Genomic DNA, 60,948 nt, shown 5'->3' on the forward strand with positions numbered 1-60,948 from the left:
TCTGCATGGAACTGATTTCTGTCTGTGTGTTACTGTCCTGAGCTAGGAATGGTGCACAGTGCTGCAGATCAGCCCAGCCTAAGTGTAGACACAGCTGTAAATTAGCACAGTTTATCAAAAAAAAAAAAAAAAAAAAAAAAAAAAAAAGGAAAAAAGAAAAAAAGGGGAATGAGAAGGAACAAACAAGAAAAAGCAAGGTGGGAGAAAGAGTCAAAGTAAAATGAGCTTCAAGCCAAAGAGGCTGAGGAGAGTCACACAGGCATCCACCACCACCAGCCCAGCCTCAGCAGCAGGGAAAGGGGCAAAAATAGGGGTTAGCACCCACATCCCCCTCTTGCTGAAGCCAGGGGAGGAGCATGGATTGCTGGCAGCACTGAGGGAATATCAGCTCACACAGATGTGCACAGATATGAGGATGCTCTGCTCTGGAGCAGCCCACAATGAACACAGCACAAGGGTTGGTGCCTCCTGCTGCAGCTCTCCTGACTCCTGCTGCAGCCCCTTGGCTGAAGATGCAAAGCCCTTTGCCTCTTATGGTGCAGGCAGGAAGGGTTTCTGCACCTGAAAAACTGCTGATGTGAGAGGCTCACTATGACTCTCCAGCAGAGGAACTGCATTGCACAATAAACTGAAGTAATTAAGAAAAATGGGTATAACTTAAACACTTCAGAGCTATACACATATACATAATATAAATTAATAATAGCAACATAAAAATGTTTAAAACTGGGCTATACTTTGTTCCTCTATTCACAAGTTAGGAGCTTCTTTTAATTCTTAGTAATATCTGCAGTGCACTTCGGAGGGAAAAAACCCTTTTCTGACCTACCTTTCCCCTTCAGCTGTCATAATCTTCAAGCCCCCTGGAATTGCAAATGTTCTTAGTCCTGAAAATTGCTCCATCACTGCTTTTAATTTGCCTCATCTCTTACTGTGTTGTGCTTGAATTACAGTTGAATAATTGGTCTCAGTACAGAGCATGAAAAACAGAATCTTAGGGAAAGTAAATTAATGCATCCCCTACTGCAGGTACAGTCCACTAATGAAATTATGGACTGGGAGCTCATGTCCTTGTAGCTACCCTTGATCAGCCACATAAATGTTCATTGAGAACAAGGCATAATTCAGCTTTTTATTCAGCTGAGTTGTATCTTTGAACAAATCATTTCCAAAATTAATTCTTTTGACTGTTAAAGTGAAAGATAACTGAAAAAAACATTCAGAAAACAAGATATATTTTAACTGTCAGATTGGGAAGACAATATTTAGTATTTCAAGCTTTGTGGAACATGTATTGCTCTTATAGAAATCCACAGTTATTAATTAATTCGGTGAAGTTGAATCTACCCAGAAACTAGATATTTCTGTACAAGTGATAGAAATAATTTTAAAAATTTAAATGTAATATTAATGTTAAATATATTTTAAAGTTATTAAATTTTTAAAAAAGAAAGTGTACAACACCAAATATATAATAATTTCTGAGTTATTTTAACAACAAGTATGCTTTGCTTGGATAAAGGTTATATCTGTTATGCATCTGACCGTGACATACTGACCTGGCTGCAGAGATTGTTTTCATTTGAGGGGAAGCTGAGGAGGTCTCTTCAGTGGGTGACCACAGACCCCACTGAAAAACTCAGGGTCCCTTTTATTCTCCCTTAAACCCCTTAGAACATAAACATCTGTGTTAGGAAATGCCACATGCCCTAGGTCCCAGTGGATGGTTCCAGCTGAGCAGGGAGCAGCCCTGGAACCACCAGGGAGAGAAGGAAGGATTGCTCAGGGGCACTGGTTCAGGCTGCAGGGGGTGCAGAGAAATCTAAACTTCTTGCAGGCAAAAGAGAATTTCCCCACCACTGAATCACTCTGGCCACTGTCCCCAAAGCCAATTTCCTGCACTCCTCCAGTGCAATGTGGCTTTTACTGGAACTTCAAATGTGAGTGCTAGTGCTGATGCATCTGAGGAGCAGACCTTTGAAACCGTGGCTGTAAATAGTTTTGGCAAGGTTTTAAAGTGAATTTCACTGGATGTGTGATCTAAAATCTAAACAGTCTGGCCCTGACTGAAGTAATGGAAGTGAACAACTCTTCTTTGGTAAAATTAATGCTGTGCAGGACATGAACACAAGGTCCAGGAGGCAGAACAAAAATTTGCAGCCCAAGAAAGTGTTGAGTCTCCATAAAAGCCTGAGATGATGGTATACACACAAAGGGACCAGGATCGTGGCTTTTTGGCAATATAAACTGGTTCACTAGGTTACCACTTTCTACAGACACCAACAGCCAGCCAAATCCTAGCTTTGAACATAAACTAGCATGGTCCAGTTTCTTGATAGTATGTTAGAAATCATGCTTTCCAAATTGGCCTTCTGGTTTAGTAAGTTTCTGGGATAAAGCAGCTTTTATCACCAAAGAATTCAAGATGAAAAAAAGAGAATTTGTTTAATGTGCTTGATTACATAATTGAGGCTATGGATAAAATAGGATCAAATCACCTGAATAAATGCACTTCCATGTTCAATAGTCTTCTCTAAGAGTGAAGATGGCATCATCTTAAGAGCAATATTAGTTTTGAGATATGTGCACATTTGAGATAAGTATTTCATAAGGCTTGAAAGTTTTCATTCTGTTTATAATTGCATGGCTCAGTGCGATAAACCTTGCCCTCAAAGTATGCTTGTGCACAGACAGAGGAAACCAGCCACATCAAAAATCTGCACAGAGATAGTACAGCACAGATAAATCTGAAGTTTGGCATCTGCTGGGAGTTCAGAGCTTGTTTAATTCTTTAGTAGTTTCTGGTTCATTGATGTCATCAGAAGAACAGGCTTTTGAAACTTTCGGTTTCAAAAAATAGTGATTTAAATCTCAAAGCATATTGGGGCAATAGCTGTTGCTTTAGCCCAGGAGACTGCCACCCAGAGTTGGAATCTGTAGTGTGTTTTAGTATTTTGTCAGCAATATGATCAAAATGAAGAATTTCAGAAGAAAAACCTTCTGAGTTTTGGGTGATTTAAACTTTTGCCTGTGCTCCAGAGATAATCAGTATCGTTTGTATCTTAGAAAGTAAGGCTCAGGAGAGGTAACAAAGTGCATCCATCAAGAAATCATCTATCCCATTCTTCATTTCCATAACCATCCTCCTTATTTGTAAGAGCTGTCAGCAGCCAATGCCTCTGCACATTTGTGTGGGTGTGCACAGCCCAGCCTTGGTGGCAGGATGGACAATCACTGTCCCTTGGGGTCACGCTGGCCCGAGGGCAGGTCCTTCCTGAGGAGCCCTGTGCCACTCCCTGTGGGCTGGGAGGAGGGCTGGGGGGAGAAGATTGCCCAGGAAGGGGAGATGGATGTGGGTAAACGCTGAACAGAGCTGGAGAATGAAAATTAGCAGCCTCCTTGGCAGCTCCCCTGGCGCCGGCGCTTCCTGCTGGAGCGCAGCCCTTGGCAGCCACGAGCAGACACACGGCTCCGTCCGTCTGTCCGTCCGTGAGGGGAGGAATCCCTGCCTGGCTGCAGGCAGCAGCAGGTGCCACCAGCCAAACCCACTTTCAGGCTTTTTGAGATCTCATATTTCCAACTGCTTGTCCTTGTTCCTCTCACAGATCTGCCCTCTTGAGCTGCTCACCAACCACTGTCTCTTCTCCTGCTGTTCCTTGAGATTTGGCCGCTGCCCCTGGTTGTCTCTTGGCCTTCAGCTTTACCTTATTGCTTCTCTTCATACAGACAACATTGATAAAGTTAATATGTCTGTTTTGGAGACTTCAGAAGATTCAAAGGCATTGCAAGAGGGTAACAGGGGCTTGCCCTCAGGGCATTGTCTGCTTGCAGCACAGGCCGGAGCTCATCAAAGGACATCTTTTAGCTCTTTGGAACAAAAAAGTGCACAGTTTGTCTCAAGTCAGGTCCTGACAGACATGGATCATCATAATCATTAAACCCATCACCACAACTGCAAGTAATCTGGACCTCTGTAAGCAGACACGTGAGTTTTGGTGATACAATTTCAGTCCTGAAAAAGTAATGTAAATGTGCTTCAGTGCTCTGCCTTGAGGATTCAGCTTTAAACAGAGCCAACACAGACATACCAGCTCCCTTTCACTGGGAATCTACATTTTCATTTCCCACCTCAGATTTAGTGGTACTAAAGTAATCCTGCCCCTTTGCATCAGGCAGGTGTAGGAAACAAGAATTGTTTTATGTAAGTAAAGGCACCAAAAAGATGAATTAGATGATACACTGAACCCAGCTATGTAAGTATCTCCTTGCTGATGTCTCAAAAAAACCTTCCCTCAGAATAAGTCAAGTGATGGCAAACATTATTTCTCAGGGGTTTACTACTTTCTTTCATTCCCTGTAAATCAGGGTGACAAGATAATTGTATGAAACACTCCATAGAGAAGCTGTAGATTCAGCAGAGATCCACAGAAAGAGGCAAGCAACAAGGCAAAGCTGCAAGGAAGATAGGATGCACAAAATCTCTGCTGAATATTGACATACCAGAAAACCAAATAACCTAATTGGAATTAGGACCAACTTGCTGAATTTACAACTTGCTGAAATTACAGCAAGAACAGGAGAAATCTTGCTGACCCTTGGCACCTGACACTGTTACCTGTGATGATCCCAGGGTAGACCTGAAAGAACTCTCAGCAGCAGGAACCATTTGGTTAAAGGTGTTGAATGTCTTCAGACACTGCCTTTTCTAACAGGATTTCACATTTCACCTGGAAGTTTCAGGGAGACATCTCATAATCTGTCTTTCTATAATACATCCAGTTTTGCCAGATCAGCTGAACAAACAACTTTCAGTGATGAGATCATTTGTATTAAAACACCATTAAAATTGCACGCAGTAAAGTATGGAAACCTGTCAAGGCTTTGTGCCTTTTTAGATACTAGTCAGTCTGTTTCAATAGAAAAAAATTATGTGATATCTGGCCTCCCTTTCAGTTGCTATGGAGTTTTGTGGATATTGGGAAAATTTACCTTTCACTTCTGCTTGGTTTAATAGACATTATAATGAACATATTTGATTGAATGAGATGCAGAAGATAACCCAGCTGGTGACTTTCCATCTTGTCAGGAACATTAAGCCTGTTCCCTGAAATAAATTGCTAGTTCAGTTCCATGTGTCTGCTGGGGTTAAACAGCCTGTTACTGTAGCATGGAAAAAGACAGATTCAGCAGCAACCACAGAAACCTGGCCCAAAATAATTTGGCAGAGACTGGGCCTTGGCTTGGCTCAGTGCCTGGGAGCGAATTACATCCATGCCACTGCACTCAGTGGCCTTTCTCATATGGTCTTTGCTAGATGCTCCTGCAGTGACTTAGCATCTACCTCCATTTAGGTACTTATTTCCTCAAATATCTTCAAAGCACCCATACCATAACTGTCAGAAGATTTCTAGTGATTGTGTGCTTGGCACCAGAAGTCTCATCTCTCTAACCTAGTTTGGCTTGTATGCCTCTCTTTGATAGTCATTTTGGATACATTTTGCTGTTCTCTGTCCTTCCCACTACATTTCCTGGTGCAAATTTCCATCAACTCACTGTGAGTGTGGCTTTTTGGGAAGCTCTCAGGCTTGAGAAGGATTCAGTGAAAGTACAGCAAAGGGAATTCTAGTCAGAAAAGCACAGAGATGGGGGGAAAGAGTACCCAGAGCAGAAGTCTGACTTTGTGCCAGGAGATTGACTTTGCACTGGCTGGCACTGGAGCTGCACTGTCTGATAGCAGCTGTCACTCTGTGGGAAGAAAAGGATTGGCCATCATCAAGGATGGGCAGCAGCCCTTCCTGGGTCACCATTCCCTGTGTAGGAAATGTCACCAGGGACATCAGGACACTTCAAAGACAGGAGCTGTCTCACCAGCCACAGCCAGCACTAAACTGACTTGTTTTCAGTACTGCTGAAGCATCACAAGTACCTTTGTTTTAGTTTCATCTAGAAGGCTTTTATTCAGAATATGGCAAATGGGATCATTGTGACCTCAGCTCAGCTCCATCTGCTGATAGAGACTTTACTTTTGACCATAAGTGACAATAGCTTTAAATAATTGAGGCTGAAAACCTCCAGGAATATTCCCGCAATGCTTCCTGCAGCATCCTGCTCTGGGACAATGTAGAAAGAAGTTGAAAAGCTGAGCTCAGCCTGCAGGTAGGGCAAGGCTGTGCCTGGAAACCCAGCTGCTGTCTGCAGTGCAGGCCAAGCTCCTGAGCTGGCCCTGGCTTGGCTGGCCAGGACCCCAGTGATTCTCAGAAGGCAGATTTGCCCTGGCACAGCAGCTGCTCCGTGCTGGGGGGTGAGACAGAGCAGTGTCAGGATCCTGAGAGCATTGTTCAGGGGAGAGACAAGCAGAGAGAGGAGGCAAGGCAGCACGGAGGTGCAAAGCTTACAGGAACCAGACCAGGGGTCTCTAAATTTGCCTCCTGCTTTAGTTAACTTAGAATAAATACCTTGCATTTTTGAAGGATAGATCTGACCACATAAGTCTACTTCCTTAGGCTGAACTCAAGTTAGTAAAAAAATTATGACTAGCTGAAAATAAATAAAATAAAACACACATTGTGCTGTACTTCTGGCTCTGAGCCAGTGGGGTGTACATTCAGCAGTTTTTTCAAACACTTGAGATATGCTTCTTAGCAAAGAAAATCCCTGAAAGTGAAAATTCCCACACAATGGTCAGACTGCAGGAATGATGGATTGGATGACAAAAACCTGATGTTGCAAATCCTGCTGTGGACTGGAGGCAGCTGAGAACACCCAGCTGCAGGAACACAGGACCCTGTCAAGTCTGGATTATTTTGCTTATTTGTGCTGTGGACAAGGATCCCTACAGCCAATGTCCATCCTGTCTCCATCAGCACACCATAAAACATGACTACTGTCACAAGTCTGTAATGGTGGCTTTCTGTGCCCGTTTATAGGCAGGTTTCTTGAAAGGCAGCTGGTTGTGCCTTTTCAACAACAGACAGCTCTCATTGTACAAAAATTTTTAGTGGCTTAGGAGTTGCCTGTCCTGTTCCCAATGCTCATGGCCACTGCCACCAGTAGCAGAGCACATGGGTGCTATAACTCAGTTTCAACAGGAAAAGACTGAAGGGCCAAGGATGTTAAATTCACATCCCACCCTTGGAAGTTATTTCTGCCTAGTGAAGCTGGAAACTGTTTTTGTGAAGTGCATTGACAAAGAGGGCTTCACAGATGGTCCCCATATCAAACATTTCAGTGGAGGAACCCTCACTCTGCAAAAGTCACTCATGCCCTAAGCAGCTTTTTCAGCGAGGAACTCCCACTGAAATTGCTGGAGAGGAAAAACAGCCTTGGTTAAGGCAAGGGATTGGAAGTAATCCTAGATACATTGCAATTACTTGCAAATTTTGATTTATTTCAACAGGATGGGACCTTGGCCGCTTTTGATGTAGTGGAGATGAACTCCATAGGATGGCAAGTCATGTAAATTTTCACGTTTTAGTGCGGGAATTCCAAGCAAGGCATCCCTCCTAACATGCATGCAATGAAGCACAGTCACTGTTCTGCTGTTCCCAGCCTCTCTACAGCCACAAGCTAGGCAGAAATCAGCTGCTATCTGATCTCACACACTATCTTTGGTGCCCAAGTTGTATTACATGACCAAAGAACTCATGAGCAATTATAAATTAATGAACACAGGCACAATTCAACACTAAGCAAATGGGGTATATGTCAGTCTAAAAAGATTGTAATGTTAAATTTCAAAAATCCCAGGTGACTCTCCACAGTAACACATCTGGAAAGTTCTGGTTTTGCTCTCTTCAGTGACAGCTCACAGGGCTGGATCCCAGTCCTTGGTCTGGTCACTTTTCCTAAGCAGGTGTCCTCACCCACCCCGTGCCTTTCTGAAGCCAGCAGGCCTCTGTACAAGAATCAGCAACTCTCTTCTCATCCTCAGCAGCAGAACCGAACCAAAGCAAGAAAGAATGAGAGAAAGAAGGAAAGAAAACTGATAAATCTAATAGGCTAGTCAAGTACAGTGAAGAAAGGCCCTGCAGAAATGTATTTATAACACAGGAGATGTCAAACAAATCAGTGACAGAGGGAGAATGACTTGAGCAAGTTAAGTGTCCAAATAATCCATCAGGCTTTGAGTTGGCAAGAATGCTACAGGACCAGATGCAGGCTGTGAATCAGCAGCTTTGGAATGCCAGCACAGAAAGAATGGCAAGAGTGATCCAAGGGGGGACAGAGGCACGCAGAAACTGCTCCAAGACCATTTTAGCAAAGCACATGTTTTAACATGTCTTTGTGTCCCTATGGTGGTGAAATAATGGCTGAAATGCTTACTTGCTTAGTTCCTCAAAGCATTACTTGGGGTCAAAAAGACTTCCTGATGTCTTGAAGAGATGAAATCTACTGCTGACCAGGAACTAAGACAAAATATAAAATTTAAAATCAGGAAAACATGCTTTAGAAAGGCCTGTTTGCTGGAGAGTGGAAGTAAAATGCTGAATTGCTACTGCTTAGTTTCCAAAGTCTTCATTCCACAGACTGACTTGTCTTGTCTGTGACCAGAGCAGGCTGCCAGCGAGGGGAGGGGAGCTGTCCCTGCTGCTGGCAGCGCGGTGCCAGGGGCAGGATTCCTGTCGGAGGGTGGGATGGAGGCACGCTGAGGGCATCTGCTCCCAGCTGCCTTTGCCTGTTTGCTGAACAGCCTCGGCAGAGGTGTGGCTGCAGCAGGAGGCTCGGTGGGTCTGCCTGCCCTCGCCCTGCACATTGCTCCTTGGCCAGGGCTGATGCAGGGTTATTGCACTGCCCTTTGATAAAGACCCTTTGGACGCTGAAAAGACTTCACAGGTCAGTGAGAGTCCTTAGATCATTCTCTTTTTCTCTTTTTGGCAGTATCACTCCTTTCTTAATCCCTATGAGAGGTGAGCAATACCAAAACACTTTTTGTCCTCTATTCCATTTGAACTCATGGTCCCTGTGCCCTTCAGAGAAAAATCAGACTACACACACTAGAGAAAGGAAATGAACAGTCAGCTTCTAGAAACGGGGAAAGCACATGATAATGCCTCAAGAATTATCTTTATTTTCCTGAATTAAGCCATACTCCATGATATTTTGCAGGGGTTAGAATTGGTCTATTTAACTTCAAATGTCTCTTACTGGCTTTATGGTTAATTTTTCTTTTCTTTCATTTTTTGTCTTGAATGGGGGAAAAAGTAATTAATTCCTAAAATTTTAACAATAACTTTTTATCCAACTCTCAACCCAGGAAAAAAACTTTAAAATAATTCCTCTATCAGCTGACTGACAGTGAGTATGCCCTGGTCTGCTCAACATACAAAGAGACCATTGTCAGTAGTCAGAAAACACCTCAGCACTTCAAACAGAAATCACATGAAGGACTTTTCTGATGCCCAGATGGGTCAGTTGGCAGGAGGAAGACTGATAGCAATGAGAACCCTACTTTGGATGTGTTTATAATTACCACACAGGCCACTGAGGATATTTTTATTTCTTTTTTCTCGTGACTCTGTTGTCAGCAAAGTCAAACATCCTCATGGCTTCCATAATGCCAAAGACGCATCTTCCTTGAGATCCATTTCAGCATTACAAGGCAGGAATATTCCTGTCACCAAGGAAGAAGGAACTGTTTTCTTCTTTCAATTAGAAATTAATTCTAGCTTTGATTAGTTCCTCAAATTACTTTGATCTAGTCCAGAACAGCGGGATAGCAACACTTCTTTTTCTATACTAGTGAATTCTCTGAATGTGAATTCATCTGAATTGGGATGAAGACAGGACAAGGAAAAATAAAATTAACAAGAAAATATTAAGAGAACTTCTAGTGTTCTGTTCTGCTTCTCAGGCAAAAGATCCCATGCAAGATGGTAAAGCACTGGGCCATGGGCTGTGGTCAGCAGGAGAACATTGTGTTCAGAGGACAATTGCAAATCTCCCTTCCTTAGGCTGGAGCTGTGCTGTGCTCTGGGGCATTGGGATCAATGACATTCCTTTCAGTCCCACTGTGTCCAGCTGAGACCTGGGGAATTCAGTGTCAGTGTCTTGGGCCCTCTGCCCTCGCTGCATTTGGGGCTGCAGCTGCCACAACGAAGGGAGCAGCAGCAGAAGCATTTTCACCCATTTCTAATGTATCTCAAACTTAACTTGAAAAGAGCACAGGTAGGATGAGAAATTGATGTCACTCTTGTGTTCAGGCTTCACTTGCTGCTGCCCAGGCTGCTGCCATGTGTGACAGAAGAGGCAGTTTGGGTTCTGGGGATACCTCTGTGCCCATGGGAGAATTGACCCCAACTGTTTGTTAGAAGCATAAATTGTGCCTCCCATTGCAAAGCACCCGGGCATTTAGAAATTCAGAATTGCTTTTTTTGGTACTGTTTAACCACAAAAGGAAACTCCTCAAACAAGTGCAATTTTTTGTTTCAGTACCTGTATGGTGAAACTAATACTGGCCTTATAAAAAGAAAGAACTGGCTCCTGTTCAACATCTCTCTTTTGATAAAAAACTTGAAATAATGTAAATAAAACTAAAAAAAAATCAGAATTTAAAAACTACCATGAATATTTCATACTAAGTGAACCTGCTATGCCTGCTAAATACAAACAGGCAATATTTGATCAGCTTTTGATTCATCACTTGTTTAAGTAATACAGATATTTTGCTCTCCAAAGTAATAGGCAGAAAAGGCAAAGTAAAATACAATGTAAAAAAACCCAAACAGCTCTATGCCTAATGGCTTGTGTTAGCAGGTCAAATAAAGCAGAACCCTCTGCAACTCTTTCTGAAAAGCTTATGGGTTTGGATATTATCTCACCTCGCAGAAAATCACTGAGAAATGTTAAATTTAAGAAAGACTTCATCAGCAAAAGTGTGGCACCTCAATAAATGGATTAAAATAAGTTGATCTGCATCTGTAACTAGAGATCAGCAGTGTGGCTCTGTGTTTGATCCTTTGCCAGTTGTGCCACTGGGAATTTCTCTTTGCACTTGTAACCCAGGCAGAGAAATGGCATGCAAGGGAGAAAAGTGCTGGAAAGGCTCATTAATGCCTCTGCAAATAGCAGTTCTTGCCTTGTAAAGGCAGTGGGAATGCTTTTTTCATGAAGACTGGGTGAATACCCAAGCAGTCTCAACACTGATGGGCCTTGTATTGATTTACAAACTTTATACAGACATACAAGGGAAGAGGAAAATGCATCTGCAAAGTATTTCAGTTGACCTGCAGGTAGACTTATTCTATTAATTAACATTTTGATATTGAAAGGTTCTATATCTGCATCCTAAGGTAGCCACTAGCTAAAGTAATAAAACAGCTCTTGGGTTTGCTGATGAAAACCAGGCTGGGTGCCGGGCACACAGAATGATTCTGAGCTTGGCTGAGTCTACACATTCTTTCTGTTACATTCCCAGCTTCAATTGCAATATCAGAGATGACAACCATAATTTCACCTTGAGAAGCTAAAATACATGCCCTAAGAAAAGAAAACAAAACATTCTGTACATTCCAAATTGAAGGAAATTATTTCCTTCACTGACTCATGGCAGTTTGTGCAGATCTGCCTGAGGTAGATTGTCAGACACCTGGCAATCAGCAAATTGCCAAAACAATAAATACAGTCAGCTGTACAGACCTGGTGTTTGTGACTTGAAATTATATGGCTTGACAGAGCAAATGTTTCAAGTTTTGTTAGTGATACCTTTGCTCTTCTGACAAAATAATTAAGCATTCTGTTACAAAGAGTATTTTATTGTGGCAGCCTCAGAAATAACAAATCATCTCTGACACACATCCAACGCATTTATTTGCGCAGTTGGAAGGCAAACCATCTCTCCTCTGATTGATTATCTCTGTGACACAGAGCTCCATTAACATTATTTGAAAATGTAAGTTAGTGTAATGCAGTCAAGGAGTTTGAATTTTGGCAGTGTCATCATATGCTCATAATGTTAAGAGATGACATTTATTAATCAATCATCAGTTTGACTCATTAAAAACAACATATGCCAAAGCAGAAGAAAAAATTGAAAGGAAATCCATCCAATCAAAATAATCCTTTTATCTTTTGATTTCAGTAAATAAAAATTCCATACCCTTATTCATCAACTTTCTTTGATTCTTTTGGAAATCAAAAGCATTGCTGCAGGGTTAAAACTGGACCAAAAAAATAATGGAGATTGTTTGAATGAGGACCATTGCATTTAGATGAATCAGACTGTGAGTGCTTACTTAGGGAGTCTGGAAATAGAATAGTAAACAATTTTCTGTCTTCAAATCCTGTATCTTGAATGGAATTCATTATTTTCACTTTTAACTCAGCAGAGAAAACATCCTCTTACTGGGAAAAATGAACTTGGAAGGACTGCAGAAATTTAAAAAAATATTGATATTGCCCTTCTATTTTAATTTAATTTTGATTGCATGTGCTAAGAATTTTATTATTTGGTTCTAAATTATTGAAATATTTTAAATTATAGTAAGGACCATTTTATAAGCTAAATTTTATGAAAATGAACTGTTTATTTAAAGACAAAGAAAAGAGCAAAAATACCCTCTAACATACTATGTGGTAGCTTATTTTTCATGCAATTCTCTTTATTATCCCTTCCAAAAAAAAAGCTGATTACTTTCTTAATCACATAAAACAGTATATAAACTAAAAGGAAAAGTGCATGCTGTGCTCTGCCAATGGAATGTCTGATTTTGATCATTGCAAAGTGTCAGTTAAATACTTATAATACACTGGCTGATCAATTTTTTTTGATGCTGTGTGAGTAGATAATTTCACCACACTATTCTGTCCTTAGGGCTTGTTTCCACTCAATCTGACATGCATCCATTGAATTGATGTTTCTGTTCCCACCTGGTGGGGAAAGCACAGACCGGCCCATTACTGGCAGGCTGGTTAGCCAGTCTTTAAAGGATTCCATTTTGAATCCAATTGCTCCTTACTCTTCTTTCAAATATACCACAGGCATCAGGCAAATTTGTCTCTTTGGCATAAAAGTAGAAGGTTTTTTAAAAATATTTAAAAATCTAGTTTCAGTTTGGGTTTTTTGTTTTTTTGTTTTTTTGGGGGGTTTTTTTGTTTGTTTGTTTGTTTTTGTGGTTTTTTTGGTTTTTTTTTTTTTTGTAGAGAAAATGCAATAATAGGGTGGGAAAAGCAATTGAGAACTCAGGCATGGGGAAGAGGGGATGTACATGAATGCCAAAAGTGCAGTTATCCCAGAATCATGGAATAGCTGAGGCTGGAAGGGAGCTCTGCAGAGGATCTGGTCCTGCCCCTGCTAATGCCCAGTGCCTTTCACTGTGCACATTAACACCATTTGGTGGCTTCTCTCTGCTCATAACTCATGCCAGAGTCTAATCAGCCCTTTCAAAGGGCTAATGGCAGAGCTCTTACAGACAGCACTTCAGCACTAAGTCTGAATCAATAATGTTTTAGTGGATTCTATTTGATCTTTGCAAGATACAGAGAACCAATCCAATTCTACATCATTTCAATGCTTTCCTTCAAGTGAGTGCCAAATACAGCCACTGCTTTGGAAAAAACTGCTCTGAGGAGGGTACTAAATGTGTGCAGCACATCTCAGACTCTCATGTGATTAGAAATGTTGTTCTGAGCCCGATGTGTTGCTGTTATCAATATATTGCACATTGCTGCATATCTTACTGCAGTTTTCTGGAAGTCTACTTAAGGTGGGTCCAAATTTACATTTAAGGGTTCTGTGGGTAAACTTGAGCACCTGACTAAAATTACCCCACTGAGGGATCCAGCTCAGTCTTCATCCTGTCTAAGCTTTAGGCATCTAGGACTTGGATATCCAAAGCTAAATTGGATTACTTGCACTCTTTTACAGTAAATAGAAGGTACGTGGCCCTCTCCAGAAGATAATTTATCTGACCTACCTTGCAGTGACACAAATCACCTCCTGGGCTATTTAAATTTGTTCATTGACTACAAGAGGAGACTAGGAACACTAGACCGTGTGCTAGCTTATAGATGCTTAAACAGGTAAGGTGAAATCTCTTCTAGGTCTTAACAGTTCTGCCAAACACTCTAGAAATCCTCCTGCCCAAGACAAGGTCAAAAAAAAAAAATAACATCTCTCTGGCAGACAGAACTTCAGCCTTCCTCAGTCACAATGCTGAAGAGACTTTCCTGGACACCAACCAGAATATAGAACATGAATACCAAGGTTTCTATATTCTGTGGTATATGATGTTTCCTTAGACAATTGTTTTCCCTTGCTATTTCTTCAAGAAAAGCTTATTGGCAGAAGGACAGTGTTTCCACAGATAAAAGATTACTATTTTGGCTGTTTTTTCTTTGCAGGAGCAAAGTAATCTCAAAAAATTAATAATCAATTAACCAGTTGAGAGCAACTTTAAAGTCTTGTTTATTATGATTTTGCCTCTTTTAATGTTGAAAGTTGAGGAAAGATCAAAGCAATAAATATTGGTGATCTCACGGGAAGCCTGTCTGAAGCAAACCAAACCTTTGCTCCTTTTTCTGTGTTCTCATTAAGTTACATAAATATCCTTGCTAGCAATGCAGTAAATTCTGTTTGCTATGTGTAAAAAGGAACAGAATTCAGCTTATTACCTAAGACATAATTACCCTGTCTAGCAGGAATAAAAAACAAAGCAAAATTACTTTTGTTGCTTGTGTGTGCAGATAAAATCCTTACAGAAGAAAGAAATGGATTTGCTAAATGAAAACCTCTCAGGTTCATATAATGTTTTTCTCAGAGCAGAAATGCTCTTTAAAGTAAAAATCTTCTACACATCAGAACACACTGGTGTGAGCACTTTGATTAATGCATACGTGATTTTCTGAAAGGGTTTCCTTGGCAATGTTGTAGATCTCATAAAACCTTCAGTGATCTTAAGGAAGACTTATATCACATTGGACTTTTTAGTTAATTCTAAGGTGATGTGATCACCTTAGAATTGCTTTACAAGTACATGCCAGTACTTGTCTTTTTTAAATCCAAGTCATGCTGTTGAGCTGGTAAGTGCAAGAAAGGAAATTCCTGTCTCTCTGGAAAGAGCTGTGCCACTACCTACACCTGGATACAAAGAAGAGAAAGGAAAAACGTACTTTGCACTCAAAGCCAAAACCAGCTCTTGTGGCATTCAACATCCACAAAATGCTCAATTGGGATTTCTGGAGAAATCTTTAATTTGGCCAAGAAAAAGAGCCCCAGGCAGGTAAGAGGCACAACCAAAAGCCTTCCAAGCTTACAAGCACTGCTTGTTCTTCTCTGGGTTCAGGTCCCAGCACAGTCTAGAACATGGTAATAGAGGATTGAAAAGACTTCTTGGGTCACTGAACGATGTCCCAGGCAATCCAAGAACAACTGCGACAGATATTTAGTCTGAAAAGATCTATGCAACTCCATACCTCAGCTTGCAAGCTATTCCTGATTCCCCGAGACACAAAGAAAAAGGAGTAAAGCTGTACATCTGGGATACCATGAGAAGAAAGCAGGAGTGGCCATTTCCAAGCACCCTCACTGCAGTAAGAATTGGAAATAAATTGACCAAAAGCTCCTAAGATGCTCCAAGAGCTCCTAACCCCAGAAACAGCAGCAGTGCCTCTCACTGAGCACCAGCCCAGGACCCACCTGACTGGCAGAGCTAAGAGCAGAAGTCCTGTAATGGGAGGCCAAAGCATTGCAAACACACAGAATCTCCTCTCTAACCAACATTTGGTTACCAGCCCTACTAATAAATTGATACAAAAGAGCAGTGATCTCAAGCTTTAATTCTAACTCCACAATCATTCTTATTTTGTTTTGGGATCCCCATCCATAAACTTATCAACCTCCATCTTAAAACACTTTGAGTTTCTTATAACAATGTACCATTATTGTCTACCTTTCCCAGGGAAAGCTAGCCTTGGGGAATACAGCAGGAATGTGATACTTTTTTTTTTTTATTTAAACAGCATAAACTTCTGTGTTAACCCTTACATCATTTTGCTAAATATTATAAATCTGAAATAATAGACTCCACTGCTGTTTTCTGCAGACCAGGCTGTACCTTCGTGCAATGGAAGTAGGGCTGATGTGTCTGTAACCAGTGTGACCTGTAATCCTTACACAGAAAGGGCAGCTGCTCCAGATAATCAATTCATGCACAAAACACTGCTACAACTGAATTCATAAGTCCTAGATTAAATGCAAAATACATCCAAGTATCATTTTTTTCAAGACATACTAGGTACCCACATAAGCCACTGTGACCCACGAGATGATGAGGGAGGATTTTCAGAAACAGTGACAGGATTACAGAGGTATTCCTTCCTCTTCCATTTTTAAATGAATTTGGGGAATTATATCCTCTCTGGATACTTGATCATCAATTTCATTAACAGTGAGAAATTTATATATGACTTTAAAATATCACACATAAAATAATGATAGCATATTTACAAAGTAAATAAATACAAATCATTTTCTTTTCAATAATGACAAATACCTGTAAAAATAGAAATGGAAATTTTCTCCACTAAAATTACTTCAGCAGATTGTTAATGGGGTTGATGATATCTCTGAAAACAGGAGGAATTTAACTGCTGAAAATGGAAAATACCAATACTATTGATTTGTAAGTAGAAAGGGAGATTATGTTGATGAGGCTTAGAATTAAGAGGTAAACAAAGATGGAATTCTATAACAGAAACACAGAAGGGCCTATTACAGGGAAAACACTTGAAAAAGGACTCTGATATCCATAAAGGTAGTTGTTCCAAGGCTGCTAACTCTGACAAGTGTCAGGTACAAGGCAAACGAGGCCACAGCATAAAAGGACAATTGATGGTTCACACTACAATTTTGACATTACTAAATTAGTTTCAAATACATTTTCACTTTAGAAAATATTCTGGAAAATGTTCAAGTCTTTGTATAAAATTATTTTCCAACTTATTCTAAAAGTACCTCAGTGATTATGAGGTCCATGTGCAGTAACCATTCTGTAGAGCCGTGGCTGGGTAGAGGGCTGGTGGATGAGGGAAGGGGAATGAAAGGAGACATAAGGCTTCAAACCTCCAGTGTCCTTCACAGCCTTCTACAGGCTGATCTGCCAAATTGCAACGACCAATGAACCACATGCTAAAGCTTCAGCTGCCTCACTCTAAGCTCCCAACCCTCTTCTTTCATCCTAACCCTCACACACTCTGCAAGGTAAACCTTTAATCCCACACCATTGAACTGGATTCAGATGAATGCAGTGATCTATCACCCTTGTGTGCTGCCTGCTAAATGCTTGGACAGAGCAAAGGGCACAAAGAAAAAGAAAATTTTAGTTGTAATCACACTATGCTATGTAAATTCCAGCTATTTCAAGGGGTACTGTTTTTCATTTTAAAGACATAAACCTTACTGAAAAATTTATTATGAATTCTTCATTTTTAGCTGGTGACAAGTCTAATGCTTTTGGGGGGCTCCAAAAATAAAGACTGCACCAACTGAGGAATCCATTTCCTTATTTTTCTATCCAAGTACAAGCCCTCTCTTCAGAGCTGTAACCAAGGAAGGAAGTACTCTTTGCCAGGAATGATGATACTATTGTTTCTGAAAGAGATGCATATGGACAAATCAGAATACAATTATTCAAGAGGCGTGGGAATCACAAAGGCAATTTCAGTTTCACTATTCCATTTTTTCTCTGTATTTCTGGCAATGTCTTGAAATTTTCTACAAACAATTAAGAAAACAACAAGGTCATTGATGTCTATGGAAAAAGAAACTTAAAGTACCACAGTCAAAAAGATTAATGGCTTTTAAGATGAATTGATGTTTTCTTAATATCAGAAATAAAGGGGTTCCATAAATAGTTCTCACTGTTCTTTTGTCTTTACCCATATTATTCACCATTTTGGTAGACAGCATGACAGAAGTCATTCTTCCAGGTTATTTAATAGCTAGGATGATGCAGTAGAAAGCATTGCTGCAATCCAGGACACAAACTGTACCCTGTGCTCAACATGGGAGAAAAGAGAACAGGAAATCATGAGCAGAGGCAAGGACAGATTAAAAAAGAGCAGCAAACTCATACAGACAATGAAACACAAAACCAATGACCTTTAATGTCATGAAGGTACTTGAGAAATAGAAAATTAAATATGTGGGGGCAAGAAAGGCTTTATTAATAGCTATACTTTTTTAAAATTGAGATGCCTGATGAACATTGGGAAAGCAACAAATGTATCACAGAAAAGCATTACAGGGCTGGTTAGACCAGGGTAGAGCTGTGTTAAAACTGAAAAGTGACCACCTTCATGAATGCAATAGGGATCAGACAGAAGTTTACTTAGGATGAGAAAAGCTCTTTAGATGTTGCCAAAAACAGTGATTAGTACCTGTCTCATCCCTTACCTGATTTTCTTTTCTTTACTCAGCCACTCCTAGTGTGCTAAATCAGCACTTTAGCACCAAAGCTCCAGAATAACCACTAAGAACTGCAGCTTTCCCACATACTAAATCCATGTTGTAAGAGCTGGCAAACAACTAAAGGAACAAAATTTAAAAAAAAAAAAAAAAAGGGAGATTTTTACTAAACAGTTTGAAAATCTGGTGTACCCTCTCTGCAGTTTCTGGTGGAGGGCATGGCAAATGAGCTTGATAAAAATGTGAGATGGAGAAAACAGCATGAATTGCTGAATTGCACCGTGACACACACATCTGCATGCAAGCACAGACTCCCCCACAGCCCTCACTCCCTCCACCTAGGGCAGCACACATCCATTTATGGGAGCAGTGGGAGTCAGGACGGTGAGTCTGTGTGAGGTCAGCAGGAACTTCACAGGAAAGGCTGATTTTGGAGGTGCATTTGTCCCAGCCTCTCAAACCTCATGAATAGTCTGTTTACCATTGCCAGAGAAGTTCCTTCAGTGTGCAAGTTGAAAAAGAACTTTCAGCCAGGCAGTTTTAAACTGAATTCTGAAAGTCAGCTCTGTTCTGCCTATCACATGTACTGTCACCAATGATAAATGTCAGAACTGAGAAATTTATGTTGATAAAAGAACTAAAAAGCCAGTTAGATTCTTCCCTTCCAACATTATTTCTTCAAAGCTTTAAAGTAGAGACTCACAAAATATAATTTTGCTAAGAGATTTTAGACATGAATTTGAGTATAAGCATATTTCAAACCTGCTGAGTAAAAAGCTGTGTACGGTCATATTTTTAAGCAGAATTAGCCCTACAAAATACATTTGGATTTTACACTTTGTCACTTTGTGTGTGTGTGTGTGTGTGTGTGTGTGTGTGTGTGTGTGTATAATGACTGTGAAAAACACAGGTTACTTCAATAGTCACACCTCTGATGTTTGATGGTTTTTGATGCATGAATTGGACAAAAAGATCTAGCCAGGTATAATTTTTTGGACAATATCCATGGGAGGCAAATCTCATTTATCTTAAACTGATTCTGACTTTAATTTTCACTGGCTAATAGGAGCATGAGAAACTTGGCTGGTTTGCTGCAATATTTGAGAAACAAGAAGAAAGCAAGATGAGACCTCTGTTCAAGCAGGTTTTTAGTTCCTTCTCTAAGAAATCAAAAAGGCTTTCTCAAATATTACTGTCTTTTAAGCTTTAGATTTTAAAGAAGCATACAAAGACATGGGGCTTTAACTGCTACATTTAGGGGCTTTTTATTCCTTTGATACTTCCAAATTCAAATTCAAAAAGCATAAGAATAGACATATGAAAGTTTAGATTTGTTTTTTTCTTGCAAGGGCCCAATAAAATATCCTTAACAATAGTAGAGGAAAAAGTGTCAGAGAAGACTCCTTAAAGTCCATCAAAAGCCTTTTTTCTTACAGCCAGCTATATAAGACCACTGGACAGACTCTGATATGCTTGGAACTACACAGGATATATGACTAATGTATTTTGATAGATATAATAGATAGATATAATTTTGATAGATAATACATGTCATATAGATTTCTGGTCATAAAATACATAGCTTGACATTTCCTATCATTCAACCTACTTTTTGTACTCCTCTATCTCCAAGTTTGGGGTCTGAAGGACTGTAAATTAGCTATGACCTAACCCAAATTGTATTAGAGTGGCGGGGGTTTTTGGCACATAAAAGCACTTACATTAATAAAGCAAGGCTATCTATAGACCATACCAATGAGGAGCTGTGACTGGCACTTTACAATCAAGAATAGATCCAAAGACTGAGCATCCTTTAAAGTTCACAATGTAACTTGTGCTCCCTATATTTTTGTGTGCCATTTAAAAGTTGAGAAAAAAAGCAAGGCTGCATTTTGAAGAAATAAGCAAGGCTTTGGTTTCAAATCTATGATTTTGCTGCTTCCAGGCAAGGTTATCAGGGTATGCTCCTTCAGAAGAAAAATGCTGCAGTGAAGAGAGGAAGAAAACAAAATTGAGAACGAATAGGAGGAAAAAGAAGAGCAAATCTAGAATGGAGTCAAAGAACAGTGTAGCATTCAGATTACACTGGTGTTAGATAGTTAAGGCTGACTTTCATTTCACATTTCAGGTAAGGTTGTAGTAGCTGCTTCCTGTGAAATTGCAGTTTCCCCACCAGATACGTATGTAACAGAGTGATCATCTCAGTGGGATCTCTTGCCTTTTCTGTATGAGACCTGAGGTGCAAAGCAATGATGTTCATAGCCACCGGTGGTTTGAAATCAGGTTGTTGTGAGACCACCACTCCTGTAAATACCAGATCTTTACTGGTGGATCAGCCAAGAACAATTTTATTCTCTTTTGAACCCTTTGGATGCTAATTTTTGCAAAGCTTGTTCAGTGAATAATTTCTTTGTCTTTAAAAAGCTTGGAAATTTCTCTCTATTTCTATATATTGCTATATTATTGTGCCAGCATGAATTTTGTTCTGCAACGCCCGAGCCAGCTCTTTTCTGGAGTACCTCAATAAACCACAGAGACTCTCATGATCACACTTGGCCCTGCCCCTCCCACTAACAAAGCCTATGGCAGCTGTAGGATGGTGTCCCTCTGAGTGTGCCAAGCTTCACTTGCTTGTTCCACATTTCTTTGCTCACAGTAGAAAATGAGGGATCATAAATCCCATTCCTGATGCTGACAGAGCTCCTGCAGAAATCACAGGCCTTTTTGCATGGCTCTTCTGTGTTCCCAAAACTTCTCTTTTCTGCTTTTCCTCTTCTATCCCAACTACTTTTCTCATTTCCTTCTGTAAATTCAAGACAGTGCTGCTCCTTGCCTTCAGCTCAGGCTCTCAGATCAAACAGACTAAAAAAGCAAAGGCTGCTAAACCCCCAGCCAAGACATGGAGTGAGATAATTTGTTCAGTGGTTCACACACAAGCACAGACTGCAGCATGGGGCATGGGCTGGGCGGTTTAATTCCAGTACAAGATTCTGCAGGACTCTAAAGAATATGTTCAGATGAGGTTTTTCCCCCAATGTCAGCCTTGGTTTTTGACAATCAAAATCAGAGCCCTACAAAAGTGTCCCCACCAAATTTCAGTCTTTAGGTTCTCTTTTACAATTCTCACATGAAAGGATTCTAAGTTTTCCTTTTGCAACAATGGAAAACAAGGCTTTTTTTTTTTTTTTTAAGAAATAAATTACCAATTTTTGCAAAACTATAAAAAACTTGCTGCAGGCAGGCACCCAGCAAGCTAAGATACAATCCAGTGGTGAGTTTGGTAAAGGTTATAAACAATGAAAAGCAACTGAGAATAGAGATTTATGACAGGATGTTTCAGATAACATATGCTGGATGCTTTTAATGGTTAAGAATATAAACAAGGTCCAAAAGTGTGTTTCTTCTTCAAAGAGAATTGGAGTCAATGCTTTAGGTAGTGAGCAGACAGATTTTTTGCACGAATTTGCACAAATTAGCTGAAATAAACATCTAAAATGTGACATTATTCCCAGAGCTTGCTTTTGCTTTTAATTAGTGTATCACTATCAGAATATTAAATATGATCTTGCTGATTAGGAACAAATTAGAAGGTTTTCAGGTTTTATGCATTTCCAGGTAAAAAGTTAAATAAAACTGATTTTTTAATTAATTACATTTTTTCCCAAGAAGAAGTTACTGTGTATCAGCAGAAACACTCTCAACACACATTTCATCCTTCTAGCTCACATAAAATCCAAAACTTGATTTGGACAGGAGACACATTCCATATCATATTGTTGAAAAGAAACTTTAGTGTTTTGCAACCAGATAAGAGTTTAAAATGATCTAGTTGGACTCCAACAGGTTCTTAGGCTATTGAACTTCATCCACCAACCTTCTAATCTCAATAAACCAGTCAGTGAGTTCCTCAAGCTGAGTTGACCAGACACAGCCTCTTGGTAAAGAGACTTAAAATATATTTATATTATTTAAAATATATTTGCACAAGCTGTTTGAACCATAACACTTTGTTCATTTTAATTGCACTGTTCCAGTTTCAGACAATGTTGCTAGACTTCATAAGTCATCTTAATAGCCTTTATTTACAGAGTGTGCTACAAGCAACCAATAATTCTGTTTGAGGTACACTATATCTGGCAGATTAATTGCTCTTTTGTCCTGCAAATTGACTTGCAAATTTGGAATAAATTTGGCCTGGAATGCACCTTAAATTCTCAGAAGTCATATAATATATTTTCCCAGCACACTGCAAATTAAAATGAGAAGAGTACTTGTGTTTGCATTAGGCACACTGAATGTCAACAAGTGCTGTCAACAAATGAATCTCAGAATTTAATACTTGAAAGGGCAGGAGGAAGCAGCTTTAATTTGCTTCTCTACAGACACCTGGTTTAAAGATTTATTCAAATATGTAATGTTCTTTTAAAACCAAATCAAGATCACTTTTGCTCTGCTGGAACAATTTTGATGGTTAATTATATTATTATCCTGATATAGCTTCCCTGTAAGGCTTAAGTTTGCCAATTCCCTTTGCTTAACATGTTTTTATTGCTAGGAAAGACTGAAGGTCTAAAAGAGCCATAAGTCATAAAAGAATTTGTAGGGGTTTATTGCACAGTTCATAAATGGAAAGAAATACGGTTAGTGAACTAACAACACAAATTCCTTACATAAATTGCTTCAATAAAACACATTGGTCCTTACTAAGAAACTTTACCAAACTTATTGTCAGCTACATAGGGCATACTAGGCTTAAACACAGAACAATTAGCTTTTAATGACAACAGACATATCATGTTTTCTCATTATAATATATTACTTTTAAACAGAGTCTCTTATCCTCAGTGCCAAAAAATGTATGCTACAGACATTACATAACAACATAGAAGACAGCAAATATATTCTCAATTGGCAAAGAAAGCATATTCTGTTATTGCCACAAAATGGGAAACTTTCCAGGATGCTTGGCCTCTGCCATGTTCCCATGAGACCACATCTTTAAACACAAGTCCTCAAGGCTGCTCTTCTGACACATCTTGGCGCCAGCAGAGATAGCACAGTGCTCTCTTTGAGCACACGGCTTTGTTGTGTCAGCCTTTAAGTAGGTCATGCCAAGGAGCAGTTGCTATTTTGAACAACAGATCAGAGAAGAGAAACTTCATGCCTGAGTCGCTGTCAGGGATCTGAGAGCACACGTGTGGTTCAGCAGAGCTCTTTCACCAAGGGCTCCCACAGCAGGGATGGGACATCATCCCAGCCACTTCTCCTGTGGGCTTGCACAGAACCAACAGCTTCAGAGTGGCCAGTTCCCACTACAGAGGTCACACATGCTGGCAATTTTTGTTTCAACATAGGTGAAATGAGTAATTATCTACTCATGCATCTGTGTTGTCGTTCTGGAGTGTCTGCTCTGTCAAACATCCATCAGGTAAGCAAGGCCAAGCCCCTATCTTCTTGACAATCATGTAATTATGAGGTTTCTTCTTTGACTGAGATGTTCTTACATTGGGCACTACACATCAGTAAATGCAGCTAAGGGTACACCCCCTCTGCTTATGGATAACAAGAACCAGAGGTTTCTCCAACACATTAGGGTAAAGGATGTTTGGCAGGTGAAGCATGTACTTCTGTGAGTAATAATCACAAAGCAGAAATATTATGCAGCTAATATTTCTTTTTCCTTATGTAGAAAGGTAAATTAATTGAAAAAGTAGTAAATAATTCACACTCCTTTCATAAAAGTGATAACCTTCTGTCCCAGGAAATCTTTGAGGATCTAAATCCTGCAGCTGCATAAGAACATTGCTAGCCATAAACTTGTGAATAATCCCAGAAATAGATGACATAGAAGTATTTATACATCTTGCTGCTTGAGATACAATGTAACAATTGCTAAAACAGCAACCAACTACAACAGGTTTTCTGACATGCAAAACCTAGTAACAATTATGTTTAAAACATTTGATTGAAAACTGTAGACAGATGTCTGTGTATATCTCGTATGCCAGATATTGTGGATTAGCACTGCACCTTCTACAGACTGAGGCTGTATCTTGGCTTTTCCAGACAGCTATTTCCACATGTGCTCATAGGTGTGGACACACCATTGTTGCTGCCCTGCATAAGACAGAACAGTCCTGCTGCATTTTTAATCACAGAGGAAAAATAAACTTGTTGCAACATGAACTTGGTTTAGAAGATTTAGCTTACCTCATAAGATAAACTAGGCACAGAAATATTTTTTGCATTACTGTGTGAAAAGAACCTATAAGTACAACTAGATTATTAGGCCTTTTTTCTGTCATGTGGAGCACTTTTGAAGTGTTTGCCTTGCACACCTATACTAAGTAAAAACACATCACTGAAATCCCTATACTGAGAAGTCTTAAAAATGGGGAATGCCTGACTACAGGTAGTCCCTGTTAAAATTCACAGAGGTTCCTCCCTTTTTATAATGAAAAATGAGTACTTTTGAGGGAAGCATACTGCTCTTCTGAGTCATTCTAACTTAAGAGAAAGGCCCTATCATTTTTTCTGGGTTTTTTTTGTTGTTTTTTTTTTTTTTTTAATGAAGTTCAAGGGTATTTGAAAAATTACCAGCACAAATCATTATTTCTGTCAGGAAACTGGCTGAACTCAGCCAAGCTGTGAGTTTGTACTTTGTTCCAATCTGAAAGTTCACGCCTGGATGTGAAAGGCACAGTTGTAAAAGTGTGAGACTCTTGGGGCTCTCTATCAGAATGGCTCACTTGATGTTTTTGTCTAGATACAATCCCTAAGTTTTGGTCAACTAGATTTAGAGCCCCTGTAATTAATAACATAAACAAAACTTGCAATAAATTAAGCTTTAAAAAACTGCTGTCCAGATTTTTTTTTTTCATTTGGGATGGAGAGGAGGTGACAGTCTCCATCCTGGAGGACACAACGAGCTGTGGGCTGTGTGTTCTCTGATCCCCCTTCCTGGGTTCCAGCTCCAGGATGCACACAAGCAACAAAGGCACACTGGTATCTCCCTAGCATCTGTGAGCACCTCAGGATTTGGATTTTCCCCCTTTTAGACAGCAGAGGAAAAGAAATGTAAACAAACACACTAAAAATCCCAAATATCACAGGTTCCTATCTCAACCACCTGCTTTAAGCCTTTACCTCACTCTTGGCCCCTCAGTTTTGTCACACACACAGTGCTGTCCTCAGCGCTGCCATGCCAGTGCTGGGGTAGATGTTTAAATGTAAGGTTCCCTCTACCCACCATGCCACCAAGGCCACATTGAGCAAATGAATTGCCCTCATCACACAGCACACCTGTATTGGCAACCTTGGTGACACGGCCATGTCACCTGTCTGACACCAGGTGCCAGTGGAGCTGAGGTGGCAGTGCATATCGGTGCCCAACATGGCCATGTCACCTGTCTGACACCGGGTGCCAGTGGAGCTGAGGTGGCAGTGCAGGTCGGTGCCCGACATGGCCATGTCACCTGTCTGACACTGGGTGCCAGTGGAGCTGAGGTGGCAGTGCAGGTCGGTGCCCGACATGGCCATGTCACCCGTCTGACACCAGGTACCAGCAGAGCTGAGGTGGCAGGGCAGGTCGGTGCCTGACATGGCCATGTCACCCGTCTGACACCAGGTGCCAGTGGAGCTGAGGTGGCAGTGCAGGTCGGTGCCCAACACTCCTCACCAGGGTGGCCAGCAAGGCCTCACCTCTGCAGCCCTTGGCCAATAACCTGAGGGAGCAGGGGGTGTTTAGCCTGGAGAAAAGGAGGCTCAGGGGTGATTTTTTCACTCTATAACCACCTGAAAGGAGCTGCAGCCAGGTGAGGTCAGCCTCTACTCCCAGGCAACCAGTGATAGGGCAAGGGGACTTAGCCTTAAGATGGCCCATAGGAGGTTCAGGTTGGACAGTAGAAAGAATTTCTTCACAGAAATGGTTGTTAGACATTGGAATGAGCTGCTCAGAGAGGCTGTGGCGGCTGTCCCTGGATGCATTTAAGGAAAGACTGGATGTGGCATTTAATTGACATGAAGATGTTGTACTTGATGACCTCAGGGCTTTTCCAGCCTGATTCTGTGATTCTGTGTGGATGATGCCAGGTTGCCCAGGAACGTGGTGGAGTCACCATCCCTGGAGGTGTTCAAGAGGCGCTTTAGGGGTCACAGGGGAAGTGCTGGGTTGGCGGTTGGACTTGATGATCTTAAGGGTCTCTTCCAACCTTGATGATTCCATGAGCCAATAATTCTACAATTCCATGAGTCCACGGTTCCAGGAGTCCAGGCGCGCCGCGACAGGAGCGGCGGCCGCGGGCGGTGCCATGGCCGCCCCGCCCGCCTGAGGCAGCCCCGCCCCTGCCAGCGCACCCGAGGGCGGTGCCGCGCCTGCGCACAGGGCGGGGCTGGGGGCGGGGCTGGCGCTGCGGTGGGTGACGTCACCCGCCCGCCCCACCGGCGGGGCGGGGCGGGAGCCGCGGCCGCAGCCGCCATGGCCGGTGCCATGTTGGGGAGGAAGTGAGAGCGGGAGGCGGCGGCGGCGGCCAGGAAGGAGCCCTTCCCTTTTCCCTCCTGCCGGGGCGGGCGCGGGTTTCTCGGCCACGGCGGCTTGCGAGACCCCCGGCGCGGGCGGTGCGGCGGCGGCAGCTGGCGGCGGCGGAGCTGAGCGCCCCGGAGGCGGCGGTGGCCTAAGATGGCGGACCCGGCGGAGTGTAACATCAAAGTGATGTGTCGCTTCAGACCCCTCAACGAGTCCGAAGTGGCCCGAGGGGACAAGTACATCGCTAAGTTCCAGGGCGAAGACACCGTCGTCATCGCGGTGAGGGGCCGCCCCGGGCGGGAGAGGCGGGAAGCGCCGCGGGGGAGGCGGGCAGGGCAGGCAGGCAGGCAGGGCAGGCAGGCAGGGGGTGTCCGGGTCGGCGGGGTCAGGCGCCGCGGGGATGGGCGCGCTCTGGGCGGGAGGGCTCGGCAGCGCCCGCGGGCGGGGACGCCTCGGGAGGGGGAGCGGCCTCCTTGGAGACCGAGGCGAAGGGGAAAGGGGGCAGGGACGGCTGCGGGCGGGGTGGGCTGGTCTGGGCAGGGAGGCGGTGAGGGCTGAGGGGCGTGGGGCTGTGGGGACAGGGCGGTGGGGCAGCTCGGGGGACCTGTGACAAAGGCTCCGGGCAAAGAGTGCCGAGTGCGGGGTGAGGCGAGTCCCGCAGTGTCCGCCGGGCCCTGTGTGTGACTGTGCGGGCACGCGTGGGAGCTGCCGCCCCATAGCTGTCGGGGAAGAAATGCGAACGACAGTGCAGGCTCCAGAGAATTAGTGCTCAAGATCTGTGCATCAGTCTTCAGCTGACAGCTTCTTTTTTGTTGTTGTTAAATCAGAATAAACAGATCATTTGCCTTACTACGTGTTCGTAAATGTATTTTAACTGGAGTCTCCTTGAAAGTTACGAAGCCCGTTAAAAACAATACGGATGTTGCAGGGGAAAAGATAATCCTTTCATTTTTCTTCAGTGGATCATAGCTAGCTACAAAATGGAGCTGGAATATAAAAATAAAGTACGGTAGTTTGTTGCCTGGTTTGGTTGGTGTTGTACAAACACGCTTTAGCCCCGATGTTTGTTTTGTTTTTGTTAACTCTTAATTTGTGTTTTCGTGTAAATATATTTCATGAGAGACTAGTTGCTTGCTGAAAGTAACTTAGAGGCCAGTTATCTGTCTAAAAATTCGGGGGTTTGTTTTGTTTTTTTGAGGCTACCAATAATAGCTTTTTTGCACAATATCTGAAGTTGCAGGAGGCAATTTAATAAATGACTTTTTTGTAAGAGAAGTTACTAAATAGTAATGCTTTAGTCTGTTAATATTCGGCTGAATTTGTCAATAAAATATGGAATGCCATGAGTCTGGAATGACAAGAACAATAGCATGCTTGTGAAATGAGGTAATTTGGGCTCATTTCAGCTGGCAAGTTACTATCTTGGAGTACATCACTTCTTCCTGAGGTTGTACAGGTAACCTCAGAGTAAGGAACCAGTCCTGGAAAATAGAAAATTTAACTAGAGTGGATAATCTCACTTTCATCAGTGAATACCCATTCATTGTGACACTGCATAGTCTGTTTAAAATTCACAGTTTAGTGTAGAAACTTTCACGTGTTCTGACTTAAAAAATAAATTTTCTTTTGGTAACCCTGGTATAAATGAAAGCTTATCTTTTTAAAATACTTTTTAGGTGCACTTTGAAATTATCTGAAATGTAGATTGTGCTGAGTTGGTTCTGTATCTGAGTAGAACAATCTGATGGTGTGCTCCTGCGGGATCGTGTGGAGCTTTCTGCTCAGGATTGATGTTCAGTGTTGCCAACTGTACCTTGGTTATTTCACCTTGCTAAAAATCACAACAAATTTCCCAGTTGTCTTGGATCCAGGACTTGCTATGTCTGACTTGAAAAAAAATGCCCCCAGAATTATTAAGTTAGCTAGCAGTGACCGTATTCCTGTATTGTTTCACAAAATTTGAATAAAAGTTTGATACTCTGTCTTTGTAATGGTGGCTACAAGATTGGTATCCTCAAAATTATGACTTGAATCTCTAAAACTCTTGACAATAACTTGTGTTTAGTAGTTTTGTTTTTAATAACTTGACTGAGTTTTTACAAATTCAGGGCCCCTCTAACCTGAGCCCGTGGCCAGGCACCGCTTGTTTCTGTGTGCTGCAGAATTGCCCGAGGGAGGATAACAGAGCAGAGCTCGTGAAACAGTGGCTGAAAGGCTTCCTCCATAAGCTGTGTGTTTGCTTACCTCACTCCCTGCTTGCTGGCCTCGTTGCTGCCTGTTGAGCAGTAATTGAGCCACTTTTGGTTTTTTATAGCTGCTTCCCTCAGCTGCCTGAAGGACTTGCACCTCCCGTGGGTGCCTGGCTGCGCCTGCAGCAGTGCAGGCTGCAATAATAATAACAATAACAATAATAATAATAATATTAAAAACTTGGGATGGGAGTTGCCTGTGATGGTCGATGGGAGGTGAGCGCTGGGAGGCAGAGCTGATCCCAGGCTGCAGATTTGACTCTTCTGGAGGAGGCTGGGGAGAAAAATCAGTGACTATAACCAAACCCTCGTCCTGCCTTGACTCCCCTGTCATCTCTGAGCTAGCTGTCTTCCCTTCTTTTCCAAGCTCCTCTGAAGTTAACTTCATCCTTGTCTTTCTGGACCAGTGAGTCAGTTTGCGCTGTGTTAGATAAAACAATGGTTTTAACTGTAGCTGGTGTGTAACAGCACTTTGAGGGGACATATGGTGTTGGTCTGCTTTAAAGAGCAGACTCTGAAACAAAGTATTTTCTTTCCACAGGATGAAACTTTTTAACTAGTAAAGGGCTTTTAATTTTTTAATTGCAGGTTGCTTCTTTCTATCTTAATGTTGTATTAATTATTTTTTCCTAATGGCTTATCCTGTTAATTAAGTATAAGGATTTTGTTAAAACAGATGATAGGATTACTCGTTATATGACTTTTATGTTAAACATTAGAAATGTACCCTATGTGAAAATTGACAGCAATTTGCTAGTGGATTTCAGCCTTTTGAGTAAGATAGAACAGAGAGGAAGAGCAGTTTGATGTGGGATTATTATCTCCTTTGTTTTATCAAATATAAAACTGCTTGCAGCTGAGTAGCTTTATAGTTCTGCATAATGTATCTGTAGATCTTCTTTAAAAACCTTTCTATATCTAGTCTTGTTCATCTTAAAGCTACCCACAAGATACACATTGCTGAGTGCAGTGACACTCTGGGGTTTGGGACTGGAGCCTGAAGCAAAAGCAGCATTACCCAGTGGCTGCAGTGCTGGGGCCTGCTGGGTGTGCACAGGAATGGGCAGTGTGCCTCATTGGCAAATGGTTTTTAGTGACAGTCATTGTCCATTCCTTATTTGTATGGCTTTCAGGAAAGAATTGTGGCTGCTTGTCTGTGTTTTCATATTTAAGATGTGATCCTGGAAAGAGCTTGAGACGTTTGACTTTCTTTTTCATCATCTTTTAAACAAGTGTTGGATTGTAAATGAGACAAGGCTAGGTTAGAAAGTTGTTAGAATCAGGTAATGAAGGTCACTTCTACTACTGCAGCTTTTAGTAGTAGGTTTTTCAAAAGAAAAATGCTGAAGGCTGTACTGGACTGTATAAATGCAAGAAATGAAATGCATTCTTTAAAGTAACTTTATTATTATTATTTGCTAATGCAGAAAGAAAGCAGTGTTTAATTAGAGACAAAAGGCATCATGTCTACAGTGGTACTATAAATATGAATCAGGAATTGTAATCTGTAGCTGAAATAATACTATTATTCCAGTGTTACCCTCTGTTTCTTTTTCTTACTTCATTCCATTAAATGTTGGGTAACAAAGGTGCTTTTCAGGTGACAGTGGTGTGATGATGTAACAGAAAGGAAACATTCTGGTTTGCAGGAGTCTGTAAAGGCAAAGCTTTTCTCCCTGGCTGCAGTGCCAGTTGTGCAGAAACACCTTGCTCATATTTGCTGGGTTTTATTGTCCTGAAATTCAGTGACCATTTTTGTAAACAGCAGTACTTGCTTTTCTCTTTAGAAGAACCTTCCTACTAAAGTAAAAAGTTTGGCTGAAACATTTATTCAAAAAATATTCTATCTCTATTCTGGAAATTGAGTTTCTAGTCACAGTGTTATAAATCCCATATTTTAGTAATTCTATAGCGAACAATAACTGCTGTAATAGTTAATACTTGAATTGCAGTACTTCCACAGAAATAAGAAAAAGGGGAAAAAAAGCTGAGATTCACTGACTGTTCTGTATCATCTGCACTTTTGTGTGCACGGGGCTAAGACAAGAAGAAAATCCTCTTTGTTTATCCTGAAATTAAAATCCTAATTTGTAGCTGTGCCTTTTCCCCCATTGGCAGTGTTGGACTGGATTAGGTGTGTCAAAGCAGCAATACCTTAGCTTAGTAATAGGAAGAAGTGAGTCAGGTATCTGACATCATACTTTCCAGAAACTATTCCATTTTGGATAAATCTTTTAGCATATTTAGTGCTGATGGGAAGAACATTCTTTAGTACAGATGCAGCTCTTAAAGGCAAAGTAAGCCCATTATGTGCCCCTTTAACCTCTCACCAGGAATAGGCTGAGCGTGGGTAGGTGTTGTAGCACTGTGGCCATTCTAGCAAGAAACATTCAAGAACTTCTGCATGTGTTGTGGTAGAAAAACATGCCACTGATTTTTCAAGTGAATTTTCTACTGCTGACTTTGCTTCAGATATCAGTGCATGAGAAGTAAGATAAACTCAGGTGATCTTAAGAATAACCAATTCTGTACTTTATGGAAAGTTGCAATAGTAATAAGGGGTTTTTTAAATTACATCTATGGAGATAACCTTTAGTATTTCTCAGACTGTGGATGTAAATGTTCAGTGTAGTTGTGATTGCAGATTTTTCTGTAGTCCTCATTGGATATATTGACAAAAAACTTTTCCACAGAAACTCACATGTACTCCAAATTTTGTATAATTTAAATTGGCTGAGCATCCTTTTATATAATGGGTAACTAGTCCTTAAGTTAGCTATGGAACTACTTCAGCATCATCCCTTTATTAAGATTCAGTTAAACTACTGCTGAATCATGTTGGCAGCTGCACCTTTGTGAAGGCTGTGAGAGCACTTGGGAAGTTTTGCTGTGAGACCACATCCCTTCGAGTGCAAGGCAACTGTGGGAGCTGCAGTTGTCTTGTGGTTGACTGCAGACAAAAGAAATGCTAGGCAAGGAACTAAAAGATTCTGAGAGAGGAAGTTAGAAGTTCTGCTTGTTTGCTTGGTATTTTATCTCTTGCTTATAAAGCCTTGTGTTAAATTTTTAACATTTGAGCAGCAGTTTCTAAAAATTTCTAGAGTGTGTCAAAGCAGCCTCCTACTGTGTTAGTGACACTGCTACTACCCCTGTCAGGGACACAATGCTGCTTGGGCCTTTTGTGTCTTCAGTTCATCATTAGATCTGATTGTTTACTGCTTGGGGAAGAAAAGGCATCTGGTGCAGAAAAAATATCTGACACTTTAATCTTTCTTGATTAATCTCTTAAAGGTAATGAGGAGACATTCTGGGGCATGGTAATCCGTGCAATGCTGTTTTAGCTTTGTTTACTGCAGAAAGTAGACTGTAAAGAGAAGTGATAAGACATTGTAGATGTCAAAGATGTGAAACCATACTGAGTGGGAGTAATTTGCATTCTTAAAACATAATTATCCTGGAACCTGCTTGTCTAAACTTCCTTGATTAGGTAGTGACTCAGTGATGATGGAGCAGGGACATGCCACTAATATGGATTTTCATAGGTGTGATAAAAATGAGGACATGTGAGCGAATATTCCACTTTCCACGTGCAAAGGATGGGGAAGTGACAAGTGACAGCAGGACCCCTTGTGAGGATTCTCTTGGCCAAAATTACAGAGTTTTGTGTATTGGTAGCAATTGGTAACTTGAGGGAAATCGATATTGGGCTTGTGCTTAGTAGCTTTCACTGTATAAATAAACAAGATCAATTAAAGGCAGTAGTGCCCAAGTGAAGGCCTTGCAGCTTGATTTTCTGTTCCACAATGGAATTATTTCAGTGCATATAAATATGCACTGGAGCACGAAACAGCTGATGAATGTTTTGTGGTGTAGCTGACTTGCAGTGTGTAGTGTAGCTGATATCTGTGAAATTGGAAGCTTATTGAAACTACAGCTGCTAGTGAGAAAGATGGTGTTATCTTTTCTACAGGATCTTCCTTTTTGTGTAGTGTGCTCTCAGTCTTCATTTTCTTACATCAGAGTTACTTGTTGTTTCCCTCCTGGTGTATCTAACAGCCTCAGTTCTACCTGTAGAACACAGGGATTTGAGGTGTCTTTGAAGCTGAAATGAGTAATGGAGGAGGGTGGTGTTTTCCCTGCTGTGAAACAAGTGTTCTGGCAAACTTCAGCCCCTTAGGGACAGTTCTGCCTACTGAGCCTTGTGGTTTCTTGAACATATTTATACAGTGAACTCTGTAATTATTTTTCCAAGAGAGCACTCATCCACCTGATTTCAAGGCCTCAGATAAATATGTTTAGTCTGAAAAAGCTTTGTTTGGTATGGTGCTAGATATTATTAGAAGACAAATGGAAGGCCAGGCCAGGAAAGGCAAAGTGGGTGGGTAAAAGCCATACTTGTTTCTTTGCCAGAGAGGCAATTCCAGAATATCCTTGTGGGAGGATAGTAATGAATTAAATTTAGGCAGAATGGAACACTTAACAGTTGCAGGGAGTCTAACAGTGTTAACTGACCTAGGTTTTTTGTAAACTTTGCCCACCTGCTTGGCTACCTACAAAATCAAACTCTGAAAGAGCTACAAGAAATTTGAGCTTTGTAAGATGAGTGTAATCATTTATATCCTAGTAGATTGTCAGCTGCTTAGAACTGTTATGAGAATCTCTTCTCTAAAACAAAGCAATAACCAGTGTTCCTCTCAAAATCCTGTCAGATCTTCCTCATGTAGTCTTTTCCAAAATGAGTCTTGTGGAAGGTTTCCTTCCCCAATATCACCTTTTATTCTGCTTGGGGAGCTTTATTTTAAGGATGTCTTACATGGCACAATAGATTATGTTGAATGTTTCTTTTTGGTTTGATTTTTTTTCAAGAAACACTACCAAGACAGGTACTCTATGTCGTGGGGTATGTTTTTAATGATGGTAGTTTACCAGAGTGAGCCTACTGCCAGGGTAGGTGAGAATAAGGGGTTCTTAGATGTGCAGACCAGGCTTTGGCTTTCCTGGTAAAGCAAGTAACTTGAGGTCACGTGCAGAGCAGCTTTGCAGAACTATGTAGATAACACTCTGAAACCAAATATGTTTCATTCAAGGCCTTCCTTGTAAGCAAGCGTGTGAAGATTTAGGCAGCACTATTTAAGCTGATTTCCACACAACAGTCTTCAAGTGCTTTAAATAGAAGATTGGGCTGAGACAGTGTAGAGGACTTCTAAACTATTAACAAACACCTTCCATTCCACTTCCAGCTGTTTTTGATAACTCTTCTGTTTTGGTTTGGTTTTTTTTACAGTCCAAGCCATATATATTTGACCGTGTATTCCAGTCAAACACATCACAAGAACAAGTGTACAATGACTGTGCTAAAAAGATTGTCAAAGGTAAGGTGGAAGAGCAAATTTACCACAAGAACATCTCATATTCCTGTGGATTTCAGTGTTGAAAACTAATACTTCTATTGCTGCTTTTTATCTTTGGAATGTTTAAAATGTGCCAGCATGGATTGTAGCACCATACAGTCATCCTGTAGTTGAGCTAATAAATTATGTCAGTGCTGTAATTAAACTTGCTGTTGCAGTTGACTGCAACATTTGGTAATGTTACCTGTTATGTTTTAGGGGTTTTTTTACAGTTCTCTGCAATGATTGTTTAAAACAATTTGTCAGAAATTAAACATAATAACTATTAATAATAATTTTGAGATGTGTCATCTACCCTCCCCATGCCCCACAAATTTACTGGTGAGAAACATCATACAGAACTTTGTTTGGAGGAATGCAGGAGGAAATGAAAATTGTGAAATATGAGTTATTGCTGTGCATGCTAGGGTGTGCAATTTCTCCAAACCTGAATTCTCAGATTTGGCCTAGTACCTTCAGAAAATCAAGTCTTGTGACAAAGAAGGATATGCCACAGTAAGTTTTTGTAGTAAGCAATTAGCTAGTTCCCTGAAAATAAAATTGATTCATTTCTTGAGGGCATCAATAAATTCTAATTGACCCAACTTTCAAAACAGCTTTACAGAGCCTTGACAGAAATTCCTGAAACACCGACTGTTAGTTAATACCAACGGAATATTGGGTGAACATACTGTGTTTTTCATCATTAGAAAAGTAAATTGCTGTGGGAAATGCAGGCTGCTGCAAGTATTTAACCCTTTAATGAGTTAAATAATAATCAGGCTCAGATCAGGAGGTTGCTCATTGAATTTAGCTAAGAGTTGTAATGCTGCCCCTTTTATGCTCATGTAAGACTCTGAGCTCTGTGTGGCATTTCTCACCTGTGCTGCATCAAGTGGCAAATGAGCTCTAGTGGTGAGACAAATGGATTTACAGGTATGGTGGAGTGGCAAAGCCCTCCCCAGCTGGAGTATCTCCTCGTGCTTGTTTTTGGAAAATAAAAGTTTGCTTGCAGGATGTGATTCTAGAGTAACTTACACATAAACAGGCCAGGCCACCAGCCTCTCACCCCTCAATCTAAACTTTGCTTGGTTCATTCATAATTTGAAATAGAAGCTTATGCCCTAAGAATAAGATGCTTGACACTTAAGGTGTCATCTGTTTGCATCACAATTGGACAATTAAACTTTCCTGTAGGCAGAAAACATGATGTTCTCCTGTTTGGTTTCTTCTGGGGTATCAAAGACCATCTGTTCAGCCTGGCAATTGCATTGATTTCCTTTTTGTTCCTAAATGTGAAGTCCTGATTTTTCTGGTTGAAGAAACAGGAACTTCTAAGGCACGGTCAGTGATGGCAAAATGCATTCAAAGATCTAGGGAGGAACACCTCCCTCCCCCTAACTCTAGCACAAGGTTCCCAGACACTGAGTGATTTAACTTGCTGGGCATTTTAGGACCTGCTTGCTTTAATTCTATTTAATTCAACTTATCTTTAGAAGAAGGAAATGAACACTAATGAAAATACTCTTTCCCTTTAGATGTACTTGAGGGATACAATGGTACAATATTTGCATATGGGCAAACATCATCTGGAAAGACACACACTATGGAAGTAAGAATGTTAAAATAATTTTCTCTTACTGTCACTGTCATGTCTTTTCATCACAATAGTCTTTGCTTTGTAGAAATAAGATGTCAGCTTGTTTTCTTCTTGCAATATTTTGATAGCCCATTATTTTTTTAGGACTGAGAATGGCAGTGTGGGGTTTTTTTTTTTTTTTTCACATTCAGTAGCAGGATGAGAAACACAGGAATAATATCAATAGCATCATTTCAGTTGTAGTTTGGGAGAGTTCTGCAGCTGTTCTTTTCACTTTTGGGAAACTGGGGGGCTCACTTTACTTCATGGAATAAGTGCATTGTACCTGTCAGTATTTTGTCAGTTGAACTGACCCAGATGTTTTGTGTCTGAGTACTGTTTGTAATGCTGGATTGAGTATGAATTTTTTGTTACATTCTTTTTCTGTTAAGGGGAAGCTTCATGACCCAGATGGAATGGGCATTATTCCAAGAATAGTGCAAGATATTTTTAATTATATTTACTCCATGGATGAGAATCTTGAGTTTCATATTAAGGTAAACTTTTCTTCATTTTTACTTTAATCTGTATTAAAATTCAAAGGTAGTCTATGTGTGAATGGATATTCTGTATCTGTTTCAAATGCCTGTAACCTGGAAACTGATAACCTGGGTTATTACTGATGTAACTGATTTTTCCTAAAGAAGAATTATGTTAAAACTTTCATTTTGTTCCATTCAATATTGATGGAAACAATGCTGATAACCTGTGGTGGTGCTGATAGTGATTGAAACTTCTGATCAAAACAGTTTCTTCCTAAAGATACATTTTAATTCAGCCTGAAGAACTTGAGCTGGATGTAGTGTTATGTGGGAGGTCATGGTAATCATGCTGAATCCTTGTGATCAAGATGCAAAGCATTTTTGCCTTCTGATGTATCCCTTTTCCTCTTCTTACTTCTAGGTGTCATATTTTGAAATATACTTGGATAAAATAAGGGACCTTTTGGATGGTAAGAGTTTTATTTGTTTTGAACATATAAAATAAATTATTCTGTAGGGACATAATAAAAACCCCTTATGTTACCTAGATATTCATTATGGTAATAACTTTGCATGATAAAGGTACATCATAATGGGAAAACATGGAGCTCATCTGTATGATATTACTAGAGCTGCAGTGGTGGTGCTTTCCTGTGTGTTAAACTTTTGTCAGGTGTTGCTGAGAGGTAACATTTCTGACTCGGGCATGCATTGTAGGCAGTGCTCTCATTCAGTTTTGCCTTAGCTTTGGAATGTTTTCTCTTCCAGTTTCAAAGACCAATCTTTCTGTTCATGAGGACAAAAATAGAGTTCCCTATGTAAAGGTGAGCATCGGTCTGATGTATTTTCATCTTGCACTCCTCTCCTGTGCACATGTATTTGTGCTTTGTTTATGTGGTGTTATTTTTCACAATCCCCCTTTTTTTCCCAAGGGTTGCACAGAGCGGTTTGTATGTAGTCCAGAGGAAGTTATGGATACTATAGATGAAGGAAAATCCAATCGACATGTAGCAGTGACAAGTAAGTATCATCTTCTGTTTCCTTTTAGTGATTTATCTGTTTGCTTCTGGTATAGGGGAGGCACAGACAGTGAGTGAAATAATTCAGGTGTGTGAAAGGGTCTGGCATAAGCAGTTTCAGGATGTGTTTGATAAACAAGCATTTCAGTTCATTTCTGGTTAGATCATGTTGCTTACACTGGGATTGAAAGGAGAAAGTAAGTCATCAGTGAGGAACTGTGCATCACTGGAGAAAAAGGTGTAGTTCTCCTTTAGGAATAATGCAAAATCCCAGTTTGTGGAATTTGTTTTAATTAACCTAGAAATCTGCAAGTGGGGCTTGTCCACAGTTTGATCATTCTGTTGCATATTCCAAGAATAGCTGATCAGAATTCAGACCTGCTGCAGATGTAAACAGCATCCCAAGTTTTTTGGCTGTAGCATGCATTTGAGTTGCAAGGAGCCATGCCATAGGTCTCCAAATTCCCACAAAAAGCAAGATTTGGAAATGACAGAGGGGTTAGGGAAGACAAGGGAAGATGTAGGTGCATGCAAAGTAAAACTTGAGCTCTTAGCAGCTGAGGTGACTGTCAGAAGTTTCAGAGCCAATTTCAGGATGTTTCACAATCTTCTTGTGTTTAGTTCTTTATTCAGGAGGAGATTATACAGTCATTAAGAAAATAGAAGCATTTTCTTCTCATTTCTTAGGTTAAGGATCAAAATCAAAAATTATATTTTCCTTTTAAGGAATTTTTCAGTCTTGTGGTTTTGCTTCCTTGCTCCTAAGTAAAAAGGTTCAAGTGGGGACTGCAGTAAGAAAATTTGGATAGAATATTATTCTGTGTTCTGTGCTTCTTTAAGATCAGTAAGCTGGTACTTTTAGAACTGTGAGAGATTTATACTTAAAAGGAAGAAGAAATGGCCAGATGTTCTCATTCAGGTTAAATTTTGTTACTGGATTAAAATAATACTTTAAATTCAACACGTCTTGTTTTCTCTTCATGTTTCACAGCAGAGGGGACAACACAAGACAGGAATGAAAGGCTGTGGCCAGTTAAATTTTCAAAGAGGGATAAAATGGGGTACACTGGAAGTCTTCAAAAGACTCTCTTATCAAGAACTAAATATACTTTCTGTTCTAATAAAGTAAATTAATGTGTGAAATCCATGGTTGACAAGCTAGCAAACCTGATGAGTGAACTTATGTGATATTAATAGGAGCCCAAGGGAAAGCTGGATCTTTCTTACCCAATTAGATGATACCATTGGTTTTGCTGCCTCTAGGTCTGCTGTCATTGAGGGATTACACTATACAGCTTCATTAGCTTTGGATCTCTGCACTGTGGGGAGGTGTTGTTTTAAGTGAGACTGATTGTACAAATCTTTTTGATGTGTTTATTTTGAATTATAGATATGAATGAACACAGCTCCCGAAGTCATAGTATTTTTCTTATTAATGTAAAACAAGAGAATACTCAAACAGAACAGAAACTAAGTGGAAAACTTTACCTTGTGGACTTGGCAGGCAGTGAGAAGGTAATTATAAGTTTCTCTTTCTGCTCTGAAGCTGTGTTTTTTCTTTACATTCAAGTATTTTACATGGTTCAGTTGTCATCTCTGAGGTGTGTCAGTTTTGATGTTGAAATATGGTTTCTGAATCCTAGGCTGGCTTGGCTGTTAGATGCTTTAAGCTGATCCACATTTCTGCAAGTGAGGATTTGTAAATCTAGACTAGGGTGGGGAAAGAGGGTAAAGTTCAGTTTCAGTATCTGAGATGTGTGGGTTAGCCAGGTACAGGAATCAGCTTTTATGGTTGTGGAATATCTGGATTTTCTTATGTAGTGATACCAAGTTTCTTAATCTGAAAATCTGATTAACATTGTTTGACTGCTTGCTTTCCTATATCAGTAGCTTAAAGCAGAGAAGGAAATACATACTGTAATTAGTCTTCTGAAAGCTGGATTTCTGACATGCTTTTCATCTTTGCTTCTGGGTTTATCCCTGCCTTTACCTCCAGGCTTGCTGTTGTTTTTCCTTACATCATTGTTCTATGACCTTATTGTTGTCTCTGATCCTATATTTATTCTGAAATGTGTTTCTTCAGTCAGTCTTTTTAAAGAAGAGAGCTGGGTTGCAGGTCTCCTTCTCTGTAGTTCCTTTCAGTGTTTATTTCAAACTTTACATTGGTGCATTTCCCCAGTCCCTTTGAAATGCATGCAGTTTTCTAATGGCTTGTATCAGTTTGTGCACAGGAAAGTAGAATTTTTTCATTGTAGTCATGGTCCCAGCTGGGTGGAAATAGTTAAAGGGAATGTTATGGAACTGTAAGTCAAATTCAGCCCTTGAGGCAAAAGAGGCAAGGTGTATAGAATGGCATCAGGTCAGATTTTTTTTCATGTTTCTGCTACCTACTGAAGCTCCTAGAGCACTCATATAGGTCAGATTCTGCCTCTAAAATCTGTTCTCACAGATTTCTGCTTGTGAAGATTTTCTGTTCTGTTTTCTAGGGGTAGTAGTGGTATGTGGTTTGGGTTTTATGCTTTGTTTTGTTAGGGTTTTTTAAGGGGAGAGGTAGTTTGGTTTTAAGGATGATCTCTGGACAAACTATTCATAATACTTATTTACTTTTAAGGAATTAATCTTTTTTACAGACTTCAAAAAACTTTTGAAGTTGTTAATTTGACAGAAGTTACTAACTATACATTTATATGTTACAAAAAGGTATATTTTGCAGGGAGAATATTCACTTCAGTTAAAAACATGAGAAATGTCTTCAGACACTGAGTTTTGAATGAGAAATTGATAATGAATTGGGGAAAGTCTGACTAAGAGTTGGCTTATGTGTACCTCATAAAGCCAGGGAGACTTGACTTATAAGTGGGGAAATTATATAAGTTTTCTCTTAAATTTTGAAGGTATGTTTTGAAGATGCGTTTAGTAATGTCCTGAAATATTGTATAGGTTAGTAAAACTGGAGCAGAAGGTGCTGTGCTGGATGAGGCCAAGAACATCAACAAGTCTTTGTCTGCTCTTGGAAATGTCATCTCAGCCCTGGCTGAAAGCAGTGTAAGTGTTGTCTTTTGTCTTTTTTTACTTGAAAGTTAAAAGCTTGCATCTCTGAACATGCTGTGCAGAAATTCCCACCAGTCTCAGTGATATGAGCCAGTGCATTGCAGGTGGCCATTACTCTTGTACTCTATTGACAGTAAAGATTAGTAAGTTACATTTAATGCTGAGGGACCTGAACATCATACTGAAAATTTCCTTGTGCTCTAATAGTTACCAACATAGAAATACAATTTTGTCATCCCATGCATCTTCAGTCTTATGATTAATGAATTAAAGTAGAATTTAATGTCTTTCTAATGAGGTCATACCTAGCAAGAGTGTAGTTCATATTTCAGCAAATTAAATGTGCCTGAAAACCCATGACTGATCATTTAACCTCTTCCTTGGTAGACATATGTTCCATATCGTGATAGCAAAATGACCAGAATCCTTCAAGATTCACTAGGGGGTAATTGCAGAACCACTATTGTTATTTGCTGTTCTCCATCTTCTTACAACGAATCTGAAACTAAATCTACTCTTCTGTTTGGCCAAAGGTGAGTATGTGATTTAATAGGAATAAATGCACAATGAGAAATAAGTAAGTTGCTCTATTAAGATTCCTGAACCAAATTAATTAGGATGTTTACTTTCTTTCTGTAATTCTTCAGTGTATACATGCCTAAGTGTTGTGATCTGTCTTGTCTCTCATATATATAAATCCTGAACCCAGCCAGGATCATGAAGACTGTATTATCAGGAGCATATAATTTGATTCAAATTGTGGTTTAATGTATAATCTTCAAGGGGTAGAAGTACTTCCCTGTCCCCTGCCCTCCCTAAAGTAGGTAGGAAGGAGCTCTCCCCTTGTAAGTTGAAACTTTATTTGCCAGGAGAGCCTGTTGTCTGGTCTGTATCTAACACTCCAGTAAACTTTGAAATGATTCTTGTGAATTCCTGTGTCATTTCTAACTGAATTTATACATACTCATTTCCAATTAAGTACTTTGTTAGGTAGTTTTTCTTTACCATTGTATTATTGTTGCTGCCTTGTTATACTCCAGTTCCTGACCACTAGATTGCATCACACTGTTTAGTGGAGCACATTCCAAAACCAGTCAGTGTTTTGCTAGTCCATCTGGTCTTTGATGTTAGTGCACCTCTGCCACTTCAGTCCAACAAGATAGTTTCCTACTGGTCTTCTCTGAGAAGTTTTATGGAAAATAGATCAGATTAGAAATCTGGCAGAATGTGAATAGTTAGTGAGTGTGGAGTAATGACTGCTTTCTGCAGCAGTGGAGCTTTTGGGTTTCATTTTAGAAGATAGGAGGTCTTTTCCTTTTATCATTTAGTGAATGTGCTGGTGGAAAGTGTCTTACAGCTGCAGCTATGTAGTTTCACTAACTTGTGCTCTTGGTGTTTTCAGGAATTAACAGAGTGCATTCCAGTCTCAGCCACTACAGTTAGTCCAGTGCAATAATTCAGCTTCCTAGGGATATCAAATTTATGCTGAAGCCCTCAGCTGTAGTAACTGAAGGCTATGTAATAATAGTATAATATAGTAGAAAAGCATATCTCTCTTAGTAGTAATGTGTCCCTAAGATTTTGCTTTTGGTTGAAATGAGCTGTTTATTAGATAAGCCAGATGGTTTACATGCTAGAGGTGTCCTCTCCATTGGACAGTGTTTGCTAGATGAGGAATGCTGTTGTTCAAAACTGTGTACAACTGTCCTGACCTCAGTCCTTTCAGATGAATGTATGCAGCTTAATTTTTCCAACTCAATCAGCTTGAGATTTCTCAGCTTTCCAAAAGTTGTGTTGCTCTGTCCTTTAACAGTTGTATCAATCCAAATGAAAGAATAGTAACTTGACAGGGAATAGAAATAAGGTTTTGGAAGAGATGGGAATGTTTATATTTTCACTAGTGATATGTGAACATGTTATTTAGTAACCTTTAATTCCTTTCTTTAAAAACGAATTTTCAGAGCTTTTTGCTTTCTCTGTGTAGAGCAAAGACCATTAAGAACACAGTCTGTGTGAATGTGGAGCTCACTGCAGAACAGTGGAAGAAAAAGTATGAGAAGGAAAAAGAGAAAAACAAGACTCTGCGTAACACCATACAGTGGCTGGAAAATGAGCTCAACCGATGGAGGAACGGTGAGAAGCAAGTTTATTATTATTCTGCAAACTTTAGGCAAGACAACACACACTGAGTTAGTCTTCAGGCTACTAGAAATAGCTGAGAGCACTATGCAAGGCAGTGATAAGGATGTTGAAGCTATAGGAGGAAGTCAGCTTTGGAGCATTATATTTTTCACTTTATTGCAACTGAAATAACTTCTTATAATCGTGTGGTGGCAAAAATGTCTGAAAGTGTTTTCCTGTTAGATTGTTCAACACTTAGTTTTCTAGCAGGACTAGAGTTACATTGTAAAATAAAAATTTTGGGGGACACAAAAACTGATATTATCTGTAAGTGCAGAAACTAAGTAAAATGTTTCCTTTGTTTGGGTTTTCTGATTCAAAACAATACTACAAGATCTTGCCCTCATTTAAAACTCAAACATGTCGATAGGCAAAAAACCCATCCAAACCCCAAAGTTGCTGACAGTATCAAATATGTGCCTGTTAATTCTTCCTGAATGATTAACTTCTTATCAGTTCAAGTTGCTGGCAAAATGCAAGTTAATAGTGAAGCCATAAATTCAGGAAAGAGAACATAGGTCATGCAGATATACTCTGGAGTTTTGCAGCTGTAGAATATGATTTTGCAGTCTGACAACTGCACCACATCCAGATAAAAATCTGAAAAAAAAAATGAGTTGGCTGAAATAGGTTTGGTAGGATGTAGGGGGGTTTTTTGTTTGTTTTTGTTGGGGTTTTTTTATTGTTTCGTACAGCTGGTATGAGGCCACACCTGAAATGTAAATATTCTGAAAGAACTATACTTAACATCAGATACTGGAGTGTTGGAAAGAGCCTATACCTTCCAAGGACTGCATGAAATGTTTTGAATAAAGCACTAAGAAATTTAGTTTAATTTACTAGAGAAGTGCCTTGGTATGTTCTGTCTTCTTCTCTGTGAAGTTAGTGTTCTCATCAGAAAAATCTTTATGAACCTGAAAGGATAAAAGTGTAATGGAAAAGATTTTACATTAGAAGCAGAGCAATGTAAAAGTAAACGTGACTACCTAGTAAAACAGTGCCAAGGGAGACAGAGTTTTATGTCTTCTGGGAAAATTAGGTGACTTTCTAGAAGATAAGGTTTGATGTGTAGTTTGGAGCTCATAGCAGAGTAACTGGGTGAAATATGATGTTTTGTAGTAAGCAGGAAATAGTTTGGATGATCTAGTGGAGTTTTGTTTGTTTGTTTGTTTTTGTTTGTTTGGGGATTTTTTACCAAGTAATCAGCTGAACTCAATTGCTTATGAACTGTGTAAAACTGTTAGTAGGAAATATGGAATACTTCTCAAGGGTAATTTTTTGGGAAATATGTCATGGCTAGCTGTACTAAAATTAAGTTTACTTCTAAGGGGAGACTGTACCAGTTGATGAACAGTTTGACAAGGAGAAGGCCAACTTAGAAGCTTTTGCCGTGGACAAGGATATTACTGTTATTAATGATAAACCAGCTACCACAATTGGAGTAACTGGCAATTTCACTGATGCTGAGAGAAGGAAATGTGAGGAAGAAATTGCCAAACTTTACAAACAACTGGATGACAAGGTATGCCATTCTTTCTTAATGTAAGATCTCTTGAAAATATGTCTTGAACTATATTATTGTATAATGCATCTTCATCATTCTCAGGAGGAGAAGCCAAGGGGCAGGTACAGATCTCTTCACTCTTGTGACCTGAGGGAATGGCCTGAAGTTGTGTCAGGGGAGGTTTAGGTTGGATATTAGAAAAGGTCCTTCATCCAGAGGGAGGTTGAGCACTAAGGCTCCCCAGGAAAGTGGTCACAGCATCAAACCTGATGGAGTTCCAGAAGCCTTTGGACAATGCTCTCTGGCACAGGGTGTGACTCTCAGTGTCCTGCACAGGGCTGAGAGTTGGGCTTGTTGGTCCTGATGGATCTCTTCCAGCTCAGCTTATTTGTGATTCTGTGTTAATTTTGCCAGTATTCATTTGTTAGCTCAGCTTGTTTAAGTATTTGCTGAGAGTACTTCCTCTTAATTCTGATTAAGGGAAATCAAAGCTGCCTTACCTGGTGCTAAGGGAGTATTGTTTGTTAGTTGGAAAACAATAGATGAGGGAAAATTAATAATTTGAAGACAAATTTTTTTCCTGTTTTGAATATTTTATTTGAAATTTAAAAAATCTCAAATTTAAGCAGTAGTACTGTATTTGAATAGAAAAAATATTTTAATTAACAATTAATTGTTCCTTAGAACAACTCGGAGAAGGCTTGCAAAAGCACAGGTATAAGTTTTTTGTCTCTGAAGCGTGGTGAATTACACATACATGCCAGGTTAAGAGCCTAATGAATCAACCAGTGAGAAGAATTGTTTTTTTGCTTTTACTGCTTTTTTGTGTAATTGTCTTGGAATAAAGAAAAGTTAGGTACCTTATGTCTGCTATCTTGTAGATTATTTTTTTTCTGAGTGGTATTTGTCAGTTTAATGAACACAGTCTTATTTCAACTACAGGATGAAGAAATTAATCAGCAGAGTCAACTAGTAGAAAAACTGAAGACACAAATGTTGGATCAGGAAGAGGTGAGTTTTGCTTTTGCATCTATATTTTATTTTCATTGTCTTTCCATTAAAGAAATCTTTGGTATTTGGAATAGGTCACAGTTTATGACCAGGAAGTAAAATGGAAGTATTTTATGCAAAGGCAGTTGTCTTCCCTATGCAGAGTTAGCAGGTTGTCAAAACTGAAGGTAACTTGATTTAATGTAAGAAATCTGTTCTAAGGTTTACTTCTGGTCAGTTGCTGTACACAGAGGGAAGGGAGAGGAGGGAAATCTATTGGCCCATAATGAAAAGGGAAGTATCTGTGTGTTAATTCACACCATCCTTGCTAAAATATTCAAATTATTTGTATGCACATGTTGCCAGGGATATAAATTAATGAGAGGAAATTCCTATTAATAATGAAAACTTCATTTAGCCAAAATATTACAAAAATTATTTCTGTATAGCACAAATGTTAAAGTAATCTTTGTGTGCATATTCAGAAGGAAATGGGCTAAGGACTAGGGAAGTTGGAGCTACTGTTGAATCTAATTTAAATAAATAAATCTGCTTTTTAGCAATTGTATCCTTTGTCTAGTTATTCTTCAGCACTTAACAGTGTTAAAATGCTGAAGTTAAGTCCCTAGACTATTGAGAATTCCAGACTCCTGAGTAGTGTTCAGTGGCTTTTTTGAGAATTTGCAATATTCCATGTGCATTTCTAGTTGCTACTCCTATGTCTTCATTTGTAATCACTTCCATTTTTAGGATATTTAAAAATTTAAAGAACTGTGAATATAGGTGGTGAATTTAGTTGTTCATTATATTCTGTTCTTGGTATCTTTATTGCATGAAGCTAGTCACTAGGAATGTAGATATAAGCTATTGTACAACTAAAAGCATTAATAAAATTCAAGATATGTGTGGAGTTTTCTTAATGATTATTTATTGTTGTATTTTTATTAAACCTCTGTCAATGTTGCAGCTTCTGGCATCAACCAGACGGGACCAAGACAACCTGCAAGCAGAGTTGAATCGCCTTCAGGCTGAAAATGATGCTTCTAAAGAGGAAGTGAAGGAGGTGCTACAAGCCCTTGAAGAGTTAGCTGTCAACTATGATCAGAAGTCTCAGGAAGTAGAAGATAAGGCAAAGGAATATGAACTGCTTAGTGATGAACTCAATCAAAAATCGGTATGAAATTGGGATAAGAAATTACTCATAATCTTCAGTGTGACTTTCTTGCCTTACCTGTATTTTTTAAAGTCATTTGAGAATGTTTCACAAGGGAAAACGAGATCCTAAGTCTAAAACTTACTTCATTTTTGCAGGGAATGATTATCTAAAACCTATAAGCTTAAGAAAAAATGTATGGTGATTATTGACCTTGATAGTGCTTGTCTTTTTAGTGCCTGTGACATTTTATTCCCTGAAGTGTGTTCAGAAATATCCTAGGTGTCAAAACTTAAAACTTTCATTACATGCTGGTGTTGTTTGCCTTTCTGATGCAGATGGGAAAATCCTGACTTAAGAATCTGCTTCTTCCAATCTTGAAGTTGCAGTGAGCATGCTGCAGTTTCTCTTGAAAGGAATATTTGCCTGCTGTGTGTTTGGAATGTGAGATAACTTACCTTGATACCTTCAAAAATGAGCAGTTTGGTTTACTTTCTGCAAGGAGTAGTTGGGGATGTATTCCACAAGATGACCCTTGTTCAAATACAGATGCAGCTTCAGTCTCACAGGCTACTCTGCACCTCCTTACATCCCTGAACTGACATCCTCCTTACATTTCTGAACTGACAGTTTTGGTAGCCAGTTTTTGGCAGACCTCAATCAGTTTTAAGTTAAGCAGTTAATACTCTACCTACTGTCCTAAAATTCTAAGTGCTGGAAAGGATCAGCATGTTTGCTGGCATTGCAGACAGTATCAATGACACAAGTCTCACTCTTCTCTGTTCTCGAAGATAAGAGGATCTGAGTCTTCCAGTGGCTGTGTCTTCCAATTTTCAGTTAGGAACATTTGACATGGGAGAGCACTAGTGATGTAATTGAAGTTCACAAGATCATGAAACTTTTTTTTAATCTTTTGAATGTTCTGAACTGGTAACTTACATCACTTGAAGATTGGCCAAAGTCAGAGAATTATGAAAGTCAGAGTCTTATGAGGAGCATTTAAAGGCTCTTGGAATAGGCTTGCTATGTGTGTATGATTCTGAAGTGTATGGTTTGTTTTTTGATGGGGTTTTTTTCTTGTTTGCTTTATTGGTGTAGTTTTTAGTTCTAGGTACTGATTCTAGATATTAAAACTAACATCCAGTGAGTGTCATGAATAACTCAATCTGCAAGAAAGCAACTGTTCAGAGGTGTCATAAAATGAAGACATCCCAATCTGGCACTGCTAACCCATGCAGTAAACATCCTTTGGCATCTCTGTCTGAGATGCAGACTAATAGCAGACTCTTGAGCATGCAGGCTGCTGAGCTGCAGCCACTACAACCACAGCAGCTCAAACCAGCTGAAAAAGTGCTCAAGAATAAGTATTGTGCTTATGAAATGTCAGTACTGGAAGAGTATTCTCATTTTTTGATTTGCAAATAGGGACGAGTTAAGAGCTCTGCAGATAGATAGAACTGAAATTGTTTTAATTTACCAAAGTATGGTGGAACCTGTTGGACTTGCTGTCCATTTACCCTTTTCTATAAATGTGATTCCCTGCAATATTTAATTGTATATAACTCTAAATGCTGTTTAACAGTGTTAACACTAATTTTGCTGCAGAATTTTAAGATTTTGTGAGTTGAAGGTCTCTGTCCCCAGTACTTTTTAGTTCTTTCAGAAGAAATGCTGGTGCTCTGTAAATAGTATGACACTAGTTCCAAGAACAAGAGTTGTTTTGTTTAATCAAGGGTAACTTCTTTTACTGTAGGTCACTTTAGCCAGTATAGATGCAGAGCTTCAGAAACTTAAAGAAATGACCAACCATCAGAAGAAACGAGCAACAGAAATGATGGCTTCCTTACTAAAGGATCTTGCAGAGATTGGAATTGCAGTAGGAAATAATGATGTCAAGGTAAGAGTTAATCACTGCTGTTTTCAGTGCCATGTATTAAACACATACATTGTGGATAGGTGGGGACATTTTCTTAGTATGATAAAAATTACCACCATAGGAAGCTTCATCTATATTGATAATTTGGACATAAGCTTCTCCATTGCTTGTATTGTGACTTAATCAGGTCCCAGACAGAATTTGATTATGCATAGACGAGGAAGAGCATGAATGATTTTTTTTTGAAGCAGTGTTATACAAGTGCTGTGACACTGTGAACTTCAAACAAAGCACTTCAAAAACACAGCAGACCCCACTGGTTGGCAAAGTAAACCCATAGAGTGCCCAAAGAAACTTGATACCCATGGGAGCCAAGGGCAGAATATTCTGAGAGGTGACCAGGGTGATGAGCCCATCTGGCCTCTACTAGGAGCACTGGGGCAGTCACAGGCAGGCCAGGTCCCTGGGCTCGGCTGGCCAGGGGAGTTCTGTCTCTAAAGCTCTCAGCAGGGGCACTGAGAAGAAAAAGCTCAGAAACCTCCCCAAGTTCAATGGCTTAAACTAATCTGTCTGAGACACCTCCCCCACAGGAAGTGTCTCCAGCACTGCTTACCTGTGTTCTCCAGGACAGATACATGGATCTGGAAGGACACTGGGATCTGCCCATGGTTGGTGATCTCCAGGGTGCTTCTCTCAGTGAAACCCTTACTCAATCCTGTTATCAAACTGCTGTATGAAGTGGTCATAATCAACAGCATTGTCTTGGAAATCTAATACTGACTTACAGTGACAATCAGGATGACACTTGTATTAAAAACAGCATGAGGACATGAAGTAAAAGATAAGTCTAGAAGATGGCTGTAGGGCAAGAATGACTTGCAGTAAGTCATTCTGAGCAGTATTAGAAATAAATTGTGAATTTATTCTTTATTCATTATTTATTTATTAATGATTATCTTTGTACAAACTTCTCAATAATCAATCAGAAAACTTAAATACCAAAATGTAAGTTTGTTTGTTTGTTTGTTTGTTTTCTGAAGTTCTGTGGTTATCAGTTGAGGCTGGGGATATGTCCTGGGCATTAAGATGCTCCAGTGCACTGTTAGTTCACTTCTGTTATGTGAGCTTTCTAAATGTGCTATTCCACCCTTTGCAGCAGCCTGAGGGAACTGGCATGATAGATGAGGAATTCACAGTTGCAAGGCTGTACATTAGCAAAATGAAATCAGAAGTGAAAACAATGGTGAAGCGTTGCAAACAGTTAGAAGGCACACAAGCTGAAAGCAATAAGAAAATGGAAGAAAATGAAAAGGAGTTGGCTGCCTGCCAGCTCCGGATCTCACAGGTAAATATTTCTCTACAGTGCACAGTGTTCTTTATAAATTAAATTCATTAACCTATTAGGGAAAAAAAAAAAGTTGCAGGGTTTTTTTGGCACCTAACAAAGCACACTGTGAGTGAACAGCCATAAGACTCAGCTGTTTCCTTAGTTCTGTCGTCAGATTGGATGCTTCTAAGTAATTCTGCATGGCAGGAAGTCAGAATTCCTGCAATTTATCTGTAGCCTGCTAATGCTTTTGTAGCAGTTGTATTAAATACTGGAGCCTGTGTGTTCTCCATCACAGGATTCTTTACAAATACAAGTCTTACAGAAGCAGTGGCTGGTGGGCACTCTGCCTGCTAATGCCCCAGGCTGGAAGTGGGAGAGGTAATAGCAGAGTAAAATTCCAAGAGGTTTGTATAGCAGATTAAATTTATTTCTAATGTGAGAAAGGCCATTTTAATGTGATTGTTAGAAAAGATAAGTAATGTGAATTCTAACACTTCTGAAAACTGTAATCTAGACATGCAGTTTAATATTTCTGTATTGTTTTTCATACAGATAATCATCTCTTTTAAAATCAGGAGATGCACATTTCAGGGCAATTTTATAAATACAGTGGCCCTCTCTTGCCTCTGTTATTTTTTAACATTCAAAACATCTCCTAGCCAAAAATGTATTACATTCCAACCCAGAATAAAGACATTGTCTTAAAGGCTGCATTACAGATCTCGAGTAGTCACATTCTTCTAAGAGTCTAGCTGGCACCATTTTTGTTTTGAGATGAGGTTACTTGTTGTGTAAAAAATAAGTATGAACCGTTTATGCAGATGTAATTCCATGGTACCTAGTTCCAAAGCAAATGAATCTTTTCATTCCACAAGCATGAAGCCAAGATCAAGTCACTGACTGAATATCTTCAGAATGTGGAACAGAAAAAGAGGCAGCTGGAAGAATCTGTGGATTCCCTTAATGAAGAATTAGTTCAACTCCGAGCACAGGGTAGGACTTGCCTCCCTACACCCCACCCAGCACCACCATTTTAACAAAATAGTGATAAATATAAAGTGGGAATTGCTCTGTTCTGTTTAGGTTGAAAGGTAGAGCTATAGAAAGGCTTTTTGCTACTAAACATGTAGCATTAATCCATGGTAAAACATGTTTGCTGCTTGAAAGAACTGTTATTGATAGGATTAAAGGTGTTACTAGTTTAATTAATTTTTGTGGTGGGAGGGGACTTTTTCTAAATTGTAAGGTGTTGGCAAGGGAAGGGAAATCAATGCCATCATTCATGTGATTGTGTAGATACCTGGCTGAATGGTTTTTTTCATTCTCTATCCCTTCTAGAAAAGGTCCATGAAATGGAGAAAGAGCACTTAAATAAGGTTCAAACTGCAAATGAAGTCAAGGTGAGGTAATTTCATTCCTTAAAAAAGAAGAAAACCCTAACAACCCAAATTCCCCCCAGAGTGAAGCCTGGTGGTAACTCAGGGCATTTAATATGTTCTGGTTTTTTCTAATAGCAAGCTGTGGAGCAGCAGATTCAGAGCCATCGTGAGACACATCAGAAACAAATCAGTAGCCTGAGGGATGAAGTTGATGCAAAGGAGAAGCTCATCACTGAGCTTCAAGAGTGAGTACTTGGCTTTATTTTAGTGGTGCCAAATGTCTCTGGACTGGGCAAGTACAGAAGCAGAGTACAGTGGGAAGTGGTGAGAGTTTCCTCCAGAATTGTCCTTCTGGCTTCTATTTTGTTACTAAATGGGCTAAGAGCTTCAGCTGATAAAGTATTTCCTTTGTGTTCAGCCAAAACCAGAAGATGATGCTGGAACAGGAACGTCTGAGAGTTGAGCATGAGAAGCTGAAAGCGACTGATCAGGAGAAAAGCAGAAAACTTCATGAGCTTACGTGAGTGATAATGAAAGTGATGTGTGAAACAAATGTGTGTGGGGACACTTGCTCTACAACTAGTGGCCACTGATGCAGTGCCTCTCTCTTTATGGTATCCTTGTAAAGAGCATACTATACTTTTTTAGAACCTTTGCACTGCATGAATACTTAAAATAAGGAGTAAAATTATGAAAGATATGAAGGCCACAACTGCTTTTTTGTTATTATGCTATGGTTTGGAGTAATTAACTTTTCAGTTTGCAGCTAAGTGTTGCATTCTGTAAGACTGCAAGAGTCTTCTAACAATTTCCCTTACTCTTTTTGTGGTTCTTGCGTTCCCTTAATCTTTTTATAGTTCTTAGGTGATTTAACTTGTTAGGTGGCTTTAATTGGTTTATTCTTAAAATTAAACATTGCATGCTTCATTGATGAACTAAATACAATGTGTTAGTGAATTAGAGACTCGAAAGTTAGTGGAAAAGTGGAATTACATTCTGCTTGCAGGTACTATCCGAGTCAAACTTGAAAAGAGTTCTCAGCTTCTAGAAATCTGACCTTAGTCTCCTGGAAATCTTTCTAAGTGTATCAGTTGTAACCCCTTCCTGGTGCATACAAATTTATCTTTCTAGAAGCTAAAAATACATTATACTTAAAGTACTCTTTGAAAAGTTCTTTTTGGTTATGTTTAAAACACACAGTGGTTTTCAGGGGTTTTTATCATGGTATTTGAAGTAGTCAGAGGGACCTGACTCATCTGTGCTGGTAACCAAGAAGTAATGCTTGCTATTTTTTTTTTACCTTTTTGTTTGTCCTGTTTAACTGACTAAACTTTTAACAGTACTCTGATCTTGTGATTCCATCTTATTTTGATTTATCTATCTGCCACAATGATTACAAAACTTACATTAACTGCAATAGATGTTCTTGTAAGATTCATTCCTCTTCAAAAGATTTGCAAAGTTCTAAAAATTGTATTCTGTGTCCTCCCCTAGACTTTTTGAATCCAGTTGTTTTCCACTGAATATCATAAATGTGCATGGCAAATGACAGACCAGGAGCAATGCAGATCATTCACTTTAATTTTTTCAATTTGAAGTTGTAGGAGATGCCTGAAACTATTTATCCTGGACAATGGATAGGATAGTGGCATTATTTCGAATATTTTATTGGATCAAATGTTTGGTCATTTAACTGTGAGCTAGTAGTGAAACTGACTGAGTGAGGAGAAATTCCAAGAGGAAAAGAAGTTTTTTTAACTACTTAACAGGAACGCTTCATTTTTTTCACTTTATGTTCTGATCTCAGGTCATAAAAAGAAAAGTGCACATTTCTTTCCTGTATTCTGTCATCTTGGTAACTGCACTGACTTACAGTTCTGAGAAAGAACATTTCCTGTGCAGAAAATGCTTTCAGAGTAACTGGCAAGACAGCAGCTCTGCACACAGATAATCATCAGGTTCTATTCCTGTACACTGACACTTTTGTTTATTGCTGGTTTTGCCAACTTGTTAAGAGTGAGGTGTTAAAGAAAACAAAGAGAACAATTTTAATCTGGTACGTGATCCTTATTTCAGCTGGTCACAGCTAAGAACATTTGTAGAATAAGATCTCCCCAAATAATCACTCCAAAGCGAACTCTAAGAGTTTTGTCTTTTACTATTCCAGAAACTTTTACAATTTATGCATCTGAATGTACTTGTTTGTATTCAATATTAAAAGTGCATCCCTCTTTTCCTTTGGCAACTCCCCCAATCCCACCACCCCCATGCCACACAGATTTCTGAGTGTCATCTGTTGGTTCCATCTTTAATTTAAGACTTCAACCAAAATACTTTTTTCATTTGTACCATAGAGTGTTAATTACTCTAGTCCTCTAAAAGAAAGTTTCTGATTTTTCTAGGATATTTCAGGAACAATTTATTTTCTTTTAGGGTTATGCAGGACAGACGGGAACAAGCAAGGCAAGATTTAAAGGGTTTGGAAGAGACTGTGGTAAGTAGTCAGAATATATTCCAAAGCAAATGTCAATATTTGTCTTTTTTTTTTTTCTTTCAGAGTTTGTTTGGGTTGTTTTGTTAATTTCTTGTTCTTAACTGTAGGCAAAAGAACTTCAGACTCTTCACAATCTTCGGAAGCTGTTTGTTCAAGATCTGGCTACTAGAGTGAAAAAGGTAATGTGGTGCTGTAGTTAAACTTGTTTCTGAGAATGCTGCATGAATTTCAGTTTAGAACTAAGTTAGGAGCTGATGTTTATTTGGTTTAATTTATATGGCTATGCAAGTTCAGATTTGTTGTCAGACCCCTGTCTCCCTCCCCCTGCAGAGTGCTGAGATTGACTCAGATGATACAGGAGGCAGTGCTGCACAGAAACAGAAGATTTCCTTCCTGGAGAATAATCTTGAACAGCTTACAAAGGTTCACAAGCAGGTACAGTGAGACTTCATTTCAAATTTTAATGAAACAACTCCAGATCCATTATTACAGCAGCAACTGTCTATTGGTCATAAAATAACTTTTGTAGGTAAATACTTCATCTTTAGTGTGTCTCTTGATACAGGAAAACTTTAGTCTATTGTTTTGTGACATAAATTATTTAGCTGTTTTAAGTACATGTGGCTGTATGATAAAATAGCTGCATTTAAGCAGAAAGGGATCCAGGTTTGTGTGTAGACTGCATATATGAGTCTGAGGGCTGCTTGCCTGTCTCAGATGGAAGAGGTGTCTCTGGGTAGCAGGTTCTTCCACAGTAACTGATTTTGCAAATGACAGTCTCAATGTCACTGACCTCCATAGATTTACTAAAAGCTTAAACAGAGTTAATACAGCAAGCCTACTGCTTTGTCTCTTCAGGGGTGAGGAGGGTGTTTGGTTGGCTCTCCCTGTGAAGGGAGATAGCACAACAATAATCACTTCTGGCTTGTAGCTGGTACGGGATAATGCTGATCTGCGCTGCGAACTTCCTAAACTGGAGAAGCGCCTCAGAGCCACGGCTGAAAGGGTGAAAGCTTTGGAGTCTGCCCTGAAGGAGGCCAAAGAGAACGCTTCTCGCGACCGCAAGCGCTACCAGCAGGAGGTAGATCGTATAAAGGAAGCTGTGAGATCCAAGAATATGGCCAGAAGGGGACATTCAGCACAGATTGGTGAGTACAGAATCCCCTACCCCAAAGCTTCATCTCTCCTACTTTTGTTGTTTTGTTTTTGTGTATATGTGATCTTTCAGCCATCACTGAAACTGCACATATCAATGTGATCTATTTTCTACTGTGAGTAATATTTTGGTTAACAGACTGTGTGTGGAGGTGGTACTTTATGGTTGTTTGCCTTTTTACGTATCTTATTTGGCCTTGGAAAAGGCTTACCAACCTAGATTTCTAGCCTGAATATGGTATATTTCCTAGAAGAAACAGTACACTGCATGTGAGTCTTAATCTCTTAGATGATTCCAATTCCATTCCAATTTCTAAGACTAAAGAGGTATTGCAAGGAAACAAGAAAGATTAAGCCATCACCTTCAACAACAATATCAACAAAAATTACCTGATCTTAAGGGGCAGAGGAGCAGACAGAAACCCACAATATCCGAACATCCTTAATTACCTTTTCAGTTCTTTGTTCCAAAACATAGAGTATCCACAGCCCTCTCTAGGGGAAAATAACAGAAAAAAGGGTGGGAAGGTGGAGGCAGAATAGTCATATTCCTTTGCTGTTCCACTTACCATTACTCTGTGAAGTGCTGAGGATGAAGAAGGTGTGTGACCTGTGGAGAACTTAACTGTGCACAATACACTACAGCTGTAGAACTGAAGGCCTTCAGTCAGCAATACATTTCTCTTAATTGTTAATGTCACTAAAATGAGTGTTGCAGTTAAATTTGGCTCATATTCTGCAGGTCTGCAAGGAGGTGTTGCAAAATAGTTTAAGTTTTTTGGTCACATGAAGTGACAGCTTGCAGACAGGTGCTTTTGTGTCTTAATTGTCTCTCAAATGGTCTCCAAGAAAACAAACAGTTCTCTAGTGAGAACTGAGGTTCACAGCCTCTTGTGATTAAATGTCTGGATGAACTAGTCATGTCCTCCTGGAGATCAGTTTCCTATAAGGCAGTAATTGAGAAGTGTTTCTCTGCTGCAGCTGCTGCCTGTAGATTCTTTTTTGCCTGCTGAAATTTTAAGTGCTTCTCTTTAATATTACAGAACTTTGTGAAGTCCTACACATACCTTATGTGTGTTCTGTTAAGAGCTAAGTGCAAAACTGACTGAAAATACAGTTTATTAAGTGTATGCAGCTTATGAACAACCTGTCAAAACTGCTGGATTTTTACTTTGGCTGTAGAGCAAGTTTTATTTTTGTGTGGTGGTAGGTTGATGAAGCAGTGTTATCTGTGCAGTATTGGTACACAGAACCACCTGCAGAGAGAGTAACTAGTGACTTTATCAATAAGGAGATGTGAGAAGGACAGCAAGTATGATTGCTTACTGATACATAACTCTCAGGAAGCTGTCTTAGTGTTGTGTCTTATTTGAGTTCTTATTGCCAAAAAAAAAGGATTCACAGAAGGTAATAAATTAGGTGGCACAGATATCTCTTGTGAAGATAATCCTTATCAGAAGCTTTTTGAGCTTTAACAGGGAACAGTAAAAGCAAAATCTTGTCTGTTCTCCAGGGTTTGTTGTAGTTGACACTAATCTGCTACGTTCTCACAATGCCATCCTCTAAACTTGTTTTCTTATTCCAAGCGCATTCAGTTGTGACGATTGCATTTGGCTAATGATATCAGTAAATTTGAATAATCCAAGATACTGTTGTGTGTATATTTGTAAGTCCCATTTCTTGTCGTGCAGCTAAGCCTATCCGCCCTGGCCAGCATCCAGCAGCTTCTCCAACTCATCCAAGTGCAATTCGCGGCGGAGGTGCGTTCACTCAGAACAGCCAGCCAGTTGTGCTGCGCGGAGGCGGGCGGCAGGACAAAGTGTAAGTTTGTCCTGTAGCTTTTTGTAAAATGTGTGATCAAACTGCTTTGTGTTAGGTTTGTTACAGTTCATTCTGTGTCATAAAGCCACTTGAATAGTCAGATTAACTCCTCCTTTTTTCAGAATTTTAGCGCCAGAGGAATGGTAAAATGTACACCTGACTAAAGATGCTGCTGCTTTTCTTCTAAAGTGTGTTTGCTGTAAAATGGTAATTCTGATGGTGTTCTGCAGGAGTAGAACTAAATGTGGAAACAATCAGCTGGAGATGGTTACCAGTCAAAGACAGTAGCCACTGTTTGAGAAAGGGTTGGATATTTCAAATTCTTTTGGCTTGCTAGTATCTTTTAAAATACAATTTTCTTCAGGAAAACATTCAGTGATGATATAAAATTTTCCCTATTTTTACATGTTATTTATTTACTTTGCTTACTGTGTTTGCACAATGCTTTGTGTCAGTGATTTGGAATTATTTAACGGAAGAATTCGTGTCCTTATCCAGTAAACTTAAAATGTTAGCCTAGCTAAAATGCAGTTACAGTAATTGAAGTTAAATGTACACTTACCTTAAAACATCTCTAATCTCCAAAGTAATTACTTGTTGCATGGTATTAAATATGCTTAAGTTGCTTTACTTAATCATCTCTCTTTTTAATTAATATCTGTGTTATAGTTGGTTGATCTGTTGTTCACCTAACAGTAATGCTTTACTTTATATTCTCTGTTGTCATCTTTACTTTTGCATGTGTCTATAAATGTCTTCTAGACATTTCCTTAGTTAATTATCTGCATCTTCAGTTTGAAATACATCTAAAATGGGGTGAGGTGCTTGAAATCTGGGTGCTCCTCTTCTGAAGGGCTCCAGAACAGTTTGTCAATCTTGTTTCTATTTGTTTCTTTTCATTAGCTGACTGACTTTTCCAAGCTTTCTCTCCAGTTCAAAGAAAACAGGGCTGTAGTACTACTCAGGGTACCTGGTCTGTTCAGAAATGTCTCTTAGTAAATAAGAGGTTGAACTGATGGGTACTTCAGCCTTGAATAACATTTGCCTTGAATGACCAAGGAGTTGCCACTAGCCAGGAATAGCAGCAACAGTCGTGGGAAATGGAGCTGGGCTCTAAGTGGTTTCTGTCTGTAATGTTTACTCCATTATTACAATCCATATTGCATACCCAGTCAGTTTGTGGTGCTGTAAAATCGTTGGTAGCAGACAGCATTGCTTAAATGCTTTGTGTGCTGTGTGATTTCTTATTTTAAAGTGGGTTTTTTATTAGCATTTATCTGAGTGGTTTAAGAACTGGGCTCTTAAAGGCCGTGTAAATAGTGATACAGTCTACTGTAAATGTAAATAACTTTGCTTTTGTGTCTTAACTCTGATTTTTTTTTTTTCATTTACAGTTGCTGAAAAGTAAATGCAGCATGAGGAGGATTGGATATTGTGTAGAGGGAGTCATTCCATGACAATAATCTCTCCTTTTGGGGACTGTAGGATTATTTTTTGAAAATTGTATAAATTATACCTGGCCTGTACAGCTCTTCCCCCTTCTACAAATTCTGCTAACTGATTCCCAAAAAAAACCAACTAGAGTGCAATTTTGGCGTCTTGAAAAATGACATGTTACTTAAAGTGTAGCTCTGCTTATTACACAGTTTGTCTTTCATGTCTTAAATTTAGTCTGCACTGTGCCAAGCTGAATGTACGTTGAGAAAAATCTTAGTTCCAATTTTCTAGCTTAATTTGTGTACATCTTATTGTCTTAGGGAATGTGCAACAGTGTTTGAGTATACTTTCATTTTTATCACTTGACATAACACTACATGTCCCACTGAATTAGGGCGGCGCTCTGCATTACAGTGTTCCTTTGGAATGCTGCATTGGAGCTGGCTGTGTTTGGACAGTGTGAGCATCCTGGAGTGCTGACACTGAAGGGTTGGGTGAGCACAGGGCTCTGTAACTGTTACCTCGCCCAGTGCCTGGCCACAGGGTGACTTAAGAGTTAAATACTGTACACAAATAAGGGCAAACCTGAGTTTACAACAAAGAACTTTGGCAATGGATTGTCCCATCTGTCCTGTTCCTGGTTCTGCACACAGTATGGTCTGGTGGAGTGAAAACATTCTGCTTCATTCTGATGAGCCTGTCTGTCCATTTGTCTGTATCTGTGACAGTTCACTTTCACTATTTTGTAATAGTGAAATGAGGGCAATCTAAACTGTAACTTTATATTCCACTACATACAGTACTGGAATTTTTGACTAAAATTTTAATTTTCAATTTAAAAATACTTTTTCAGCAACAGGCCAATGAATTCAGATACATAAATAAAGGACACAACTTTTTAAAACTGATGTATCCAGAAATGCCAGAGGCATGTGTTTAAAATAACAATAAAATAAAGTGCTACCCTGAATTGTATTTGTAATTCATTTGTAAGTAGGTATATGAAATGTCCAAAGTAGTAGTTGTTGAATATTTTTCTTCTCTTTGCAATAAAGTCCTGTAAAGTGGCTAACAAAACAAAACGTGGGGTTTTGATTTTTCTGTTTTGTTTTGTTTGTTTGTTTTGAGCTCTGGTAGTCTCACTGAGCTGAATCCAGGGTTTAAAGTTTTATAGTATAATTTACTTAACTTATTCATAGGGTTTAGCCACTATAATTTTTAGGACAGCCTTCTTCTGTATAGAAACTAGTTAGTTACCAGGTCTTTAAGAAAGAAGAAACTTAGTGTTGCTGGAAGAATTCAATGAGTTTTTCAGACCTGGTTGATAAAACTTTTTGTTCTGGCTTGAGTTTTTTGCTGGGTATTCAGTTATTGTGGAAACAGTAGAAACTCTGTGACTGTTCAGACAGCAAATCACTTTCAATTTTTATATTTTAAAATAGGCAAAATATTTATATTATGGTGGAGTATAGTCAAATTTTAGACCTTGAACCACTTTTTTTCTATATCTACAGTAGTCTGAATTTTTAGTAGTTTGATTTTTAAAGGTTGAGTGTATCAGTTGGAAATCCCACTATTTTGGAGTTCTCAGCTTTTAAGACAGTTTTCTTCACTAAGGCCGCCGAACACTCCAAACTTGCAGTTGTTTTAGAGCACAGTTGAAGGCAGCATAATGAGGGAAAAAAAATAAAGAAACAACAACATATTTTGAATTAAATTTCTCATCATGGAATCAGCACTGTCCATCATCTTTCTCAATGTTAACTACAGGTTTTCAGGCCTTCATTTGTCAATGTGCAATCATAAAAACAACACACTCAAATGAAGCAGGATTTTTTCTCATGCCTGTGAATGAGGGTTTCATTCCTGTAGGTAATTGTCATGGGTTTTGGTGCTGAAAATTGCTGTGTTTAAAAAATTAGATTAAATAGAAACTAGTGTGTAGCTCAGTGTACATCACCTTTTTATATTTAAATTTTTTTTTTTATTTTAAACCTTTTATGAAGTTTACCAAGAACTGCCTCTTAAAATGTAAAAAATGAAAAAAACCACACAACTTTCTGTGCTTTCTGGTTTGGCTGTCATAGGTCAGCCAGACAGGACAATTACTGTAATTTGTAAATGAAAGTATTCAGTCTATACAGGGAATGTTCAACACTGCTATTTCGACTTGCAGTTTTTGAGTGGTTCTTATTTTTATGTTCCTCTAGATCATATTTTTAAAAGATGGTTTAGGATAGGAACTTGGTGAAATAATATTTATTTCTGGTGAACAACTAAATTATTTACATAACTTAAATGCTGACTCACTACTGTGTGTAACTCTAAATTTGACATGAGGACAAGTCTACCTGTGGAATCTGATTTAACTTCAGTACACTTAAGATGCATTAAAACAATTGGTTTGGGGAAGACGCCATATAGTTTTAACTTACCTGCATGCTGTAAATGTATTTGTGTTTAAATAAAGAGGAGAAAAATCTTTGAACTTTTGTGCATTTATTCCATTTATTATCTCTACAAGTGCTCAAATGTGGTGGTGCAACAATCTTCTCCAGGTGTGTTGAGTTGTGCTTGGGGCTCTCCTGAGTGTGGTGTCACTTGTCTGTATGGTGGTGCTCAAAGCTCTCTTTATCCACATGCTTGGACAGCTGTTTCCAGAATCCATGTAAACTTGGTTGGAAAGGAATTACCATGAGTTATCACTTGCTCTGTGAGCCTCTCTTTTCTTAAACTTGGTGTCTGCTGATTTGGTGACCCCTCATTCTGGTTGAGACAGATTAATCAGTTTCCAGTATTTCTGTGCCATCTAGACTTTTGTAGGCTTGTTTTCCTTTCCAGGGACTCATTTTCCTTTACCAGTATCTGTGATAG

The 60,948-nt window shown here is 39.5% G+C and overlaps 1 protein-coding gene across 1 annotated transcript; it reads left to right on the forward strand.

Annotated features, from left to right (window-relative positions):
• The first annotated feature begins 27,021 nt into the window (after window positions 1-27,021).
• KIF5B (kinesin family member 5B) lies at window positions 27,022-60,562 on the forward strand. The gene is made up of 26 exons (XM_063148727.1): window positions 27,022-27,203; window positions 34,458-34,545; window positions 36,102-36,175; window positions 36,595-36,699; window positions 37,106-37,154; window positions 37,453-37,508; window positions 37,617-37,704; window positions 39,094-39,218; window positions 40,644-40,748; window positions 41,142-41,287; window positions 42,739-42,887; window positions 44,264-44,457; window positions 45,382-45,450; window positions 46,397-46,603; window positions 48,336-48,479; window positions 49,615-49,803; window positions 50,664-50,781; window positions 51,127-51,188; window positions 51,303-51,412; window positions 51,586-51,687; window positions 53,601-53,661; window positions 53,769-53,840; window positions 53,992-54,096; window positions 54,593-54,809; window positions 56,508-56,637; window positions 58,032-60,562. Exons 1-26 carry the CDS (start codon window positions 27,078-27,080, stop codon window positions 58,036-58,038), a joined length of 2,898 nt encoding a protein of 965 aa, XP_063004797.1. The 5' UTR covers window positions 27,022-27,077; the 3' UTR covers window positions 58,039-60,562.
• The last annotated feature ends 386 nt before the right edge of the window (window positions 60,563-60,948 follow it).

This window comes from Melospiza melodia, chromosome 1 (assembly GCF_035770615.1).
Source record: "Melospiza melodia melodia isolate bMelMel2 chromosome 1, bMelMel2.pri, whole genome shotgun sequence".
Lineage (NCBI taxonomy): Eukaryota > Metazoa > Chordata > Aves > Passeriformes > Passerellidae > Melospiza > Melospiza melodia.

Bases quoted from the DNA above. Each gene is read 5' to 3' on its own strand.
- KIF5B (XM_063148727.1), top strand. From the start codon at position 27,078: ATGGCGGACCCGGCGGAGTGTAACATCAAAGTGATGTGTCGCTTCAGA. The intron at 48,480-49,614 runs GTAAGAGTTAAT...CACCCTTTGCAG, and splicing joins TAGGAAATAATGATGTCAAG to CAGCCTGAGGGAACTGGCAT. The intron at 54,097-54,592 runs GTACAGTGAGAC...TCTGGCTTGTAG, and splicing joins TTACAAAGGTTCACAAGCAG to CTGGTACGGGATAATGCTGA.